General features: G+C 41.1%; 6 protein-coding genes across 7 annotated transcripts in view; 4 read left to right on the top strand and 2 right to left on the bottom strand.

The window, feature by feature from the left end:
- sh3gl3a (SH3-domain GRB2-like 3a) overlaps nucleotides 1–2,739 on the bottom strand; it is a 22,999-nt gene extending 20,260 nt beyond the window's left edge. Inside the window, exon 1 of the mRNA XM_076287343.1 lies at nucleotides 2,531–2,739. Within this exon, the coding sequence (XP_076143458.1) occupies nucleotides 2,531–2,575 (45 nt within the window). The 5' untranslated portion in view covers nucleotides 2,576–2,739. The remainder of the gene's footprint in view (nucleotides 1–2,530) is intronic.
- A 16,576-nt stretch (nucleotides 2,740–19,315) lies between these two features.
- fth1a (ferritin, heavy polypeptide 1a) lies at nucleotides 19,316–22,846 on the top strand. The gene is made up of 5 exons (XM_076287342.1): nucleotides 19,316–19,622; nucleotides 20,804–20,909; nucleotides 21,306–21,452; nucleotides 22,178–22,303; nucleotides 22,392–22,846. Exons 2-5 carry the CDS (start codon nucleotides 20,808–20,810, stop codon nucleotides 22,548–22,550), a joined length of 534 nt encoding a protein of 177 aa, XP_076143457.1. The 5' UTR covers nucleotides 19,316–19,622; nucleotides 20,804–20,807; the 3' UTR covers nucleotides 22,551–22,846.
- A 3,746-nt stretch (nucleotides 22,847–26,592) lies between these two features.
- saa (serum amyloid A) lies at nucleotides 26,593–27,264 on the top strand. The gene is given in 4 exon segments (XM_076288145.1): nucleotides 26,593–26,621; nucleotides 26,623–26,678; nucleotides 26,827–26,965; nucleotides 27,081–27,264. Coding segments are annotated over 4 exon segments (363 nt in total). The 3' UTR covers nucleotides 27,220–27,264.
- Nucleotides 27,265–29,070: 1,806 nt separating this feature from the next.
- On the bottom strand, nucleotides 29,071–31,130 carry rplp2b (ribosomal protein, large P2b). 2 transcript variants are annotated; one of them, XM_076287340.1, is made up of 5 exons: nucleotides 31,043–31,130; nucleotides 30,489–30,612; nucleotides 30,155–30,203; nucleotides 29,939–30,031; nucleotides 29,071–29,188 (listed from the first exon to the last, which is right to left on the bottom strand). In XM_076287340.1, exons 2-5 carry the CDS (start codon nucleotides 30,609–30,611, stop codon nucleotides 29,109–29,111), a joined length of 345 nt encoding a protein of 114 aa, XP_076143455.1. In that variant the 5' UTR covers nucleotide 30,612; nucleotides 31,043–31,130; the 3' UTR covers nucleotides 29,071–29,108. The 2 variants fall into 2 exon arrangements, with proteins under 2 accessions (XP_076143455.1, XP_076143456.1); XM_076287341.1 differs by having other exon boundaries at nucleotides 31,031–31,099.
- A 5,894-nt stretch (nucleotides 31,131–37,024) lies between these two features.
- Nucleotides 37,025–61,025, top strand: slc25a22b (solute carrier family 25 member 22b). Its single transcript, XM_076286585.1, has 8 exons — nucleotides 37,025–37,105; nucleotides 54,909–54,966; nucleotides 55,153–55,213; nucleotides 55,310–55,463; nucleotides 55,559–55,743; nucleotides 56,004–56,035; nucleotides 59,076–59,202; nucleotides 60,931–61,025. The coding sequence occupies exons 1-8, from the start codon at nucleotides 37,077–37,079 to the stop codon at nucleotides 61,023–61,025; spliced, it is 741 nt and encodes a 246-aa protein (XP_076142700.1). The 5' UTR covers nucleotides 37,025–37,076.
- A 3,899-nt stretch (nucleotides 61,026–64,924) lies between these two features.
- The window catches only part of syt7b (synaptotagmin VIIb), a 71,048-nt gene continuing 64,086 nt past the window's right edge, over nucleotides 64,925–71,886 (top strand). Inside the window, exon 1 of the mRNA XM_076287339.1 lies at nucleotides 64,925–65,182. Within this exon, the coding sequence (XP_076143454.1) occupies nucleotides 65,149–65,182 (34 nt within the window). The 5' untranslated portion in view covers nucleotides 64,925–65,148. The remainder of the gene's footprint in view (nucleotides 65,183–71,886) is intronic.

Here is a 71,886-nt window from a genome sequence, read left to right as displayed (position 1 = left end):
TGTTAGACATAATTTTAGCGGTAAAGCAGCTATGGCCCTGAATATTTCACTTAAATTGAGACAAAATGGGACAGAAACCTAAGTGTGCAGTGTTCACTGAATTGCTGGCATGAGAGAAAGTGCCACATGGAAACAAAGCACCCGTGACAAAGACAAACCTGTCGAGTACTTTGAAAGGGGACATCAGGAGTTGAAGACTTCACAAATGTAATGCCAAACATCAGCATGTTCCAAACAAGTAGGCCTACATGCCAGGCACTTCACGTGTCTTTCCATGTAGCTCACCATATCCGTTAGTTTGATCGCTAAAAAAAACATACTCTTATATTTGAGAAAACACTGATAGATAGATGACATCTTGTACTAGGCTACAATTGTCAGAATAGAGAAATACCTGCAATGTTGTTTTTCTCAAATTGGAAGGACTATCAGATAAGACATTTATCAAACTAAAATGTTTTTGCGTGGAACACACATGGCAAAATAGCTTTGATAGAAAAACATGTTTACAGTAGCCTACAGTAAAAATGTTAAATTGTTGAACTCTGCTAGATACTTCAGGTGATACACAACAGGGATCAGATTTTCTTCCTAGTGGCCCTTAGGGTCTGAACATCTGAAACTGGCCATTGGTACTGTACATTTCTACTGGCCCCAAAGTCATTTTTACATAACACTGCTATTTTTCTACATTGTATTTTACCCCCTCTTTCTGAAAGTAGCTTCACATACTTAACTTCAACAAGTTAGCATCAAATGTAACTGAAATGACTCATGACGTTGATGGGCAGAAAAACTGATACTGTTCCAACTGACCTACAAACTTGCCTATTTACTTGCCCCTGGCCTGTGGGCCAGTGCTTGTGCTTAACCGTGATACACAGCAATGTAATGTGTGTACCATATCAACGCAACCCAAAGCAGCAAGTCTAGGCCTACATCCTGAAAAAACACAACATGGTGGCATTTCTTAAACAATGGAGTCATTTCAACAGACAGAACAATGACACATTAGCTCTTGCATAGTATTCCCCAGCTTTAAATGTCAATTGGTGAGAGGAAAGAAAACATATCACTACAAAGTGCAAGCCAATTGTCTTTACCACAATTCTAGCATCAAGCTTTTTGGGAAAGACATTTTGTTCCTAACTTTGCAAACAGGAGAATCCTCCAAGCACATAAATTGCAGTGAAATGCCAGGGGTTCACATGATGGCATGTTGGGCAGGTTTCCCATTGCTGTAACTTGTTCAGACAGGCTCCAGCAGCTTAAATAGCTGTACAGAGCAGTTTCAAAACTAAGTGTGAACTAAAGCATTAATTAAGGGGATAGACAACACTATCAAGGTTCAGATAATCAGCAATAATAAAGGCCACATTGCACATCCTTCTGACAAACATCCACTGTATTTGATTCTCAAAGATAGCTTAAGATGGCCAATGTGATTATGCATCGGTCTTGGGTGTGAAATTCTAAGCTTACCAGTATTCACTTGGCAATGCAATTAAGGTCGTAGTTCTATACATTAAGTTCACAGTTTACCTGCCAACGACACTCCCAATCAAGACTGCACTTATTCGATATCTGATCATTGAAACATCACCTCTGTGTTCAACACACTGTCACTAACGTTATTTGTTAGGGGCTCATATCTTCGAATGTGCCAATCAAGTTACAGAGTGAATAAAGCTAGGTCTATAACGTTATATTTAATCTAAGTTTGAAACACTTGGTGCTTAGACAAAATGCTGATATGTGCGATTGTCCTTGTCACTTAGCTGGTTAACTTTTCACTGAAGATCGAATGTATTCTTTGCTTTCACGACACAATGTTTACATTTTAGCAACCTAGTGTCAACATCCCCCTAACGGATTATCAACACTAAAATGCAGTCATTGTAACGTTACCGTGGGTAACTCTCGAAGACCTGCTGTTACTGCTCCATCTGAGCGTCTCTCGCACTAACATTAACGTTATCATAGTGCACTTGTTACCAACGAGTCAAAATCGGATGATAATTTCATTGTTAATCGTGGTTAGCCATGCCTTAGCGTTACTTTACGATGTGTAAGTTAACGTAAAGTTAACTAGCTAGCTGGCTAATTCGTTGATAGGCTATAATGTGAAGTAACGTTAACGTCAAAAGACAGTTATCGTTAGCTCCTTTCTCTAATGCCATTGCTTACAAAGGCGTAGCTTCTAGAGGTAATAGCTGAAATATATGCTGCGACTTAGACGAAACATCATATGTTACCTTTTGAAGAAACTGTATTTTAAACAAGTAATTATGTATTATTTTCAATTTCAACGCCACTCTAACTGGTTGGCTAATTTCACATGCTGCATTCCTCAAGCAACCGCTGGAGTGAGCAATGCAACGGTAACGTTATCAGACTTGGGGGGCTGTGAAATGGCTGGGATTGTTGAAGTAAACAATAGGCTGAGATTTTCAGTTAGAGGGTGTAAGATCGCAATATAATATCATAATAGTGCAAAGACTTCACGAAAGAAATTGGGGCGTCTCCTTACCTGACTCGCTTTATGAAACTGCTTCTTAAATCCGGCCACCGACATCCTCAAAATGTTCAAAAACACCACAGAGAAAAGCCGGGGAGGATAATGAATGTAGCCTACACTGAAAGTCAGGTGGACAGTAGCACTAGAACTATAGCGCTGAAATATTACGAAGGTGGTTTTGTTACAGCTGCTAATCACAATCCATATACTTGCGTATTTGCTTTGAGTGACCACTCAGTAGACGAACACAGACAGTTTTTTTCTAAAATGAAAGATGTGGTTGGATCTAAAAGCTGATTGGTTGAGAGCGATTTTTATGCAAATTACGTTGAGCGGAGGAAGCCCACGCACGTCCTCAACATCGCATATATTTGGTAGGCCTACTGATGAACCTTCTAATCTATGTCATTACGATGGATGCACTTGCCACTTGTGGAGGCTATATCTATTAAGTTAGGTGGTTTAGAGTAGGCCTAGCCTATTTCTCTCTCTCTCTCTCTCTCTATGTGTGTTTGTGAGAGAGGAGAGACGAAGAAAATCAGAGAATAAGTGTAGCCTACGGGATCTCTGCTTATAACTTCAATTTGAATGCCTATGCCTATGCAGCTTGAAAGAGATGCGTTGAGTTTGGCTAAACTATTTGTGAATCAGAGGTTCACTGTTTTCATACTAACGCACTGCCCTCTCGTGGCAAAACATGTGTGACACGTGCTAACTGGCGTGAGCCTAAATTCAGACTAAGCGTCTTTTTCTCAGCTGCCGGCGTCCGTTTTACATTATAACCCTATGGAGTAGACTGTGTTTTCAAAAAAGTCTTCGGCTTCTTTTAAAACGCGACTGCAACCGTCTTTTTCTGCAGCTCAGGAGTTGAGAAATGTTCAACTTCTAGCGGAAAACCATAGGGGAAAACGCCATACGTCATGCTGTATTTTTTTACGGATGGACAATCACAGGCAGATTACCGAGACCTGTGGTTTCCCATGACAACCAAGTAAAAAATGGAGAAGGTGACAGAACACTGGTCGAGAGACTCGTTTTATGAGCATAGGGAATTGTTTGACATGACTTCACAACTTTACCATAACATACCAAAAGCAATAGCCAACGTGAGTTTTCTCTTCCGCGACATTTGGTACCCACACGTAACGTTAGTCACTTTGTCTATCGCAAAAAGACGCTTCCGGCTGCTTTTTGGAACAAGAACGCTGGCAGATTTTTTTTTTTCAAACTGAAAAAGCGGTCTGCATAACTTCTTTTGTCAGAAAAAGACGCTAAATCTGAACGTAGGCTACCCATAGTGTATAAAATAGGATGCAGGATATTCTACATTACAGTTTTTTTAACTGTTTACACACAAAATCTTTGCACATCACACAATCTTTGAAACATGTCACTCAAACATATAACCCCATACCAAATCTGCAAAACCACTAATTCTCAGCTCAGATACTAAAAAAATACTAATTCTCAGCCTTTGACTCAGTTTTCAATATCATGAAACACTTTTTTGCAAAGCACCTAACACACAAAGATCTACCAAAAAAGTAACTTGATTTCCTTTTTCAAACACAACCTATCAAAATGCCACACTTATTCACAAGTGCTTCACTCTCCCTCCTCACATAAACACTCATTACTTTACTGAACACCATCCAATCATTGCTTTAGTATAGGCCTATAAATAGATATAGCCCACAAACACACACACAATAATTTCTGCCAGTTTCTGTCCAAATAGGCCTACATGGGGGTTGTTGTATTTTGCTTTGTTTTTTTTTTTGTCTTGTGTGCTGTAAAGTAGGCCTACTGTATTAATAACAGCTTATTATTGGGAAAAATCTATATTTTTGGTTTCAATACTGCTTACATGTTTACTCTGTATTTCAACTTCTCTCTGTAGATGTCTGACTTTCACTAAATGCATAAGCCCATGAAAGATAGAAAAGCTATAGGTTTTGAGCAGCAGTGCGTAGCTTGTGACCAGGGATGTAGTAAGAGGTGGGTAAACTATGAATTCTTTGATCATGGAGATGTGGACTGCGCCATGCAGTAACATATTTTTAAAAAGAACACTCAGAACATGTTTGATGATTGTGGAGGTTATTGTCCAATGTTTCTAACAATACCGGTATTAAATGGTTCATAGAGTGTTGATGAGTGTACATATTGTGAATGTGGATAATACAGTATGATGTTTGAATGTTAAAAGTTGCAATTGGTGAATAAACTCTCTTGAGAGTTGGATAAACTCTTTTTCTGAAATTTTAGAGGTGGATGAACTGCGTTTACTTGCGTTTAGCCTCCACTACATCCCTGCCTGTGACGTATCCAAAATGTCATATTAAGTGTTTACAGTGTTGGGAAAGTTCACTTTCTACGTGAACTAGTTCAAAGTTCAGTTCACAAATTTTAAAATGAACTAGTTCAGTTCATAGTTCATAATTCAAAATTTTGAACTAAGTTCACACTTTCCAAAAATGAACTAGTTCATAGTTCTTTTTTTTTTTTTCATATGTTACTGCGAGCTATTATTTTTCAAAATTATTGCCACAGCCCATATAGAATGCAGTTAATTTGGGTTGAGGATCTGTCTTGACAGTCTTTTGATTTTGTATTGGCTTCCACATACCTTGAAAGGCTAGCCAGGTGCTTCAGTTCAATGTGCCGTTTCAGGTTTGCTGTGGATGTGACTGAAGTGCGGGCAAAGTTTGCACAGAAATGTACGATTTTTCCCATCCTCACCGACCTTGTCATAAAACTTGTTTAAATGATCAATTGCTGCTTTGTCGTCTACATCAGCCTTTCTCAAACTTCTTTGACCTGAGGCCCAGTCAAGGCATACTTTGGGGTCATAGGGCCCACCTACATGAACCCACCCCCTCCTCCCACCCCCCATCAAATTATAATGATATCACAATTATTATTATTTTTATACTATATTGCTATACATGCACTTCAAAACAGTCAATGTTTAAAGTGCTAAGATTGTTCACAAAAGTTTGTGAAAACATGCACATCAGAGTACTGCTTTACTACTGTAAAATATAATTAGGCCTACAATGTTTTTGCATTGTTGGATGATGCTTGCATGAGAAATACTTCTCAAAACAAAAGCAATTATATGGGTGCCGTTGTTTTGGGATCTTTCCCTCATGCAAGCATCATACACTGATAGAATATTTATATGCTATTTAAATACATTTCATTTGAATGCCTGATTGTAAGGATTCAGGAAACACAACCAGCTTTTGTGAATGGTAAATGGCGGATCAGATCATGCGTAAATCACTGATCTGGAGATCTTTAGCTATCTTTAACTAAGACTAATTAATAGCTTTTGGCTTACTTTAATACTTAATGCTAGACAGTGTTTTATATAGTCTGTGCTCTGTTTTTATGGAAGTTGCGTAAATCCACGTCGTTCTATTAAATGTCGTTTCATAATTAAATAGCCTTCCAATAGGTTGAGCTTAGCTTTGCTACCAACGTGCACACGCACGCATTGAATAAACGCTCATACCACGACTTAATTCTATGCCTCTATGTTTGATGACACCAAATTAACAAGTATTTCCTACTAATTGCAGAAACGTTTGTTTTCTTTTTCTGTCCGCGGTTCCTTGATCAATTGCGCAGCAAATTATCAGACGATGCCCCGGGAATAATTTCACTCTGCAGACCAGCATTGTCCACGTTGCGGACCGCGGCCCATAGTTTGAGAAATGGTGACCTGCATGCTGCCATATTAAGGCCTTTTTACGGTGTGTTTTAGCCGGGTTTTCATGTGGAAGGCTGTGTAGAAATCTGGCACCCTATTGAACGAAGTTAAACTGAAAGAGCGTGCCGTTCACAGACACCAGAATGAACGAGTTCACAGTAACGTTCATCAGGCAGTAATGCAGGACGTTCAGTTCAAGTTCGGTCAAAATATGAACGAGTTCATGAACTTTCGTTCAATGAACGCGTTCAGGCACAACACTGAGTGTTTATGTGAGGCAAATGCTTGCTTTTGAGGTGTGTTTCAGACATTTTGTATGAGCAATAGTTGGATTTGTGTGTTGAAAAAAAAGACACAGAGCTTTGAAAATGTATGTTGTAAAAAACTGTAAGTTAATTTCATTAAATTGCAGACAACGGAATGGATTATCTGCCTAGTGCCTACAGGTTCCAAAGTTGGAGAAATGCAGTTCAATAAATGCAGCTTCAAGGAATCAAACCTAATTTCTAATTCAGTGCTAATCTAGGCCTATCCAGAGCACAGTAGTGTAAAGGTCATGGACAAAGATTTCCTTGTGTCATCCTACCATTTGTATCCCTTTGCAGGGTTGTCCACTGTCCAGGCTTGTTTCACTACTAAAACATTGTCAGTTCTGTTATGTAGGACTAGGTGTTGATATCCCTAAGTATACATGAGACGTTGGACACAGTGGGAAGGTCAATCGAGTGATGGAACCTTTTGGGTTATCAAGTGGGCGCCCTCCTTCCTCAACGTTTCGCAGATCAGCCTACGACGTCTCCAGAGGGTTCAGCAGTGACTCCCGGCATCCCGGGCTGACTCACTAGACACCATCTACTCAGTTGAGGCCCAAGTGGAATCCTTTCTCTTAATCCAGAGCCACTGACTGCCCTTTTCAGCAGTTCTGGAGAGGCCTTTCAGTGCTTGCCGGTGGACTTTTCCTCGCTCTCCCATGTCCCGGAGTAGCCTTGATGTTGACTTCGCTATAAAAAAAGTCACATCATCATGTCATGCTCTTCAGAGCTCTCCGACACCCAGTTATCTTGCCCCTTCATTGAACGGTATCACCAAACACCAGTTCCAGCAGATCGGCTGTGATGTTGGTTTGCAACCTCTCACTGTAAGGTTGGCAAGCTCAGCAAAGCTTTTAACCCTCCTGTTATCTTTGACCCCAAGCAACGTAAAATATATGGTTCACTTTTTTTTTTTTGCTTCATGTTTTATGACTTTTCCTCAATTGGAGGGTACAACAGAGTTAGCATATGTTAGCATATGTTTTCAATGTCCTGTACAAATATTTTGTACATCGATATTTCTTGGGGTCAGTTTGACCCCAGCTGTATGAAACATAAGATACATGAATATTTGACACATTATGGATATTATTATTGTAATAGTATGAGAACATATTGTTATTATCATTATTACATACACAAGTATATTACATATAAGTCATTTTGGCAGGACTGTATAAGTCAAAAGGGGAAGCAACAGCAAGCCTTTGGGCTGCTGACACTGGATGGCCAATATTGCCAGCCAGGGTTCCAAGGTTCATAAAGGGGTGTGGGGGGGTGGGATTGTTTTGTAGGGCTTTTGATGGTGGTTCTTACACTCTTGTTAAGTACCTGTCACAAAAAAACTGGGTAACAATATGAATTATAGTCATTTTCTGAGGGTTTATTTAGCTGGGATCAAATTGACCCCAAGGATAAAGCATGTCGGTAAGTTTTGAGGGTAACACAAGGGTTAAGAGGCTTCCTAAAGTTCCCACTAAAGTCTCCATTTCCAACAGGACCCCCTGAGTCCTTAGAAACACCCCTTTACTTGTTAGTAGTTTGTTAGTTAGTTTTATTAGTTGTCCCCTTAGGGAAATTCTTTTTCACATTTTTCCATACCACTTTTGCATCCTGCATGGTCCCAAACACAGAATGACACATACATGGTCACAGACATAGGTATGACACATACAGACATACACCTTACATACATCATAGGCATTTGACACAGACTTTTACATTAATTATTGGGGGTTTCATGGGAAAACCATACATTATTGCACTGCATATATTTATATGTGGGGCTTTGTGTCGTTGAGTGTTTAGATTCCTAAGGGGATTAGGCTTCTGCTGAAGCAGGCTTTATTGCACCTTATGCTTTTTAACCTCCTGCCAGAGGGTAGGGGAGAGAAGTAGCAGTTGAGTGGGTGGGTATATGCACATGGTAGACCAGCTACGGCTGTACTAAGCGATTGTATATGCTCATATAGACGCCAAAAGTTTATGGTTTTCGCCGAGACGCTATGATCACCGTGCGCCAATGTCAGCGCCTTCTGGGGCTAATGGCGGCAGCTTCGCATGCGGTTCCCCTCGGCCTCCTTCAAATGCGGGATCTCCAAGCATGGTTCTCAGCGCTCCGCGCTCATCCTGTCAGGAACAGGCACAAGCATGTTCGAGTGGATCGGACATGCTGGAGAGCTCTTGCTTATTGGCGTACCCCCGAGAACCTCTCAGTCGGAGCCCCGCTGGGGAGAGTAGCCCACCGACAGGTGGTGACTACGGATGCCAGCCTCCTTAGCTGGGGAGGAGTATGCGACGGGCGAGCGATCAGGGGGACAGGCAGCTACAGCGTTTGCACATAAATGCGCTGGAGCTCTTAAATGGTGTACCTTGCGCTCAAGCATTTTCGCCCGCTTATAGCAGGGCGTCATGTGTTGGTGAGGTCGGACAACACTGCGACGGTGGCATACATCAATCGCCAGGGGGGCATTCGCTCGCCGCAGCTATGTCACCTAGCGAGGAGATTGCTACTTTGGGCGAGGTGTCATCTCCTCTCAGTCCGCGCAGTTCATGTGCCGGGCAAGCAGAACGGGGCGGCGGATATGCTGTCGAGAGGCCCTTTGTCGTATCGAGAGTGGCGCCTCCATCCGCAAGTAGTGGAGGGGGTGTGGCAGCGCTTCGGGAGAGCGCAGGTCGATCTTTTTGCTTCACGCGAGACGACGCACTGCCCGAAGTGGTTTGCGCTGACGGAGAGCGATGCTCCGCTGGGGGTAGACGCTCTGGCCCACGAATGGCCGAAGAGCCTGTTATATGCGTTCCCCCCGAAGGCCTTGATACCGGAGGTCTTAGAGAGGGTGAGGAGAGGCAGACACGAGAATATCCTGATAGCCCCTTATTATCCAGATCAGATATGGTTTCCGGAGCTAATGGCTCTACTGCACGGTGAGCTGTGGAAGCTCCCGGCCCGCAAAGATATGTTGTCCCAGGCGTACATGGCGTTTTGGCACCGGCGCCGGAGAGATGGCAGCTGGCGGCTTGGCCCCTGAGAGGCTGAGGCTACTTAGCGCTGGGTTGCCACTCTCGGTGGTGGAAACCATACAGAGTGCCAGAGCCTTGTCAACCCGCTCACTATATTCCCTAAAATGGAAAGTGTTTGCGGATTGGTGTCGGGAGAGAGCGCTCCATGCCTTTACATGCCCAATCGAGGAGATTCTGGTGTTTCTGCAGCATCTTTTTGACTTGGGGCGTGCCCCGTCCACGCTAAAAGTTTACTTGGCAGCCATATCGGCTTGTCATATGGGTTGGGCGGGGATGTCGCCTGGGGCTCACCCCCTCGCGTCGCGATTTCTCAGAGGTGCACGCCGCATCAGACCTCCACGCTCGGTCACAGTTCCACCTTGGGACCTGGCCTTGGTGCTGAAGGCTCTGGCGGGAGTGCCGTTTGAGCCATTGGCACGGACCGAGCTGAAATGGCTGTCCTATAAGACGGCGGTATTGCTCGGTGAAGCGAGTGGGTGACCTCAAAGCATTATCGGTTAACCCAGCCTGCATGCAATTCGCAGTGGATGACTCGAAAGTCGTTCTTCACCCTAACCCCTTTTATCAGCCAAAGATTCTGTCCTCCTCGGCGTGCTCGAGGGTGATCGAGCTGCCCGCTTTTCGCCCAGAGGCCCAGCAGGAAGAGCCATGGCTTTTTTGGCTCTGAGAGTCTACACGGAAATGATGAGTGCGCTACGGGAGATTGAGCAGCTGTTTGTCTGTTTTGGTGCACAAGCGCTAGGGAAACTCCTCTCTAAACAGAGGCTCTCCCATTGGATCGTGGAGGCTATAGCAGCGGCTTATGAGGTGGCAGGAGCCGGGTAGCGGGGTGGCGGCGTCCTGGGCTGCCTGGAAGGGGGCCGCGCTCAAGGATATATGTAGGTCTGCCAGCTGGAAGACGGGCGACACATTTGCGCGTTACTACAGCCCGAACACCGCGACTGCGTCTGTGGCTTGTTCAGTTTTGTCAGTGGCATGTGATCGTAGCACGGTGGCATAGCCTCAGAGGCGCGGTGCAAAGGGGAACCCGGCCGGACTCGAGAACGCTCCGGCTGGACGTGGTTATCCCCGACACACTACGGCTATCGCGGACATTCTCTGGTCATAGTTTGAAACTTTCTCAGCGGAAATTATTGACAAAGATGGCGGAGTCTTTTACTGCCTACGGCGGAAATCTTAATGTGATTAAAAACTTTCTTGATGAATATTGGTACTTGTATCAACAAGGATTGTGGTTTATACATCAGCGTTACAGCAGCCTTTTCAGACTCAGATTTACATTATTGGTAGGGATGGATTACTGCACGGGCCTACCAGGCCCAGGGGCCCAAGGGGTCAGGGGGCCCTGAAGCCCAAGCCTTTGCATGGAATCATTGCCTCAATATCAACAAATCAGGATGTAGGCTATGAATCTGATTGAATTTAGTATTGGCCATCCCCAAAATGCACCAGAATACAGGAAATCACATCAAACAAATTAAACATTTTCTGGTGGAGGAATAAACACAGTGGAATAAACACATAAAAGGTAAGACTTTGTTATCATAAAGCTAGCTGGTTCGTTAAATATGGCAAAGCATAGTTACAGCCAACTTTGTGAGCCTACTTGCAGCACTGAAACTGAGTTTGTTGTTAACATTGTTGGTAATGTAAATGTTTCTTCAGTATGGAAGCCCATTTGCACCACACAAAAAAAAAACCTGATCTATTATATCTCGTTATTGTGAGATACTATCTCGTTATTCTGACAGTATCTCATTATTGTGAGATATACGTCGGCGCAATAAAACTGATGTTGCTGAAGTTGCAGAGTTCATCCATTAGCAACTCCAGACTTCGGGTCAATTGCATGGCTATAGATGGATGCACCAGAAGTGCTGGATGGCTGGCATAATTACGGACCGAGAAACTGTCCGTCTGTTGTTAAGACTAATTGATGGTGGTGGCGTAGATTTGCGAGCAAGACACCGCTTGAGACGCCGTGTGTATGTCAATCGTGGGCCGAATTATGTGTGGCAACTCCGAAGTCTGGAGTTGCTGATGGATGAACTCTGCAACTTCAGCAACATCAGTTTTATTGCGCCGACGCCAGAGGTGCTTTCTTTGCAAGGTTCTCTGTAAAGTGCGGAGGCTTATTTCAATATTATGCTCTTCATGTAAAAGTGTTTGTATCTCAGTGAAAATAGTTTTCAATGATCGAATCCATCTTGAATGACCACGGAAATATAAGGGGCAAAGCATTTCCTATTTAGTCATAGCGAAATATGTCAGAATAACGAGATAGGTATCTCAGAATAACGAGATAGAATCTCACAATAACGAGATACTATCTCACAATAATGAGATACTATCTCACAATAACGAGATACTATCTCACAATAATAAGATACTATGTCAGAATAACGAGATAGTATCTCATTTTTGTGAGATAGTATCTCATTATTGTGAGATAGTATCTTGTTATTATGAGATACTATGTCAGAATAACGAGATAGTATCTCATAATAACGAGATACTATGTCAGAATAATGACATAGTATCTCACAATAATGAGATATAATAGATCAGATTTTTTTTTTTTATGTGACGCAAACGGGCTTCCATACTTCAGTTAGGAGCAGGACTGTTTTTTTTTATTTATTTTGTATTCATTTTCATTGGCAAAAGCTTAACCTAATATGCATGAGAGAACCTAGATTTGAGGGAGCCGCAGCTGTTAGCATCAGCACGGTCATATTAACACAGCAGGGCACACTAGCCCAGTGATGAAGGATCGTGTAAAATCCCCATCCCCAGAAAGTTTCAAACCAAGCTTGCGCTGATGATGCATGATTACTGATCAAATTGCTATTTTCTGACACGATGCAACCATTCCCAGGTGCTCACCTGTCTGAATCTCAAGCTCTTTAGCCTATCATCTTAATGCTGTTCACAGCACGGTGAATGACAAACAATGTCAAAATGCTGTTCATGTTTATGAGTTCAGCCTGGTTATTTATCGAAGGACTTACATGTCACGTTTTATATTTTATTATGATCACTCGCATTATGGGGTTACTGAATGCTACGGTTAACTTAGCACAGTGTTTCCCAAACTTTTTTTCTGGGGACCCACTTTTTAAAAATGACAGACTATCGCGACCCAACTCGTGACTGTGGTAGTTAACAAACTAGATCCTAATAGAAAGCTGTTAGCTTTCCTAATCTATATAAGGTATAAGCTAGGGGTATTAAACAACATAAATTGTCACTAGGCTATGCTGGCGACCCAAATAAAATCTCCTACGACCCACCTGTGGGTCGCGACCCAGTCTTTGGGAACCAATGACTTAGCATGCCCTAGCCTAGAAATCTATACGCACCCTAGCGGCGGCAAATTAATTTGCTCAGCCTGTACGTCTAGTATCAAACCATAGGGATTTCTATTGGCTGACGCCGTGGACGTCATCCAATCACAGCGCTCTATTTTGTTAGAGTCTTAAGGCGGGCTTAACAGGATAACGACAGTCCTGCGACGGTGAACAACAAGGAAGGTGGCTATGGCGAACGAAGAGCGGTTGTTTGAATCGGCGTTGGCGTCAACTTTGGAGGAGTTGGACTTGTGCTTTTCTTTGAAAGTTGAGCAACACAATGCACTTAAGTCATTCCTTTCGAAGAAGGATGTATTTGCCGTTTTGCCGACCGGATACGGATATGGTCGTAGCGCTGGCCTATTGCATGCCTAGGCAGTTTGAAAGACAATTCTCTGCCCGCCCCTTGGATTAAGCGAGGTGAATGGTTCGATTCCAGACTATACATTTCAATGATATAGGATGGCCCGCCAGGCTGCATGCCCACCATTACACTGGAGTTGTTAAAAAACGTTTTTTTATTCTCCTGCGACGATAGGCTACTTCAGGTAATTCGCTCATTAGCTCAGATCAGTGACTATCAGAGGAAACGCGGGGGAGAAAACTCAAACAAGTTAATGTTAGACTAGTGTGTTACAGTTTCTCGTTGCAAAATCTAAATTTCACTGGAGCTCCATGTGCTTTTGTAGGCTACACGCAGTCTCAAAAACACTGTTTACAGCTTTTCGAATCACTGTACAAGGTCATTTTTTTTTATATAGCAATAATTTAGATACACGTATGGGGTGGGTGCAATTGCGTTTTCTAAAGAATCTCCCGTCTTGGTTTTGTACAGAAATTAATATTAAGTGACACATACGTAAAAGGGCGGGAAAAAATGTCACCATGTAGCAGGCTACGATATAAGGTCTGGAATTTAATTTAATATTGTTGTAATGGTAGGATAACTACATAGTTTACACAATAATTACACTGTGTTATAGTATATCAATGCATTTATTGACTTTCAATTACCCAAAATCGTGGCTCTGTCTATCATTGAACAGGAGCCTATTTAATGCATTCTAATCGATTCTAATCCATTGTCCATCACTTCCAATTAAGCAATTGTTTACTAAGCAATTGCTTAGTTGTGTTTTTTTATATTATATACTTTTAATTACTTTTTCTGCTGTTAGTGAATGTGTGTGTGTATGTCTGTATGCTACTATGACCTTGAATTTCCCCTAGGGATCAATAAAGTATCAGAGAATGTCTAATAAGGGGAGAACCGCCACTCTCTGGAAACTTCCGGTTTCTGAACTGGTTGCAGTTCCTTTTCTGGTTCCACATGAGGGCGCTCACGAATAAGTGCAGAATGAATGGAGGTCTATGGAGCTGTACCCCTCAAATCCACTTTTCTCGGGATATAATTTTTTGCCCAGAAATTTGTATGTTGCAGTCGAAAGAGGGGGCAGAGAAAATACAAACCGCTGAGTATTATATTTTTTGAGTCACTTATTTGTTCTAAAAAGCCTTTCAAATGTGTCAATGACGTCATTCATTAGCAGAAAGCTAGTGTGTTGTGGGCAACAACGACCCAACCTGTAAGAAATCGAAAGGACGTGACTACTCGTTCATTCAACTTTTGACCTATAATCCGTATTGAGCTTGCAGAAACCACAATCAAATATTCAATTTCTCAACGACAACCAGGTGAAAGAGACAAATTTAGCCATCTAGCTCCATAGACCCCCATTGTTTTTGCACTTATTCGTGATCGCCCCTAGCGGAACTGCAACAGATTGCAGGTACAATGGAGTTAATAGGGAGTGATCCGGCTCTCCGTAAACGGGCTCTGAAAGTATCTACAGAGAATGTCTAATAAGGGGAGAACTGCCACTCTCGGAAAACTTCCGGTTTCTGAACTGGTTGCAGTTCCTTCTGTGGTTCCACATGAGGGCGCTCGTCCACGAGTGCAGAATGCATGGAGGTCTATGGAGCTGTACCCCTCAAAATCCACTTTTCTCGGGATATAATTTTTTTTCAAGTAATTTGAGTATTGTATTCGAAAGGGGAGGCAAAGAAAATACACTTGGTTGAGTATTATATTTTTTAAAGTCACTTAATTGTTCTAAAAAGCCTTTCAAATGTGTCAATGACGTCATTCATTAGCACAATGCTAGCGTGTTATGTGCAACAACGACCCAACCTGTAAGAAATCAAAATCGCTGACTAAACCTTCAACAAGTACTCGTTCATTCAACTTTTGACCTATAACCCATGTTGAAGTTATACAAACTACAATCAAATCTGAGATTTGTCAACGACAATCAGGTAAAAGAGACAAATTTAGCCGTCTAGCTCCATTGACTCCATTCTGCACTCATGGCGATCGCCCCTCTGGTGGAACTGCATCCAAAATTCGGTACAATGGGACTTAAAGGAGAATTCCGGTGTGATATTGACCTAAAGTGTGTTGAAACATGATACCGAGTGTGAACGTATGTCTCATAGCTCACCTCGGCTTGTCCCCTGTCGCTAGTTAGCCAATGCTACCAATAGGGTTTCGTTGTGGTGCCTCGGGCATCGGCCTAGCCATGAAAATAAATCACTGTTTTACACCATTTACGAGGCTCAAAGTAGCTCCATACTTCATTGGTAGACTTCCGAGGGCCTTGACATTTAAAACGAGACATGGAGAACTTTGAAAAAGCACTGGTAGTTTATTTACAAGACGATTTATACAGACAGTACCTTAAGGAATTTTACTTCTTGAATTTAGTCACGATAAGTCGAGCGACGAGTACGAACAGGTATGATAAGGGATCAGATTCCAAAAATAATTCAGTGGAAATGCATGGATTCCAGTTGCTGCTACTAGAAGCAACTGAATCCATGCATTTCCACGGAATTAGTTTTGGAATCTGACCCCTTATCATACCTGTTTGTTCGTAAATGGTGTAAAACAGTGATTTATTTGCATGCTAGGCCGAGGAACCACAACGAAACCCTGTTGGTAGCATTGGCTAACTAGTGCCAGATTTCTGAGTGCATGGGGACAAGCTGAGGTGAGCTATGAGACATACGTTCACACTCGGTATCATGTTTCAAGACACTTTAGGTCAAAATCACACCGGAATTATCCTTTAATACGGAGTGGCAAGGCTCTCCGTAGACGGGCTCTGGTATCTATCTATCCATCTACTTCCGGGAACTTTTTGAACCACGTGACCTTATCGAATTTTGAACACCCATTGTCGCAACTCTACCTGGCTCTGCATCTAGCTAAAAGCCACCTCCGTGCTACAATGTTGCTATGTTGTGAACGTCTGCATTTTACAGCTCGGATGCAACAACGTGACAGTTCATTTAAACTTCACAACGAGTTCAGCGAATTAATATACAAGTGCGGCCAAAAAAATGGATCTACTTCATAGGTGTGCAAATAACATACGGTTAATGGTCGTTCTAAATTACCTAGGACATTATATATATATATATAAATATATATATATATATATATATATAAATATATATATATATATATATATATATATATATATATATATATACCTAGGAATATATCATGAACAAAATATGTCACACAGGAATAGATATGGCGAACACACAAATGTTCAAGTAATAACACTGTCAATACAATGTGTGTCTCAACTGTACCCCGCTGACCACCTCACACATTTATCTAGATTTTGCAACGACCTTACATGACACCAGGTCATGAAATATGCCAGTTTATAGGGCACAAAATAACATGTGTGATGATACCAGTTTAACAGTCACATAAGGGTCATAAGTTATTCATTGTGGAAGGTATATGGTGAAGTGACAATTTTACTTTGAAAAAAATAACTTTTGCGATATCTTTGGATCAGAAATACCTGCTTCTTTCCAATTTTCCATGATGAAAGAGGGCACTAATTTGCATGTGCATAGCAAAAATCACAACTTGGGCTTGCTGTGCACGCAAGATATTTAAGGCGTCTCAACTGCATGTCTCAACTGTACTCAGTCTACCCTAGGCTACTCCTGCGTATCTGTACCGCTAGGGTGCGTCTAGGGTGCGTATCTGAGCTGGTCATCAATCATTGGTTTAAATTTGGTTGACATAAGACTCTTTCCTGACCACCAGGGGGAGATTTTCCACATAATAAAACCGTGATGTAGGCTGTCTATAATTCAGGGAGCTTTGAAAGATAGAAGAAACACAAATGATGCCAATGTAGAGTAAATACTAGTGTCAGTTATGAGTGGTGTCCTAATTTTAGATCATATTTTCGATCAGCTGTTTTCACCCATTCTCTGGTTTGGCACATGAGGTGCACTGAAATTAAAGTTTGGGCAGGAAGAGACCTCATTAAAATGTCAACCAGTGACGATGACAACCATGTCTAAACAAACAGGGCTATGTTGTCTGTGAAATCATAATATTTTTTATAGATGTACAGCACAGCAGCACAGCACAGCACAGCACTTATTAAAGACACAGTCAGGGATTGCACATGATGTTTAAATTTAAATTTCTTATAGCAGATGCTTTTGTGCAAACAATGTACATTTATATTTTAACCAAACGAAACACACAGAGAGGTAGCTCACCCCTCCCTTCATTCCCAGAGAAACTCCACACAGACAATTTTTTTTTACAGTGTACTCACAGGATGGGCAGCTAGTGCATCGTGAGGAGATGTTCGCTGAATGTGACATTTTTTTTTTTATTGGCTTGAAATTGCGTACAATCGCTGACTAAACCTTCAAAAGATATACAGAAGACACTGCAGAAGCCCCCAGTCAAATTGCTCTTCACTAACTTGATGCTCCTGCACTGTCCAAGTATTTATTGGTAAAAATAATAACCAAGTTTAAAAAATTACAATAAATTTGACTTGAAGTTGACTGCTTATTTGGTGGATGTTTTAGTGTTCTTTAAAGTGACTCATGGTCATCGGTTGTGAAAAAGCTTACATGGCTATATATTTATCTTTGACTATGTTGTGAGGGTGAGTTGTGGTAATGATAGTGGACCAGGGACATGCTGTGTCATTAAAGAACTCAGAATAGCTGATGTAGAGGTTCCACCCATACCTGAGTTGATGCCTGAATTACAGAGCCCCCCCCCCCCCCCTCTCTCTCCTTTAAGAATATAACAAAGTATATTTTTTCAAATGTTTTCTTCAATCAGCTATAAAGGGTGGGTGAGTTCCGAATAGAAAATGTATCTTATGTTGACTGGAGAGTTTTGCACCTTTTAGAGATGCAGAGGCGTATAGTGCAGGGTGCAAGTTTCACTATTGTCATACACTCTTCATATATTTTCTGAATGCCAGACAAAGGCCATATGGTATAGGCTGGGGGTAAAAAGGGGTAGTGGATACACCTGCTCTAACCACAGGAAACCCACATTGAATGATGTCCTGACACGGTTTGCTATAAATTAACTGTTTTCAAGTCTCAGGTCCAAGATGGAAGAATGTATGGTGTTGTCTTTAGGTAACAGCACACATTACAGAGCATGCTTTTACAAGTTAATGGACAATATCTCAGACTTTGAAAAAGTATGTAATGCTAGAGGACCTTTGGTGATGGTCAGGATAGAAGGTGATTTGCTCAGAGCCTGTCAGCGTATTTTCTTGACACATTAAAGGGTTTTAAAGTCTTTTAAAAGACAAATCTCACATAAACATTGTCTAAAAAAAGCTTGAAAGACCTTAAAATACTAACACTCACATGGTAAAAAGTCATGGCAGGCAGAGTGCTCCTCGTGCTCACAGTGACTCAAGGAGTGATACGTCATTCCTCTGATTTCATTGCACAATTAACCTCCAACCAGCCACTGTTGTACAAATCCCAGAGTAACCATTTGTCACAAAACTTCCACTGCTGTCTCAAGGTGTGTATCATGAGACCAACAAAACTTATAATGATTACCCCCCTCCCCCATCACCACCACCGTAAAAGCATTGTAGACATGACTCTCATCTGATGGTTATGGGATTTGAACAACAATTTTGAAATGTTGGTAAGACTGAAGGAGAATAACAATAATGTAAATTCAATCAATAGCCTAATGACAATAAACAAATACTTATATAAACCATAACTCATAAATAAATCCCTCTATAAAGTCATCTTAAATTATTTCTCATCAAAAACGTATTAACTGGGTCTGTGGGCTGCATGTGTAGAACAGCCTAGGCTGGACCTGATGACGCACTAAAAAACGCACTTGCATAAGAAACGATAGATCACTTTTTTTCTTAAATGTTTTGTTTGAGTTTACTAGTTACCAGCATGGCCGCCTAATTGAGTAGGTCCAAGCTTTTTCATAGGGCAGAATTTCTGATGAGGGCGGTCTACACCTACGTCATTGCATCATTTCTTTAGACTGCGCCACACGGTCAAAGTCACATCTACACGCTTACGGACAGAGTGAAGGTTACCTGCTTCAACAGTGCTTGAACGGCAACCCTCCTTCTGTCAGAACTTGCGCCTCATTAATCAGCATTTTGATTTCAGAATAATTGCAGCTAATCGAACATCGCTTAAAAAGAATACTTTCCTCAACGTCCATTTTCCAAACACGAAGACCGCTCCAGGAGTAATAATAATCGTAGCGAGCTAACGTTAGCTAGGACTGTACTTGGAAAGCTTTCAACGACTTTAACGTAACGCATTTAATTTTAATACCAAGATAATCAAGCAAGGTAAGTGTTATTTTATGATAAACGCATCACTACCCCACCAACATATACATAAGCTGTTTATCTGAACAGAAATGGTAGATAGCTCGCTAAAAAAATAGTTATTATGCTAGCGCTAGCTGGATAAGGCCTTGTTTGGCCAGTTTTACCCTAACTAGTTCGGGGGGAAGCTTGAGATGGTAATCATTTTTACTGTAGAAATACTTTTGATTTAGAAATACTGATATGTTTTACTCTTTAGGCTAACAATTGTATATAAGTGAACTCATTTAACGCACGAATGTGTGTCGTGTGACCACGAAGCTATACCGTAAACTAGCTTACTGAAGCGGTTTGTTTAACGTTACTCATGTGTGCATTGGTCTAGCATGCGCTTTAGCCACGGCGTTGTTTTCTTTGACTCCACGGTGGTCCGTCCGTCAGTAACGTTAGATATTCGGTGTTTAGATTTCCCTTATTTTTTGTTCCAGGCTACATTAGTTATAACTTATTGGTGTTTTAACTTATACGTTTATATTTTATTCTCGTGCTCTACACGTCTCGACCTAGTCATGAAGAAAAGTTGAATGCCTGCCAAGGCAGTCCAAAAGTCAAGCCGATGGTAAACACCAACTTGACTGCTAACATTTAACCGCCTTTACGAGATACTAGTGCCAGTTGAGTTGTCACGTGCTCTGCTGCTGCATCAGGACAGATAAGAAATTGTTAGTTAACTGTAGCAGTGAAATATAAACTCAACTAGGCTATTTGAAGTTGGCTAGCATATACACAGCTTATCAATTCCCGTACTGCTGTTTTTGTCACTTTTCTGTTTTAAAAGAAGTGGACTGGTATTAGATCTCGTTTAGGAGTAGATTTTATGTAACCTTAGATTAGAGTCCCGATGTTACTGAACCAGTACATGAATAATTGAGCACAATGTTAATTCTCTGTATTTCATCATCTTCCCTTACACACACACACACACACTCACTCCTGACTATGGCATTACCCAACTTCCTGTAAACTCTCCAAGGACATTGAAGCACATGATTTTATTGCTCTGTCATCATAGCCTTACCTAGTTTCCTGGCCTTGTGTATGGATGGTTATATTGAGGAAACATTAAATGTGTATTCCAGTAAATGTTTTCGCTTTTGATTGCATCTGCTTATGTTTTGTTTTTGTTTTCATGTATTTTCTAGAAACATGACCTCTCAGGTGAGACAGAATTTCCACCAGGACTGCGAGGCAGCCATCAACCGTCAGATCAACCTGGAGTTGTATGCCTCCTATGTCTACCTTTCGATGGTAAGAGAAACAGTAAAACTACCAGAGCGATGGGTAGAGAATGGTGAAATGACTGGTGGAGTTGTGGCTTATGTTGTGATGGCAAGTAGGGCTTCGGTATGAAGTGGGTGAGGGACTATTTACCTCAGTTAAACCTGGGAGCAGTGGGTTCACATCCTTAGTTAGATAGCAGAAAAGGAGTCAAAGTGCAGCCATGGCGCGAGCCTATTTGACCTGGAGATAATGAGTGCCATTGCGTACAACTCCACTGGTCTAATGCCATGGCATTTGTTTAATTTGAAGGTGGAGTACTGGCAGGTTCTGTTAACCCCAACTCTCTTCCTAACTGTTATTGAAATCCCACTCTGCCATGTGTCTCCACACTAATTTTGGCTTGTTCTTCTTTCTCCTGTTCAGGCATACTACTTTGACAGGGATGACCAGGCCTTGCATAACTTTGCCAAGTTTTTCCGCAACCAGTCTCACGAGGAGCGCGAACATGCTGAGAAACTCATGAAATTACAGAACCAGAGGGGAGGCAGGATCTTCCTGCAGGACATCAGGGTACGTGTGTGCGTTTTGAGTGTGTGTTGTTGGTATGTACGTATGTCTGTGTATACCTTTTGGGTAGCCTTTTATGGACACTTTGTGGTGGTAGCTAAACGTCATAGTTGTTAATTTGCTAAAGAGTGATGGATAGAAATAAGCAGTGCCAATGTACACGTGTTTGAAGCAGGGTCACAAATAAGTGTGAGTGCGTGTTTGTGTGCGTTGAGGAGATATAGAACCCACAAAGGGAGTTCACTAACGAAGACGGGAGATACTGAGGGAGGGAAGGGTGGAGCACATATCTCTCAAAGACATTAAGTCTCAACTGAATGAGTATGTTTTATAATATCATACTTGTATGAGACATACCTCACATAACATAATATAGCAAAATGTATATACCAAAATGTTACGTTCACCAGAATTCCATTTCAGAAAATATTAGCCACTGAATTTAAGCCATCAATTGGGAGACTTGCAAAGCCAACAACTATGACATTAAGCTTATATTTTGAGAATGCATTCCACAAAGCAAAATGTTTGAGACAGCCAGACAGCTCAACCGTGGTCAGTAAAACCTGGAAACATTCCAAATCTAAGACACTCCCCTCAGTGGGAAGTCCCATAGTGGTTTAACCGTAATGTTGTTGTTGGCTTTGTCAGATTCCTGGTTCAGGGTAGGGTGTCAGTAAAATGTGAATTGGAGCGTATGCCACTGAACGTGTGTGTGTCACTTACAGAAGCCTGAGAGGGACGAGTGGGGTAGTGGAATGGAGGCTCTCGAATGCGCACTCCAACTGGAGAAGAGTGTCAACCAGTCCCTGCTGGACCTCCACAAGGTCGCCTCCGAGCGCAACGATCCTCACGTAAGTGTACACACACACACACACCCACACACCTACACACCTACAGGTCACAACTGTAACCCTCATGATAATCTGTTCTCCCTTACAGATGTGCGATTTCATCGAGACACACTACCTGGACGAGCAGGTGAAGTCCATCAAGGAGCTCTCCGACTGGGTGACCAACCTGCGCCGCATGGGTGCTCCCCAGAACGGCATGGCCGAGTACCTGTTCGACAAGCACACACTGGGCAAAGAGAGCAGCTAAACTCCCGCACCTCCACCCACCCACCCAGCCAGCCAGCCCCCATCTCCCATTCCACCTCACTAGATTTTCTCTTCAGCTCAAGCTCTTCAGCTGTTAAGATCAGTCAGTTGGCCTGAGCCAACACTCTGCTTGCTCTTTTGCCATACTAGCCGTCCGGTACTACAGTTCCCATAAGCCATAGTTCTTATCAGTGTTGTTGCTTGTCTTGAGTGGCTGCCGCTCTTGTCCTTGGCCTGTGTTGTTTTATTACTGATGTTATAAACAAACCAAATAAATGGAACTCTCTGGATTCTGAATGTCTGTTTGTTGCCTTGTGTGAAACAAGAAATCAGTGTAACCTTAAAGATTGACAGAATAATGGTTGAAACGATGGTGTAGATGGTACAAAACGTGAGGGCGGTTAGAATGTTAGAAAAACGATATACAGATTCATTCAAACTTCCTTTTTTTTGACCGGGCCAACGATGTTTGGGGCCCAAGGTGAGAACCGCTATTATTTTGTTGTTGCATCAAACAAAGCGAAACAAAATGAATAGCTGTGAAAAAGGAAGTGAGTGAAAACCATTGCTCACTTCTCTTAACTGGAACAGCTGGGGTTAAGAGGGGGTACTTTTTACGAAATAGTTCCTTAGTCTGTTACCATGGGAATGTGGCTATATGTCACAAAGAATTGCAATTTCACTTACCGTATTTTTCGGACTATAAGTCGCACCGGAGTATAAGTCGCACCAGTAAAATGTTTCATGAAGAGGAAAAAAACATAAATATATATATATGTTGCACCTGAGTCGCAGGACCGGCCAAACTATGAAAAAAGTGTGACTTAGTAAAATACGGTAATTAATTTCAAAGCATACAGAAGAATGCTAGGTAGAGTTGAAGTTCTGCAATATGACACAAGTGATTCATTAATCCATAAAATGAACATTTAAAACAGAATGTAATTCAAATAGTTGCTGTATTATAATTCTACCACACATTTTTCCCTTTCGTTTGGATATATAATGCATCTTTCTCTGAAACTTGAACTTCCATAAAGGGGCAGTAATAGTGGCATCACATATCAATGGAGCAGGGAGTTACACTATAGAAAATATATATTAAAAAAAATATATATTTACACAAGCGCACATACTAATACACAAAAGATACATACGTATACATTTACATGGATCCATAAGAAATCTTAAAGGAGAATTCCGGTGTGATATTGACCTAAAGTGTGTTGAAACATGATACCGAGTGTGAACGTATGTCTCATAGCTCACCTCGGCTTGTCCCCTGCCATAGACATATACAGAGAACTTTGAAAAAGCACTGGGAGTTTATTTACAAGACGATTTATACAGACAGTACCTTAAGGAATTTTACCGTTCGACGCCATCTTGAATTTAGTCACGATAAGTCGAGCGACGAGTACGAACGAACAGGTATGATAAGGGATCAGATTCCAAAAATAATTCAGTGGAAATGCATGGATTCAGCTTCCAGTAGCAGCAACTGGAATCCATGCATTTTTATGGAATTATTTTTGGAATGGTTGGGTGGGGAGACATTCTTTTCTCCAGTTGGGGTTTTATGCCCAGATGCCCTGGACATTTTGGGATGTCCGTTTTGCTTCCACAGCTGTGGCTGTGGGCACTGATCATGTAGAACCAATGGTTCGCAACAGGGGGACCATGTCACCCAGGGGACCTCAGAGAGTCGGGAGATCTCTTTGAACGTACGCTCAAACAATTCTGTTCAGAATTGGAATAAAAGGAATCAATACATATTTGCCATTGATGTTTTTTTTTTTTTTTTAGCCAGACTATCTGTGGAGGCAACATAATGGGAAAATAGAAAAGGCAGATTCTGCCTGTGATGGGCTATTTAAAAGTGAATGATATGAGATGACTGAGCAATCTTGCTGGGCAACCACATAATCGGTTACATGTGTTCTAATTTTAGGATCATGGTCATTTGCCTTTATGATTATGATTAAAGTTCTCCTGGAAGACAAATTGCCAGAAGAACGATACTCAGACAGGAACGTTGCCCATCAACATTGCTGAAAAATTGCCTTGTATCAGCAGCTTAAGAACCACTGAAATGGCAAAGTGGTCTAACAGAATAACCTTAACTGACTGCATTAAACTTCGGAATGTGTACAGATTAGGCCACAATGATGACTGACAGACAGGTTATCAGACAGGCTATTTCCTTGGAAACGGGGGTATTGGGGGCAACAAGGTTGAGAATTACATACATCAGAAGACAGTTCAATTATATTCTTAGTGACTAATACAGGACAGATAATCTTGTCACTTTATCAGTCAGTATATGTACTGATAAGGAGGCCTATATGTCTGGAAATCTCAAGGCCTTGGGGTTGTTTTCTTCCATGGTTCCGGAACATTTTAAGTTTCACTGGGACATGCAGACACAGCATTGTACAGCTAATTTTTTCCATTTGACTATAAAAGTGCTTTGCTTGTGTAAATCTCTGTAATGGTCTGATAACAAGTTTAATGAGTTCATGAAGTACAATTTGCCTTGCTAGATTGTTTTTTGTTCATAGCTGTAGTGTGTAATATCCCACATACATAACACTGACATTAAACTACGGTTATGGCCACTACCTCTCTGGACTCGTCAAAATGTACCTGTTCACCAGCCTATAATATCTTAGCTGATCACCCTCCTCTTGTGTTTTTCTACCTTGGTACCTTGAAATGTGCTATATAAATTCATATAAAATGTATTATTATCATTTGTTAGTATTATTATAACATTATATAACACATATACAGAACCATTATCAGTATGAGACATAATGGGAACATTGCTTGAAGTGAAAGAGAATCAAACAGAAAATGTCTTATACCGACAAGTTTTTTGGGGGGGTTGTTTCTTTGTCAGAAATGGCTCCTGGCTAGCCTGGTCTGAATGAAATCTAATGACTGGGAAATTCCCCTATGGGGGCCACCCGTAGGCAATGCTGGTGCTCCCTCCAGTGGTTAACATCTGAAACCACTTGAAAATGATATATTAAACAAAATAGATCATAGACGGATGTGGCACTTAACTTAACTATCCATTTCACGCCAACATTTGTCTTCATACCAACCACAATAAAAATTCTATACAGTGATTTGTTTGTGTGTTGATAGTCAGGAGAAATTAAAACAGGGAAACCTAATTAAAATCCCTAAACAGGCAGGAATAAATAATATTCACAAAGCCAGTACCATTAAACCAGTGATTTGATTTTACAGTATATTGCACATATTTCACATATTGTAGTTCCCAGAGTTACCTGAAGTTCAAGGCTTTTTCCAGGGTGAAATCACTTACCCCTTGCAATGTTGAGTCTGATGGCCTCAGATCATGAACATTCATAAGGAGGTACAGCTGCTATAATAGCACACCATTAAAGTGCAAGCTGGGCACAGGACAGAGTGAACACATGTTGCAGCATCCCTCCTCTCTACCTCACTGTCACACTCACCTGGCCAGGCGCTGAATTCAAAACATGACTGAGAGATAATTAATTAAAATGGTTGTGAATTGGGCAATGAGTTTAAACAGGCATGTGTTGTAACCAGGAATCTTTGATTTGGAAACATGTATGCTTTAGAAAATCAAAGGTCCTCTTAGAAAGATGCCAGCCCTGTAGTCTACTCAACTTATTGATTTTACATTTATCCTAAATTCTGATTGAAACACAGGGAATTTCCAGATGTTCACAGTTCAACCTCAGGACGTTCCAAAGACAACACATCATGCCATTCTTTTTGGAAAATCCAAACCTTACCCAATCCTACCAAACTTGAGGGCTATATAAAGTGCCACACGATTCTGGTGTGAAAGAGACCTGGAGAACCCTGTATTTCTCTGAACAAAACATCAACTATACATGTAAGTAGGCTATCTCAGATGAATAAACCATTTTACATACATCATAAAATCTCTACACAAAAACACTTAAAAACAGAAGTGTGGTGTTTAGCTATACTTTATTTAAGATGTGGACCTCTTTTTCTCAGAGTAAGTTGTAGAGATGAGGCTGCTCCTGGCTACACTACTGCTGGCTTCTAGCTGCCATTCAAGCTCAGTTGTACAACTTTCCAGCTGAGGCTTTCCATGGTAAGCACTTGATGTGGATCTCTGTACATTTGTAAGGATAGCCTACAGCAGGCCTACACCAGGTTTATGATGCACTGAAAGTAGCTATTTTATCAAGTGCTATGAAAGTTCAACTGTGACCACAGTCACTCTGTTAAATGCATTGCAGGGGCAAGGGACATGTGGTCTGCTTATTCGGATATGAGGGAGGCCAACTGGAAAGACTCAGACAAGTACTTCCATGCCCGGGGAAACTATGATGCTGCCCAAAGGGGTCCTGGTGGCAAATGGGCAGCTGAAGTGATCAGGTAATTCTTATAAGAATTTAATTCAAAGTGGAAGCCATTTGATCTTGAATACTAATTGAGCAAGGATTGATTCTGTCCGCTTCTCTCAATTAAAATAAATACCCTGCTCTTTCAGTAATGCCCGTGAAGGATGGCAAGGAAATAGTGGTCGAGGTCATGAAGACTCTGAAGCAGATCAGGAGGCCAATCGCTGGGGCCGTGAAGGAAATGATCCAAACCGCTTCAGACCTGCAGGCCTCCCTGAGAAATACTGAATCAGTCATCTTCACTAGGTGGGGATTGCCAGAAGAATGTGTGAATAAAATAGATTTTTCTTCCAGCTTTGTCTTTATTCGTGCTTATTCAATGTCAATTAAAAACTTACATCGGACATAAACCCATACTGGTAGATGTATACAAAATATTTCGACAGTCATCCAGAAGGGCCTATATGCCATGACACCTACACTTTAAAGTGCATTCTGAGACTTTATGTAGACACGTGTTCTTGCTAGATGAAAACTTGAATTCCACAAAGATGGCTGAAAAATGTCAAAGTAATTTTGAAAGCATTATCCTCCTGAGAACCAATCCATAGACCTATGTCCTCTGTAGTGGACATAAGTTCTAGATGCATACCCCTTTACCCCTTTGAGCTATTCAATCAATTCCTGTGGTCTTTTAAAGAGGACATCCTGGGCTTTCTAATGATATATCATGTGATTGGCTGGGTTGCTGGGAACCTCCTCTTCCTGGTTCTCAAAAATGGTTGATATCAAAACAAGCACATTTTATGGAAGGAGAGAAGTCAAATAGTGTATTCTTATTAAGTTTTGTTAGTCAGGAATCATATGATTAATTTTGAAAGAAGTTAAGTTATTTGCATTTTGAAATAATAGTGACTTTATGAATTTCCATTATAATGGACACCAAGAGCAAAATATTTAGATTTTTTTGGGAAATTTAGGAGATCATTTGTATAGGATGAATGAGGGGTGGGGTCAGATTTGGAGCTCTCAGGTGATGAGTGAGTGAAACAGAGATGAGGACTATGAACCTGTGCCTCAAGAAGATAGCGAGGAAGAGTAAGACTAAAAAATGAATTATTGCAGATGAAAGAAAAACATGAAAATGAAATGAACAATCCAGAAAAAAGAAATAAAACTGTCCAAAAAGGCAAATAAAGTAGTCTAGAAGGATAAATAACATTTTCCCTTATATTTGGTTAAGTTTACTCTTAATTTAATACCACTAAAAGCATAATGTCCATTTTTGTCTATTTTCATGGCTATCTTTTCATACTAAAACGGTCTTTTTGTCCATCACAGGGGACATGCTATAAAATTTAAAATTAAAATAAATTTGAAGAAATAAAAATTGTAAGATGTTTTTTTTTAATCCTAAATAGAAAGGAAATCACAAAAAAAAAAGAAATTGTTGGAAACTTTCTTGGTTCTCAGGTTATAGCTGCAGTCAACATTTGTGTCCAAAATGAAATTACAGTAAATGTGCAGAATTTAAAATTTTTTGCTTCCAAAATTCCTAACTCTCCAAGCCACAAAAAGTTTTGTGATCATACTTCAAGAGACTCCAGTTAAACTGGCCTGTTATGAGTTTGGACAGGTCAGACAACACAGAGTAGTTTGACCATAACACTGCAAATCCCAGTTCCAACTGTAGGTTAAATGTAAAATTCCATAACTTTTCCCTGCCAAAAAACCCTGAGTTTCCATTACCTACTATATAATGAACGGTACAATATACCGATCAAAGATTTCTGAGCAGCCACATAAGCGTTCTAAACTGACTTTTTCAAGCAGATGATTAAATGAGCCATTAAAAAAAGTTGAACAAGGTGAATTTGTATTAATATATACTTTTTTCACTGCTACACCAAAATTCACTGACATTCCACGACTTTGCTGCAAAAATGTTGTAATTCCCTGTCTGGAATACTTTCCAATTGATATTCCAGAAATTCCATGACCCGTGGGAACCCTGAAATACTAAAGGCCTACTGAGCGATTCTTTCGCTCTGACTAACCACTTTGACTTTAGGTTAACTGGTCAAATCGATGTACACAGTAGTGCAGAGTAACATTTTCAAAAGAATTAAGTCTCAGAAATGAGAGTTTGTACAAATTTTATTTTAGTCCAGAGAAGTTTAATCGAAGAGTCCGAATCCCATGTCGTCATCGGATTCCTCAGACTCCTCCTTCTTCTCTTCCTTCTTCTCCTCAGCAGCTGTGGACAGAAGGACAGGGTCAGTCAGAGGCCAACCATGAGGGGAAAAAATGAAACTTGAATTTGCTAGACAGGAGTTACAGGAGCTTTCCGTAAACAGCAAGCACACTGAAAACAGTCACACCAAATTGTGTGATCAATGTTGTAAACATTTATCTAAACACCCCCTTTTAAGAACTCAGACCTATTCATCAGGTCCCTTGTCACAGGTATATAAAAATTAAGAACCATGCAGTATGCATTCATAAACTAGGTGCTTGATTTTATACACCTGTGGCAAGGGACCTGATGAAACCTGTGAATAGGATTATCCAGAGATGGGGGAGGGGAAAAAAAGAAGAAAACTTTGTTCTTTACATGTGATCACTGACTGAATTAATCTGATGAGTACCATGTGAAGAAGGTCTACATACCCGTTTTACATCTTACAGCTACTCACTACATTATCAATTTTACACCTTGCCACAAACTCATCGCATCACTTGCTAGTGATGACAGGAAAGTTCATGAACTTTGAGGCCAATACTGAGATACATTTCCTGCTCAGTCATACAATGCAGGTCTTTATTTTAAAACCCCTTCAAATCAAACTAATACAGTTTGAGTATTACTGATTTTTTCAACTTGTAATTGATTAGAAAACTGCTATCCTAGCTCTACTGTCTAAACATCAGGGTCTTGCAGAACATTATAATTATACACATTAAGTGCAACAGCATTCTACATCCCAGTTAAGTTGTGGTAACTGACCTGCAGCAGGGGCAGCAGCACCGCCAGATCCACCACCAGAGGCGGCCACGGCCACAGCACCTCCAGAAGGTACGCTAGCCAGTTTACCGTAGCCTGTGGGGCAACAGACATTCACGTCATTTAAAAAACAATCTGCTAAGAGGTCAGATAAATTGTTAACGCATATTTAAATATCAGGTTTATATGTTTTGCGGCTATAAGTGTGAACCAACTTACCCTGAGCAATCACCTCCTCTACATTCTTGCCACTGAGTTCAGAGACAACCTGTAATCATAGACGTTTTAAGCTTGATTACATAGTTTATCTACATCCAGAATACTACCAAAGAGCAAGTCATTGTATGTTCAGGACGTATAAGGCCTTCATATGGCTACACATTTTCAGGAGAAACAGCAAGTTGTATTTAACTAGCATCACATTAATGTTTATTAGAAAAATGTCACAATTACAACATTTAGGAGGATCATGCAGTTAGCACTTCAACCGAACAAACTTAGTTAACGTTATTCCAATTAAGTTGTGGTAACGTTGAGGTAACGTTATGGGTACCTTCCCCAGACGTGCGTCATCGGCCTCAATACCAACGCTCTCAAGGATTTTCTTGATGTCGGCGGCATCTGGGCTCTCTTTGCCTCCGAGGGCAGCGAGCAGGTATGCAGCTACGTAACGCATGCTGAAATCACAGTCAAGAACATACAGACATTATTAGCGTTATTAGACGTTTCAAGAAATGTATTCGCGTCCTAGTGTTAGCTACTATTCACCTCACAGCTAACTAGCTGTTGTGCTTCATGACAAAATACCGACACGGTAAGAATGTAACTGCATTAATCCCTCATAAAATGTTATTAAAAACCGCTTTCCCCAGTAGCTGCCCACCTCAGGCAACCAGCAAATAAATGACGACTCGGCCACACATGGTATTGTAAACTAGCGTTAGCAGACCCGAGTTAGCAACCTCGAACAAATAAACAACCTCCTGGCTCCACACAAATATATATTTTTGCTATTCACTACAGCATGATAAAAAGCACAGTTGGTTTCATCGTTTTATTGTTTTCAATGGTGCCTATCCATAAAATAAAACTTACTCAAAGACTCACTTTTAAGACAGCGTGGTATCGCGTGTTCACGGTAGAGCTCGTACGGGCGGAAAGGAAGTAGAACGAGTTCGGAAAACGGAAGAACTTTAAGTAGGCGGGCCTTAGTAAAATTCAATTGGTGGAGAGAAATGTCTGTGAAATCTTCTGATTTAATTTGATTGCGCACGCGTATTGTAGATGTGGGCAAATATTTTCATTTTAGGAACCTTATGTCTGTCTTTTATGAGACTTACTAAATAAAAATAGTAATAATAAAAAAGCTTATTATAGATGAGTGTGTTTTGCTGTGTGTTTTTAAGTATTTGGGAAATACAAGGATACAAGGATACAAGGAAGTTTATTGTCACATGCATATAGTTACTGGAAGTAAGAAATGCAGTGGAATTATGTCTGGTGTCAGCCTATTTGTGCATTAATGGGGGGAGGGGGGGGGTAAAAAGTGCAGTAGAAGAGGGGTTTAGTAGATTAAGTGGCAAGGGCTGCATAAGAAAGGTGGGGGAGGATTGGGATTGGGGGGGGGGGGGGGTGGCACCAACAAGGAGCACCCAAGAGCAACAGGGGCAAGGAAAAACTCCCTTACCAGGGAAGAAACCTTGGGCAGATCCACGGCTCAAGGGGCTAACCCAACTGCCAGGGGTCTTGGTGTGTGTGTGTTGGGGGGATGACAGGGGAGATGGGATAGTGTGCTGTGTATGTGGGGAGAGGGCAGTGTGCAATATGTGTGTTGGAGAAGCTTCCTCATGAGACAATGTGCTGTAAGTATGGTGAAGGGACTTACTATTGCAAGCAGAGTACTGTATGATGTATGTGAGTGATGACAGTGAAGATGTGTGTGTGGGCGGGAGTGGAGCAGTGACTGTGTGTGTGTGTGTGTAGTGTGTGTGTGTGGGTAAGTGGGGGCAGTGGGCTGTAAGTATGTAGAGGATGTGTGTTGGAGAAGATCCTGAAGACAATGTGCAATGTGTGAAATTATACATAGGCCTATTATGGAAAGGCTAATAGGCCTAAACCTTTTACATTCAAAACAAATCTCTCTCTCTCTCTCTCTAGATTAGATTCAACTTTATTGTCATTATGCATGAGTACAAGTACAGAGACAACAAAATGCAGTGTGTGCGTGGGTGCGTGCGTGCGTGCGTGTGTGTGTGTGTGTGTGTGTGTGTGTGTGTGCGATTTCTAATTGACTAAATTGTTTGATATATTATAAACCATGGGTGATATATAGTCCTTGAGTATGTGAGAATAAAAATGTATATTTAGTTAACATAATAGTCTATTGTATCTATCTATCTATCTATCTATCTATCTATCTATATCTATTCATCTATATAAAAGCTGAGTAATAGCTGAACAAAACAATTCCTCTATTCAGGGCAGACTTAAGACAGGACACTCCTTCAGAACTCTTTCAAGCCTCTGTATTGTGTACAGAGTGCAAGCATTTTGGTCGAAACATTATACCCCTCTCACTCACACACACACACACACGCACGCACGCACGCACGCGCACACACACACACACACACACACACACACACAGAGATGCACTTGCATTGACAAAACAAGCAACAATACACTGTCTTCACTAGCCAGACCTCACCTGTACAGCCAACCAATGAAAGCAGAGTCCAAAACTGCTCCCTTATGACTTAACTGTACGATAAAAGAGAACAGAGAGACAGGGGAGGGGGGGGGGGAATAAACTGACTTGACTTGACTTGACTTAATCAAGTAAGACTATTTTCATTCTTATCTTATTTCCTTCATGTGACATTTCGTTTGTTTCTCACTAGAACTAATTTAGGTGTAATTTATGTTCTGAGGATAACTGCATATTATGATTATTCCACTGATTTAACCCATACTGTTTGTGAAAATGATTAAAATACAGAAACGTATTTATGTTGTAAATTTATCAACCAACCAACGTGATTCCCATGCAGTAAGCAGTGCACATCATTCAACAGCATTCCAATGCAGACACAATGCATTGCCATACAAATCAGGGCAAAACACCTGTCCCATTTTTAGCATTTGGAATTATTTTGATTTCTTTTCATGACTGATGTATGACTATGATCACTAAAAGGCCTTCTCTTTTTCAGCATTAATCGATGCATTCAATGTTAAACTTAGTCAAATAAAATGGTTGTGTATGTTCACTGTATTATCATTTCATCATTTTAGCCAATGCATAAATGAAAAAAATCTTGTTTCAATGTTATTACTATTTGGACACAGAAAACCTACATTCACTCACACTCGCTCACACTCAGAGATATACAAAGCACAGTAGCCCTATTTATTTAAGAAACAAAACCAAAGGTTAGGTCACAAGTATATTGTTACAAATCTGTTGGTACAGAGGACAAGAGCAGAGAGCACTCACTCAGGCTGGAGAAGGAGGGCCGTAATGAGGGAGGTTTGGGAAATGGGATTTAGAGAGAATAGAGAGCTCATATCACTCAAACAGCTATCACAGAAATATGGTGTAGGCTACGTTCTATATTTTGATAGTAGAGCAATTTGGCCTATAATATTTTTAGTTGTGTAGTCTGCGGTTGAGTGGTAGATTCAGTTTATGTATTTTTCTTATGGCCTGTTTATTTATGAGTGCACATGTTCATGTTCAAAGTAGGTTATCACAATTTTTGCTTTTTCTCAATAGTTGGTTACCATGGTAATTAAAGCACTAGTTTAGGGCCTGGGAAGAGTTGGTTGCTGTGGTTGTACCAGTGTGTGTTTAAGATTCATGATATTGGTTGTGTTTAAGATGCTGCATATTTGTGTGAAGCAGGGCTAATATGTTAGTCACATATTATTATTATATTATCATTAAGAGATTTATTTTCATCGATGTGCTGCTCCTTACCATTCCATATCTTACACTGAACTCTTGACAGATGTTGTTAGGGGTGTACAAACAAACAGGACCATTGTTGTGCAATATAACCACAAACACTTACAAACAAAGGACATGAATCTCAACATTGGGAGATTAAGAAAGGAGCCGTAGAGGGATAGAATTGCAAGATGAGACAAAGGGTGGGGCGAGAGCGTGTGTAATTTATCTCTTTTTAATCGATGGATCATTTTACAGGGCTCATGGAACATAAAAAGGCTCTAATACCCAATTCACCTCAGATTCCCTGCCTCAAAGAGGCAATAGAAGACAGTAATGACACAGAGAAATGAGATTTCCAGATCAAATTAAAGTAGATAAACTGTAAACAACTCGGATCCTGCTAATGATGCCAATGTTTTCTCAAATTTTTTTTAGGTTATACCATGAGGATCCGAAATAAAATGCAGACTCTCACACACTGATTACCATTTGTTTTACATCCTAACCAGCTTTTGATGTTGTGTTTGTGTTTCTTATTTCATTTTATTACTTTTCTTAGATTAGATTTCACACATGTGTATACTCTCAACCAAAGATTCTAGAACAGAGCAAGATAGATTACTGGCAGGAGAATACGTTGGATATGTTGAAGTACGTTCTATGACTATGGGCGCCATTTTGGTAAGCTCAGGTGTCGTCACAGACGCTGGCTACTGTGGGAATCCTATGGCGCTGATCCTAACCTGTTAACAATATTTATTCTGTAAAGCTGTATGCTGAAATTACGTGAAACCCAATAGACCACACCATGTCTAGACCAGTAAAATATATTTTATAAAGACAATGTAGAATTATTTCCGAGGGTAAATTAGGCTAGGGCACTGACATCTGTGCATCATCCACCAAAGTTCAATAGGCCGGTGTTGGGAAACGGAGTAGTCTAAAGGTAACACATTACAATTTAAATTTCAGTAATTCGTTATAGTTACTGAATAACTGTAACGTCCATTCCTGCAGCCTACTCACAATATCTGTCTAGCCTATTGACTTATTGTTTCCATGATTGCTTATTTAAAATATTTAAAATATGGATTAGTCTAGGCTACATTATTTCATAGAGATGTGCGTAGTGTAGAGCACCCATTCTCTCCCTGCACCTCTCTCCCTCAAGCGGGTTCAGCCCGCATCTCCCCTATACGAAAATCAAAACGGTGGCTTGTGCAAGAACTTCATGCAGACTACAAATGGCGCGATGTAGCCTACACAACTTTGTTCAAAATTGATGCATTCAAGTTCACTTTGCAAAAGTTAGAATGCCTATTAATCACAACGTTGTCAGTCGCGTTGTCAATCGCAAACTTATTCAAACCACTACGGAATTAACTGTAGCTTAATTTGTGGAGGTCGAAGAGAAAGCACCTGTTTGACATAGGCTACGCGTAGCCACGGGCTACTTGTCAGTCTGGCCGGTCTGATTAGAGGGCTTTCCTTCGTAGCCTATACGCTCATCAAAGACGCGCAAGTCAGCACTGCGCTGAGTGCTCAATAAATCAGTCCAATCGCGGCCACAGCCCCGTTTATTTGTCAGGTGTGATGAAATGCATTCATATTCCACTTTTTATGTCATAAACGTTGCATGCCTATGGAAAGGTTTTGTGGTAGGATTGTCCAATGGTCAAGCTGTGCGGCTTCAATTTGTGTTTTAATTTATGCGACGCACCGATGCTGGGTTCATCAGTTTTGCGCAAGTTTAAAACGTTTAGCCGACTGCGTATTTTGTCATTTTCGTTCTATAAGTTCCACTTTTCATGTCATGAATGTAACATGCCTAGCCTATAATAAGGCTTTGCAGTTGTACAATATGGTCAATCTATTGTCTCAATTGTGTTTCATGTGACGCGCGCACCGATGCTGGGTTCATGCACTTGGCCAGCCTAGAACAGGAACATTTTGGAGAGGGAATGAGAGAATGAACGCACGCAAGAAACACTTTTTAATTAAACGTAGCCTAATTTACAAAGACATGTTTTAATTTGGCTCCAGCCTGTATATAGGCTAATGATTTTTGAAAACGAACTTCTGTGGTCATATGCATTAAGGCAAGCAGGACAATTTGGGAGTTTTTGACTGCATGGAAACGATAATAATTAGTGTCAAGCACGGTTGTGTTTAGCCTAGGCCAACTATTTGCATTTATTTAAGTTACATCAGACGCTTGAGTGAAATCTTGACCTTATTAGTGATTGATAATAATAGCCTAGGCACTGTGTTTAAGCAGGCGGTGAAGTAAGGGATAATGTATAGAACGCCGGTAATTATCGGAACATAAGTCCCGACAGGGCGAATAGGACTACATCTATACATTATCCCGCTTATTACACGGCTACTTGCCAAAACGAAATAATAAACTCCCCACGATATGACTTTAGCCTACATAACCTAGCCTATTTGTTACCGTTCATCGTGGCATTTGCTGAGAAACAAATAGTTCGCAACAACACACGCTACTGAACTTGAATCAAACATTCTTTAGAACACAGCGGGTCAACCGTCTGCTTTCACGTTTGAATGAAGTTCCAGTCCTTGCGTAGTGATATGAAAGACATTAATCAGAAGCACAAAACCCGTTGCCATTGACAGCGGTGATTAAATGCTTTGCCGGTGATTTATGTAGACCCGAACGTTGGGAAGGCCCATTCATGTGAATGGAACTTTCTGCAGCACTCTGAAGAGCCGTGTAAAATGTATAGCCTACAGGTAGAAAAAAGAACAATGGTGATAATATAACGTTAGCTAAGTTAGTTTGCCTGCTAGCTAGCTTATCAGTAGGCTATACAGTCTCTCGATGGGAATTTATGTGATCTATTTACCAGTGCAATAGCTACTTCTGTCTAAATAATAGGCCTATTTACCTCTCCTTATTCAGTGTAAACTTGGAAAAAGATAAATCAGGCCTTTCACACTGTCAGTTCTTGCAGTTCATTACCGAGTAAAAAAAAACACCTGGCGACGTTAAAAACAGCTGTTCAGGTGGGCTCATAGAATTGGAACTGTAGGCCTATATCAAATGAAAAAATCCGGAACATTCAGCTGTGATTGTGAAAAAAAGGTTTGTTTTCCAATCACTTGAAGGTGCTGCAGTAAACCTGGCCCTTGTTACCCCAGAGAAAGCCATAAAGCTTGCTGCTAATGATTCGACAACAACTTTCCAGGGATGGGTATGTGACACTACACTATGCTGTAAAGGATTAATCCTGTAGCGACACTATTTATTTTAAGCAATGACTGTATATACAGCCACTATGTCCATCTACAGTCATTGATTTTAATCATAGTAATATGAAGTTACAGTATTGACCGATTTTTTTAAAAGCTAAGAAATGAGCGCCACAACAAAACAGAGTCCTTGTTTATTTCAGGAAGAAAATATATCATTAGATCTTTGGCAAATGTTTTGGAAAGTTATGATTGTTCACAAACCCACACTGTTACTTCTTGAACTATCTTTGGACCATCTTTGTATGCATAGCCGTGGGAAGTGGGAGTGCTGGGGGTACGGCAGCACCCCCTGCAGGAAAGCACACGTATTTGTCATACCACTCATTATCAAAAAAAAAGAAGCTCTCCTCCCCCTGTCTATTATACACTAACATTTTTACATTAAACCTGGGAGATCTAAACAAAAACAAAAAAAAATAACAAAACAAATCTGAGGGAGATATCCTATGACGCTAAGCTTTATGGTACTACAAATACGTCATATATAGCCAAATATTACAGTGAGTTACACTAGGTAGCCTATGTATCGTAAACCTGCTAATTACCAACCATTTCGTTCGAAAATTCTAAAACAACAATGTTTTTTAATACTTCAAAATAACATTTGCTAAATGAACCTTACATTTTTCAGTAGCCATAGGTGTGTAGATTTGAACAAAATCTAGTTTGGTTCTTACCAGGGCTTTTACTGCACAACATGTTCTGGAGCTGCTGCTCAGAACCATTCGGTTCTTTGCCAGTAAGGGGGTTCCCTTCAGAGGTCAAAAAAACTACTAGGGATGGGAACCTCTACGAAATGATGTTGGAACGCACATATGACCAACCGAAAGAGCAAGAGTGGATAAAGGGAAGGGATAACTGGATGTCCAACACTTGGCACAGTTATACCAGAGCCCGTCTACGGAGAGCCTCCCCACTCTCTATTAATCCCATACAAACCGAATTTGGCTGCAGTTCACCAGAGTTCACCTTGTGTTCTTGTGTTCACCTGATCGCGGGCGAGTCCAAAATACATGGGGTACTATGGAGCTACATTGCTACATTTATTGTTTTCACCTATTTAACAACTGAAACCCCTTAGATTTTATTTTATTTTTCGCAAAATGGATATGGATTATCAATTAAAAGTGAAATAATCCAGGAGTCATGTCCTTTCGTTTTCTTACAGGTTGGGTCGTTGTTGCCCATAACACGCTAGCATTGATGCTATGCTATGCTATGATCATGCTAATGAATGACGTCATTGACACGTTTGAAAGGCTTTTTAGAACAATTAAGTGTCTTTAAAAAATATAATACTCAACCAAGTGTATTGTCTTTGCCTCCCCTTTCGAATACAATATTCAAATTACTTGAAAAAAAATTATATCCCGAGAAAAGTGGCTTTTGAGGGGTACAGCTCCATAGACCTCCATTCATTCTGGACTCGCCCGCGAGTGCCCCTATGCAGTACCACACCGGAAGAGTTCCGAGAGTGAAGGTTCTCCCCTTATTAGACATTCTCTGGTTATACTACTACCCCTAGTGATCAAAAATGGAAATGGACCCCAACATAGAGCCCCCTAGTGGCCACCATCTTGAATTCAAATATGGCTACCATTCTTAATAGAATTGTTAAATCAACTTCAAAATTAAACAAGATAAAAAAGTCTTTTAAGTTCTAACACTCAATTTTTAGGATCAAGGAAGCTATTGACATGATTTCCCAACAAACTTGATGTTGGCCATTTTGAAATCCAATATGGCGGATACCAAATGTGTAAATATAGACCACCTCTATTGTTATTCATGATAGAAATATCATTCAAAAACTATTTCAAAGTTTGAACAGTCATTTTAGAACATGACAACCTCAACAATACACGAGGCATCAAGTATAATCAGGTAAAATTCTAATATGGCCACTATGTGTAAGAAAATAAGCCAATTATTCTATATCTTGGTTAATTGAAGTAACTACCTACATCATCAATAAATTCTTATTCTACCTTCTTCTCTTTCTGAGCAAACCTTAACTCTTACTATACACTTCTCAAGAAAATTATACACTTTAAAAAATAAAACACATCATCTCAATGGGGAAAAAACATCATGCTGGATATCTACATTATATTACACTAGTGCAGTGCCTGTTCAAACATGCTATTCCTGTAGCCCAATTACATGCCTGCAGGTAGGCCTGCTTTAAAAATAGGATGATAGGGAAAAACATAATTCCAGGTAAGCATTCAATAATGAATATAGGCCTACAGATGATATAATAATATAATAAATGTGAAGTGAGCAGAATTTAAGCATGGCTGCATGTGACATTTTTTACAAATCAAATCTGACATAATCCTAACAGCTGTTTTGAGTCAAGGCTATATGCTTAGCCTATTGAATAACTTGATGATAGAGAAAACAAACCATTTTGTGGAATGATGCATCATATGGAATTTGCAACGGTGTGACTCAAAAACAGTCTCTGGTGGCCTATAAGTGACATCACACTCTGTCTGCCACTCGTTGCTTGTCGCTGGTTATGCTTTGCACAGGGCCGTCACCATAGACATTGAGGGGGACGTGTCCCCCCCAATATTCAAATATGACCAAAATGTCCCCCCCAATATTCGGACATAGAAAGAACAAGAATAAAGCGCTATACTAGGCCTACACTACAGGAAACCAACACGTACTGTATCTGAAATGTAATCAAACGTAACGCACAAATTAGTGACCTATGGTTCCAGAGTAGCCTACACCCCTGAGTGGTTTGTCCTGGTGATTTTCCGTTTTTCGTTAGTGGAGTGAGCTATCAAAAGCTTCCATTTACTGCATCCTGCGGTGAGGTAGGGCTGTTAACAATATCGCAAAAGCTACTGGTACAATTTTCACAAAACTTCTTGAAAAGGTGTAGCACAAGCTAAGGAAATCCCATACATGTTTGGAGCCGATCAGACTGAAAGGGAACATTTTCCATATTGTAGCCTATTCTCGCAATGATAGCGAAAGTGAAACGTTTTAATTTAAATGATGAATTTGTGCAAGCCTGTAATTTCTTTCACGTCTTTCAACATAAATAATGCATTCATATGCTAGTAGTAATGCCAGAAATTACCGTTTATAGGCCTCTTAGAAATGATTGTTGCATCTTGCATATTATTTAGATGCGCACTCAATCGCGCATCCATGTAGGGCAAAACGATCAAATGTGGCGACGTTTACAATAGGGCTACGTGATAGCCTACAGTTAATGTGAATCGCGGACAATAACCAAAGAAAGGAATTTGCACCTCCATTCACCAATTAAAGGCTGTAGTAGGCCTAGTGTTTCTACATGTTGGCACAAAACGTCATTTCTGTCAGAAGCCAGTCTATAATGCATACAGGGGTAACATGGGTCAGACAGAAGAGGGGCCTGTCTTAGTAGCCTATTCCAGAATCCTGTCCCTTTCAAACTATGTTAAAATTGTGTGATTAGCCGCCAGCATAATAAAATCTAAATTAAAAGACAAAATCTTATTAGGCTCCAAACCTAGAGTCTAAGCCTTAGTTTAAAACAATCTTCAGGTGTAAGTAATAGGCTAAGTCAAAGAACCACATTCTGTGTAATATAGAGGTTATCATAAGATACTCTAGTTTGTAATTTCTTTTAAAGTATACATTTTGAACACAAATGGAAGTTGCTTCTTCTCCACCCTTCTCACAAAACTCACCAGGGGGGGGGGGGTATCTGTGTCCAGGGGTTCATAATCCATCCATGCCATGCCTATGTCCGTCAAAAGTTTGGAATAACCTAATTGACTGACCTAACGACTTGTTTGTGATTTTTAATAATATTTTTGCATGGTAGGAAATGTATTGAAATTCTGTTTGGGGGTCCCTCAGACCCCACCACAGATTTGGTCCCCCCCAATGTTGACATCATGACTACGGCCTTGGCTTTGCATGTGTGGCATTCTGAGACGTTCTTTAATTCGGGACCATTATCGCTCGTTTCAATTTAGGACCTTGCAGTTGGAATTGTCGTTTGTTTATTCAAAGTCTAAAGACAGTCCAAAGTAACCTGGGCTATTCATAAGTGACATCACACTGTCTGCCACTCGTTGCTTGTCGCTGGTTATGCTTTGCATGTGTGGCATTCTGGGACGTTCTTTGATTCGGGACCATTATCGCTCGTTTCAATTTAGGACCTTGCAGTTTGAATTGTCATGTGCTTATTCAAAGTCTAAAGACAGTCCAAAGTAGCCTGGGCTATTCGAAGTGTCCGCTTATTGCACATAATTTTTTACGTCATTTTGAAGAGCCACTGCATATAGCCTACCTGTGTGTTTTGGCATGTTGGCGTGTTGTTGCAAAATCCGTGGAGTTATCTTGCACTCGCTTAAGTTTTTACCCGTGTAACCTACACTGATCCAATTCTGCCAAAGCCCTGCTTCTATCCTCACTGGTAGCTTACAGTCCTACAGTGCTGTGTGGGAGGGGGAGTGGCTAGCGGCGAAAGCCAATGCGTGCTTCTTTTACCGATATAGGCTATTTAACGATATCTTTTGCATTTCTTATTCAAACAACGTCGAATTCGGCAGTGCACTTACTCATGCCTCAAGCAAGACACCTGCCAATTTTGTAATCAGTCTGACAAACGGTCAGCGAAATATGCGTGCCACAGACACACACACACACACACAGATGCTTCTTGCTTTATAGATAGATTTGGCTGACGCATTTTTAGCCAAAGCGACTTACAACCTGGGAAACAGTTTAACGCTTTTAAAACAATTCTCTCAACAATTCTAGAACAATTTAAAACAATTCAAAAAGGTAGAGTACAATAGGGAAAAGTGCACCGTGAGTGCTGTTTTTATACAGTCAAGTCAGGTGCTAGAATTAGCTAGTTGTAAGTAGGGATGCACGATATATTGGCGGCCGATATATTATTAGCCGATAAGTGAAAAAATGAAAATATTATTATCGGTCCGATAACAGAATTCTGGCCGATAATTTGCGCCGATATTTTTTAAAGTCCTAATTTAGGCCTACGTAAGGTCCGTCCTGCTACACTGAGCTACTTGAGCTTGGTTGGCTATACTTTTTCCTCAATATAATGTTAGCGGTGTGAATGTATTTCACCACTCTAACAAAATCTGTGGATATGCGTTCATTTGGGAATCTGTGCATCTCAAAATCCTCTCGTGAATGATCCGCCATTTAACCTTAACAGAGCGGAGCTTAGCCCTATCTAGAGCCGTCTTGTGCTGGTGTGTTTGCACTTTACCGCGCTGGTCGGGAAAACAAATAAACAAACTCGTTAGTGGGACGAGTACATAAGTAGGCCTAGTTCTAAGTTGTGTTTTAGTATTTGCATTACTTTAGCTTGGGTTTTGTATTATTACCTAGAAATATGCTAACCATTCCTGCTTCAGTTCCAGACAGGTCATCATAATAAGTTATTAAAACCTTCTGGGCTAACCCCTTTCATTTCTGCTGCAGCAGTGTGTGCACAACAGAGTAGACGGACATAAGATACAGTCTGAGGAGTTGCAGCTTTATTCAGTTACCCGCAGTTGAAACTAAACCTAAGTTACCCTCACAAACCCTGATTTGGTCGGCTAGGCTACTGTTATGTTGACTGCTGTACTATTGAGGACTATTATGAGTTCTGTTCATCATTTGGTGGTAGTTAAAATTACTAAATAATAAAATTACTAAATAATAAAATTATGCTTATTAAATGCTTTCCCCAAATCACTTTTCACAATTTTTTTTCAAGAGTAATATTATCGGTTATCGTATTGGTATCGGCCACAACAAACCAATAAATATCGGTTATCGTTATCGGCCCTAAAATTCCATATCGGTGCATCTCTAGTTGTAAGTAGTGCTACGAGAGGAGATATTCTCTGAAGAGCTGGATCTTCAGGAGTTTTTGGAAGATGGAGAGGGATGTCCCTGCTCTAGTAGGAACTGGTAGCGTGTTCTAGCAACGAGGAGCAACAGATGAAAAGTTTGGATTGACCTGAGCGTACCGGTGGCAGAGCTAGACGATGTTTGTATGAAGAGCACAATGGTCGGGGGGTAGCATACGCCTGTATGAGGGCATTCGAGTAGGTGGGAGCAGTAGGTTTAGCTGGGAGGACCAGCAGTTTGGTTTTTGAGAGGCTTAGCTGGAGGTGGTGTGCCTTCATCCATGTAGATATGTCTGGGAGGCAATCCGAGGTCCGTGCCGAGACCAAGGGGTCATCAAGTGGAAAGATCAGATAAAGCTGTGTGTCATCTGCATAGCAGTGGTATGAGAAGCTGTGCGAATGGATAATCTGTCCCAAAGAAGTGGTGTGGAAAGCAAAGAGAAGGGGGCCCAGTACTGAGCCCTGGGGGACCCCTGTGGTGGGATGGTGAGGTGCGGACAGCTGTCCAAGCCATGATGCGTTAAACGAGCATTCTGTGAGGTAGGATTCAAACTGATATGGACTGGGTAATATGTTAGGAACAAAAGGATGCCACTTCGTTATTTGGGAATGAAAATGATCAATCAGAGGACTGAATTCAAAGACCCCCCGAAAATCTAAGTGGAAAAAATGACGCAGCAAGCTAGTCCATTTTGCTTGAATTTCAGCACAGCAACTAATGATGGTACTAAGTAGTTCGTATGGCCCCGACATGCTTGATGGCATCGGGGCATGCTCCTAATGAAACGGCGGATGGTGTCCTGGGGTATCTGCTCCCAGATGTGGACATGGCCATCACTGAGCTCCTTTACAGTCAGTAGTACAACCTGACAGTGTTGTATGGACTAAAATATAATGTCCCAGAGGTGTTCAATCAGATTTAAAGCGATGGTTCGGAGTAATTTTACCCTAGGGTTCTTTGCACCATGACCCCGAGCCAAACACCCTCCCAGAACCTTTTTTCCCTTGGTCGAGCCCTGGTCGAGTAGCGCCGTCAGAAACTAATGACGTTCTGCAGTCATGATGGAACCATTTTTTATCTCGTAAATTACCCCACTAATAATGCCCTGAATGCTACGAAACTTCTGCAGTAGTACAACTACAACATTTAGTCCAATAACGAGGCATTAGAAAGTCGTTTTATTCTATGGTCGTCACCATATTCCAAAATGGCCCCCATGAAAAACTCTAAAAATTGATTTGTTGTACAGAATTGACCAAGGAAATTATGATACAGCCATGAAATTTGGCAGGTATGTGCTTAAGACCAACACAATACATTCTAACTGATTTTCCAGTTTAAATGACAGTCATTTTCCAAGATGGCCGCCAAAAAATACCATTGAAATGGATTAGTTGCACAGAATTGATCAAGCAAGTTATTATACAAGCATGAATTTTGGCATGAATGTGCTAAAAAAACAATACAATCAAATCTACCTGACTCACCACTTGAAATGGAAGCCATTTTACAATATGGCCGCCAAAAGACTGAATTTAGCCCAGAAGTGAGCAAGAAAATTATGATACAAGTATGTAATTTTGTGTGTTTGTGCTAAAGAGCAATATAATCAAATCCACCTCATTTGCAACTTGAAAATGTAATATGGCAGCCATTTTTAAAGATGGCCACCAAATAAGACACTAGAACTTCATTAATTGCAATTAATTTAGCAGATGTGGCCCAAATCAATGTTAACATTCACTACATTTCTGTTTCCTTCTATGATGAAGTCATTGGAAATTCAATCAAGCAAAAATCAAGCAAAAAGGCACATAACTGAGATTCAGTGTTTCACAAATGAACTATGTACAAAGACTACAAACCCTGGAAGGGCTAAATTAATCTCACTGAGGGACAATAGAAGAGAGCGTATGCAACAGCATCAGGACTGACAGAGCTGTGCACCAACTTGCCTATCTAAAATACGACTGTACAACCAGAGCAGGCGATAACAGAGCATGTTTTTTTTTTTGGTAACTGTAACAAGGCAAAGAACTCGGTTGCCAAGAAGAACAATATGGCAGTAAGTACAGTATCTCTGCATGGAAAAATAACAGTCCATTTCACAGCAAATGTGAGCAATTTTTTTGATGTTTTTAAGAAAACACCATCAACATTTCACCCTTTGGAATTAATTGAGTCACTGTAACAGTGCTCTACATCTACTATTCACATGTGCAACCACATAGTGCTGTGCACAAAAGCCCCAAACGGAAGCACTTGCATCTATGGGTGCAACCTTTTTTGCATGAACACTTAGTGAGTTCCTGACAGCTGGCTGCAATTGGAGGCAAAGTTGTCCAACAAACCTGCCATGTATCATCTCCTTTCATCCAACCCCATTCAGCACGATTCCCAATATCTGGCCTGGTGATTGTAGTCTGGCCCCAGATGATTATTCTGACCATGTCACAAGTAAGATGTAATATTTCTTTACCCACCCTCACCTTAAGCATGGAAAAGGGCAATGTTAGTCAAACCAACCTTTTTTTTTGACGGTCAGTCAGGCCTTCAGAGTGGTTACACAGAACACTTATATGCTAGTATGCCTCATATATAATATTCCTGTCTGTTCTTACTGCCCTACTTTGTAGCCTACTCTCCTACTACAAATTACACTGTATATGCCGTTTTACATTTGAATATGTACTGTATATCACTCTCGATATCCTTACAATATTTAGACCAAAACTATCTGAATTAAACCAGCCACTGAGGTTATTCGGAATTAATTTTAGCCACTTACAGCGACATTGGACCACTGCTGATTGATTCACTCTGGTCGCCTTGTTCTCTAACTCTGGGGTAATTGTGGGGACAGTCGCAGAGAGCACAAATTATAGTGAGCGGCACATTGTTACCATATTATTACCGTTAGTACCATTAGCACCTTATTAGTGTTTTGAAACGCCCATATCGAGAAAATCATAAATTACCGTTATTAGCATATTATTACCACAATGGTATCGCATCACGCACCACCCTCCATTGACATCAAGAATTGTCATTATTAGCATGTTATCACCATGTTATCAGTGTGTTATAAGGGGCTTATTTGTCGTTAATAACTGTTACCGCTGTTATTTGCATGTAAAACCAAAAGCGACCTATGCGACCGGAAAGACGGAAGTCATTATTTGTCTATGGAGGGTCGGCGAATAAAGCGACCAAAGTGAATTCGCCGGGAGCGAACCAATCTGGGCGACCAGAGCGATTAAGCGATTTAGCAATTAAAAGTCAGCTAATATGATGGTAATGAGCAGTTCGGCAAAAAACAATTGGAATGCTCTTATCTTCGAATGTCCCAGGCTGACAAGCCAGAGCCGTTATGTGATTAGCTAAATCAAACATGTCAATGTCACGTCCAGAGCGAAAAAAGCGAATTCATGACAAAGCTTCTTCAACGACCTTGGCTACTTGGTAGCTGAGGTTGTTTCTGGTGTACACGCATCTTTTGTTTAACAGCAACATCGAGAAAACCATGAATTGCCGTTATTAGCATATTAGTGTCATTATATTATTAGCATGTCATAACCCTTTTATTTGTTTGGGGGGGTGGGGGGTGGCATCACGTAACGGCCTCCATTGACATTAAAGGAACACGCCACCCAATGTCAGTAGTAATATATGTTCTTACCTTAACTTTCACGAGTTGAGTCATACCTCTCCCGTGTCGGTACGTGCACTCAAACGCTCTGGTGCGCGGCTGGACTGTGTTAGCATGTTGCTATGCTAGCGGGCTTTGACGGTAACTAAGCGTAGAAGTAATCAAAAACATCCACGTTTTCCCGACTTAAATACAGTTGCACGAGTAGTTGATAGAAATGCTACGGCCACGCAACATGAAACGTGGCGATTTTCCAAGCGAATAAACCGGAGAACTACAATGTGTGGCGCAATAGCACTTGGGAGTACTTCGACCTAGCGTAGTAGTATTGTTAACACCTAATTGTAGATCCTATCCACCACAGAGTTTAGAATCCATGCTGGATCGACCATCAGCCTCTCCCTCCCCTCTGAGCGAGAGAGAGGCACACACACTAGAGATGCGCTGATGGGCTATTATTTCAACCATAACTGCATAGCAAAACTTATCATCCATCAGCCATCCATCAGCACCAAAGTTTTTTGACCAATTTTCAAAACCACACCCGCCCACCATCCGCTGGTTGTTTTAATGTAGGCTATATGGGTGATGCAGCGCTGACGTGAGGCTAGAAAGCCCTTGCCTGTTCTAGAAAGACTGATCTAATGCAGCAAATATATTAAAAGGCTAAAGTCGTTGGCTATGTTGTAGCCTATCCCCAGAATATCAGCAGCAAACTCAGTCTCTGTCTCGCAAAACAGTCTCCAAATAAAACGCACATCGGCCTGTTGCCTATTCTGCCAGCTTGTGACAATATATCGTCCAAAATGCTTGATTGCATTGCATTCTCCACATTTTTAGCTAAATTTTCATGTACCACATCAGCATTTTTGTTCAGTGAATCTTTTGTAAATTGCTTTACAATAGCGTCGGGCCCTTGTCAGCAGCCTTCGGCTTGCCTCTTGCCACTATTCACTCCTTGTCTTCCGATGTCATTTCTGAGTCATCTACAGATGTTTACACACATTCACCTCCCTAAATAGAACCAACTTGACGTTGACTTCAACCTGTGTTATATCCTAGATGAGACTGCCTGGGTTATTTTGTTTGGATATTATAAACACATAATTGTAGCCTACCATTCAGGGAATAGGCATTTAAAAGACAGACAGAGAGTGATACTCAGAAATGACATCGGGCGATGGCAGTGCGAGATGTTCAGAACATAAGAGCTAAAACTTCTACAAACTCAATAACATCCAGCGGAAAAAGAAGGTAAGAAAAATAGTCGGAAAACTTAGATGTGTAAGGCAAGCAAGCAAGTTTGGCGGTTGTTACTAAAAATGTGAACATGCACGTTGCACTGTTGTGTGGTGGACTTTCAGAATGAATGGAGTCGGAGTTTCTTTAATATCGAGGTGTCATATTTGTCCGATGGCCTGCTATAAAATGAATTGTGCTGTCTGTCTGAAAAAGACGCGCTCGTGCAGTCAAAATGAATGGGAGTTTTCAGAACAGGCTTGTCAGTCACCCTGACATAACAGTGTGTAAAGTAGCCTATAATGTGAATGACTTGTTATTTTATCAAGGATTTCTTTCTTTTTGCAAAAAATAAAGTACAATAGGCATTAATTAGTAGGCCAGGAGCATGTTGAAATTATGTGGCAAATTGCGTTTTTTATTACAATGATAAAATTGTAAAAGGACGTGACCGAAGCTGAGGCAAGCCAGGCAATAGGCCTATAGGCCCGACGGTAATTGTAAAGCAATTTACAAAAGATTCACTGAACAAAAATGCTGATGTGGTACTTGAAAATTTAGCTAAAAATGTGGAGAATGCAATGCAATCAAGCATTTTGGACGATATATTGTCACAAGCTGGCAGAATAGGCAACAGGCCGATGTGCGTTTTATTTGGAGACTGTTTTGCGAGACAGAGACTGAGTTTGCTGCTGATATTCTGGGGATAGGTAACAACATAGCCAATGTACGACTTTAGCCTTTTAATATATTTGCTGCATTAGATCAGTCTAGAACAGGCAAGGGCTTTCTAGCCTCACGTCAGCAGCGCTGCATCACCCATATAGCCTACATTAAAACAACCAGCGGATGGTGGGCGGGTGTGGTTTTGAAAATTGGTCAAAAAACTTTGGTGCTGATGGATGATAAGTTTTGCTATGCAGTTATGGTTGAAATAATAACCCATCAGCGCATCTCTAGTGTGTGTGCCTCTCTCTCTCACTCAGAGGGGAGGGAGAGGCTGAGGATCGATCCAGCATGGATTCTAAACTCTGTGGTGGATAGGATCTACAATTAGGTGTTAACAATACTACTATGCTAGGTCGAAGTACTCCCAAGTGCTATTGCGCCACACATTGTAGTTCTCTTCGCTTGGAAAATCGCCACGTTTCATGTTGCGTGGCCGTAGCATTTCTATCAACTACTCGTGCAACTGTATTTAAGTCGGGAAAACGTGGATGTTTTTGATTACTTCTACGCTTAGTTACCGTCAAAGCCCGCTAGCATAGCAACATGCTAACACAGTCCAGCCGCGCACCAGAGCGTTTGAGTGCACGTACTGACACGGGAGAGGTATGACTCAACTCGTGAAAGTTAAGGTAAGAACATATATTACTACTGACATTGGGTGGCGTGTTCCTTTAAGCACATACATGTTGAGTTTCGTGCTTGTATCATAATTTGCTAGGTCAATTCTATGCAATAAATCAATGTCTGGGGTCTTTTTTGGCGGCCATCTTGGAAAATGGCCGCCATTTCAAGTGGCCAATCAGGTAGATTTGATTGTATTGGTCTTAAGCACATACATGTCAAATGTAATGCTTGTATCATAATTTGCTAGGTCAATTCTATGCAATAAATCAATTTCTGGAGTCTTTTTTGGCGGCCATCTTGGAAAATGGCCGCCATTTCAAGTGGCCAATTGGTCATAAGCACATACCTACCAAGTTTCATGCTTGTATCATAATTTGCACGATTCTTGCCAAATTGGCCTTGTAGCCGCTCTACTAGAAAGTTCCCCATTACCCATGAAAAATGCCCATCTGCATTCATGTAATGACAACAGTCAGTAGCCCACTATAACTCCTTCTCGTACTGTTTGGTCTCTTTATTGTCTTACAGATCAAGTAAAATCGTACAGTTTGCCCTCTAAGCCCAACGTGTAATCATTTTGTTGTGCAGTAAAATGTCTCATACAGCATCAAACAACTAAGCATTTTTAGCCGACTGGTCACCTGATAAAGTTTTACGCTGTAGCCCAAGTCAATGACAGATAACGTGAGGACGACCACATAGGCTACAAATAATTTCGGTAGAGTTTGCAATTGCAAATCTATGTGTTAAGACGAACGTTTTCTGTTGTATAGGTTTTGTTAGGCAACATAAATTAACACATTTTGGTCTCTTTATTGTCTTAATTGTATATTAATTTACTAATTGCAGCACAAGTCAAATTTCATTCAACATGTGCGTGTATTTTTTTTTATAATTAAGTGTTCCACGTGCGCTAAAAATTGCCCCCCCCCCCCCCCCCCCCCCATGAGCACCTGCCCCCCAAAATGTCTGTGCACGCCACTGAATGTATTGGTGTGCTATTCTGGAGGAGTTAGACTACCTGTGCAACGTTTGTAGGCTCCAGGTACTGGCTTATGCTACCAGTAGTGACACTAGTGAAAATTCAGTCAAGGAGGATAAAGATGGAAATGTATAATTTGCCACCACCTCTAAAACCATTCCTGTGTTTACAGACCTATCTCCCTTCTTCCTTTCTTGTCAAAGTTTTTGGAGAAAGTGATCTTTCAGCAAGTCTTGGACTTACTATATCAGAACAACCTGCAGCTAGACCCTATGCAGTCTGTTTTCAAGAGTCATTCTACTGAAACTGCTTTTCTATCTGTGACCGAAGCATTGACAGTAGCTAAGTCCTCATCTAAGTTGCTTAGTCATTAGTATTCATTCTACTACACTTCTCTGCAGCCTTCAATACTGTTAACCATGACATTCTCCTTTCTACACCATCTGAACTGGGATGTCTAGGAAAGCCCTTGACTGGTTTAAATCCTACCTTAAAGAGCACATGACCTCACCACAGGTGTGCCTCACGGATCAGTATTAGGGCCCCTACTTTTCTCTATATACACACTTTCTTGGGTGAGACCGTTCGCTCCCATGAATTTGATTATCACTGCTATGCGGACGATACTCAACTTTACCTGTCTTGAGCTTTTGGTGTTTCCACCACAAAGCACACCCAAGGACTGGGCGCTGAACGCACTAGCAAGTGTCCTAAAAATGCTGGTTCACTGACTAGCAAGAGCCCTAATGTGTCAGGAGGGAGCTAAACTCATAAGGTATTACATATTTAAATTAGCTTCATTGACAGGCATAATCATTTTATGGGATGCAAAATGTTAAACTACAATAAAACAAAATGGACCTTTTCAAACAATCACTATAAGCCTTATAAGAAACTTTAGCATATGCTAATTGGCCCCATCCACCTTAATTGAATTAGGCTAACAGTAGGATGTGTTGGACTGGGTTATGTACTAATTTATCTAACTATGACTGGGTGTATGTACTAATTTATTTAACTCTAGGATAGAAGACAAAATAGCTAATTTCCCAAAAGGCAGCATATGTTTCTTTAAAGGCCTTGACAGTCGCTAGCATCCATGGGTTTTAGCCTCCTTGCTAGCATGCCAGCCTCTAGGGGGCAAATTAGAAGGATTGAGCCAAGGCAAGTGCAGGATTTAGTCACACAGTCGAAACTTCACACATAGCCTAAATGCACCCCAGTTTTTGACTCAGTGTCAGAATGTATGGCTACTTCCTTAAAATCCAACATGTCTGCCATTTTAATTATGCATGATTGTCTCATTATGTATTTCATAATGCTGAAAGATGGCTATAGACACGTCATATTATGTGTTAAAAGCAGCATAGCATTATAAATTTAGAAAAAAAGGGCATATTTTGGTGGCCATATTTGAAGTCACAATAGGGGCCACTAGGGGGCGCTATGTGTTGGGGTCCATTTCAATTTTTGATCACTAGGGGTAGTACTATACCAAGTTTCGTGCTTTCTGCAAAAACTGAATGATTCAGGTAAAAATCTTAGCCGTTGTACTATCTCTGGAGTCCAGGCCCGACTGAAAGAGCTGTGCCCTCAGTCCATGTATGTGCATTGTAGCAATCATGCACTTGACCTGGTTCTCCAGGAAGTTGCTGGAGAAGTAAGCCTTGTTGCGGATACTTTGAACTTTGTGCGCAACGTTGCGACATTTATCGGATTTTACTCGAAGCGTTGTTCGAGTCGCTTTTCGCTGGTGATGAGGTTGCTGTGAATATCTTAGGCCTGTGCCCGACTAGGTACAGTGTTGCGCGGTCTGCCCGAAATTAAGCGGTCGCCCGCGGATGACCGCGGTCACCCGCGGTTATGAGTCATAAACAAAATATTTTAATGATATTCGGGTCATTTGCGGGCGGGTCAGTTAAAATTAATTAAATATATATTTTCTACAAATAGGCCTACTTAAAATATCACGAGAAAGCTAGCATCAATACAGTAAAGCATCAATACAGTAAAGTCAACAGTAAAGAAGCAAGACGCGAGTTAAAATAATAAAGACACCCCTTCAGGAAAAGCGATATAGGCTATGGTTATGGTCTAGGCCTACTTCTTGCGAAGCCATTTAAAAGTATGACAGCCAAAACGGGCAGCCTGCAGGAATAAATGTTATGGCACAGACTACACAGCCATATCTACCGGTATGTATAGGTTCGCGCATGCATAAAAGTTACCTTAGTTCGTTGTGTTTGTGACTTTAAACAGTGGATGTGCTTTAGTAAAGCTTTGTGTTTCATTCAGCATTATAAACCAGTTCTTACGCTAACGTTTTGACCAGCAATGTATCTCTCTTGCCTACCTCGCCTCACCATTTCTGTTTTCGAAAGAAAGATGTATGTCCATGGCCTTCAAATCTTATCCTAGTGTTCTTATCCTTTGTGCGTTGCGTGCGTGCTTGCGCTCTTATTCTCATTCTTTCTCCTGCGCAAACATTATGTCCTGCATGCTTACTGCGTGTAGTTCTACTGCATCAAGTTTCGTAAATAAATTAGTTTGTTTTTACAGAAATGGCCTACTGTCACACTGCATGCAGCCTATAACCAAAAGCACACATTTTGTAAATAAGCGGGTCGGATCGCGGGTCGGGTATAATTTTGTCCTAATTAATATTCGCGGTCCGAGTTGCGGTCGGGTTGATTAAAATATCGGGCGACCGCGGGCCGCTTGTGACCAAACCCGCGCAACACTGACTAGGTAGTGTGTTCCTGCCATAGCTATAAGCCGCATATTGACCTCGTACAGCGCTCTTTTGGCCACACTGACTGCGCTAAAAGATGACAAGGGGACGAGGGGAGACACCAGGTCAAAGATTGTGGGGCTGTGTAAGCAGGCCCGAAACGGCAGGACACTGTTTGGGCTGCTCAGCTGCCAAGCACTGTTCGAACCCTGCGAGGCAGTGGCTAGAAGGTTGCAGAGCTCAAACATAACGGCACTCACTGCACTTGAATGCGCAAATGTGCTCAAACAGCGGATAGTGGCACTTCGACGTGACGAAAATGTGGAGAAGATGCTTGAAAAAGTGAACGTGTATGCTGCGACAAATGACCTGAGGATGCCTAACACCACTGGGAAAGAGAGCAGAACCCCTGCCCGCCTTCGCCAAACTACGGAGCCAGAGGCACACCATCCATTCTGACTTGGAGACGTGAGTTCTATCAGGCTGTCGATTTAGTGTCATCAGAACTGGAAAGATGGTTTAACCAAGACACCATGATGCTAGCAGCGAATCGAGAGAGGGCGGTCATAGTGGCAGCATGTGGATCCCCGGTTGACTTGGACACCCTTCAGCTTCCCAAGGAGCTGGACACGGGCCGCCTCGATCTCCAGCTTAAAATAATGCATAGTGTTACCGGGGAGTCTCGGTGCACCACGGTGAAAGGTGTGGCATCGATATTGAGTAAGCTCCATCCACAAACGAGAGCTCTCTTCAGCGAGGTGGATAAACTTATTCATCTGTGTCTTTGAATGCCTGTTTCAGTGGCCTCCTCAGAGTGTTCTTTCTCAAATCTGAGAAGATTGAAAACATGGTTGAGGTCCACAATGACACAGAAACGACTCACACACCTGTCCCTCATGAATGTGCACTCGGATAGGCTATCCTGAATGCTTTAGACATCAAAGCCCTCATGAAGGACCTTATATCCACCCCTGAACGTCAAGCAGTGTTTGGTATGGAAGCTTAATTCAAATGAGAATGCAATCTGCAATATGCAATTCAAAAAGACATTACATTATGCAATTGCCAATTCATTATGGAATTTAATATTGCAATTTTCAATAATTTCCAACAAATTGTATTTTAATCTGTAAAGTGACAATGCAATCCTAAAATCAATTTGAATAATTTTGGTTAAAAAATAGAATAAACATGGATTGAATTGCATTCCATTTTGCCATTGGATTTTGGGCAAACACGGAAGTGACGTAGCCTAGTTTCCGCCTTGATGAGTGTCTTGACAGATTGCAGATCGAGATTCCCATTTGAATTTTGCAACACAAAGAGCGTGGCAAAGTGCAATGCAATCACGGGGGGCGCTATTTCTTTTCCATTTGAATAAAATGCCTCAAAACGAAAATAATCCAAATTGTTTTTAGGCTGGCATTGTCAGTTTTGCCAAATATGTTTTCAAAATGCAATCCTACATTGCACTTTGAATATTAAATTGTAAAACAAATTGACAGTTAAATGATGAAACTGAATATTGAAAATTTAAATGCAAAATTAATTGCCATTTGAATTTTGAGACTGAAGTACCATGGCAAAATGGAATGCCATTCAATCCATGTTTATTTTATTTTTTAACCACAATTATTCAAATTGATTTTAGGATTGCATTGTCATTTTGCAGATTAAAATACAATTTGTTGGAGTTTATTGAAAATTGCAATATTAAATTACATAATGAATTGGCAATTGCATAATGTAATGTCTTTTTTTGAATTGCATATTGCAGATTGCATTCTCATTTGAATTAAGCTACACATATGCTTCCATACATCTCTCTCTCTCTCTCTCTCTAATAGAGTTGTAAAGTATGTTTCCTCATGTGACCTCGACACCCCCCACCCCCCACAGCCAGAAACTAACTTTGCTGCGAGAGATGCTGGCGGGCTGTGGAGCAGGTACCTGCCAGGTGAGTTATGACACCGTGTTTCCTTATCGCCCCCATGTGGCTCTGAGCAACACTGCAGCGCCAGATGGCTTTTCGGCGAAACTAGTCCAATCCTGGTGCCAGTGTCCTCATTATCTGCAATGATGAGCACAGAACCCTGGTTACAGCTGTGTAGAAAGTTATATCAGTGTAAATGCCACGCTACAGGTCATCGTTACCACCCCAATGGAGATGCTGAAGATTCAGCTACAGGATGCTGGTCGAATAGGTGAGAGGGAGACCAGCTGATATTCTCACCATGCCATGCTATTCCATCTTGTCCCATGTTGATGATGCTGGACTGATGCTGGTGTGTGATTCACAGAGGCCCATTGGAGGGTGATTGCACAGACACGGGACCAAGCTGCTTTGGGTAGTCTGGAACCGAAGTCTCCCACAGCCTGTCAGCTCACCAAAGACCTTGTGAAGCACAAAGGAATCACTGGATTGTACAAAGGCCTTGGAGCCACCTTACTAAGGTTGAGCAAAGCACACACCCATGTTCCCATGCATACAGATTCAAACACACAAGCACATTCTGCATGCCACCGTAATCCTGTTATCTCTTGTGCAGGGATGTGCCTTTCTCTGTCATCTACTTCCCTTTGTTTGCCCATCTGAACAATTTGGGAAGAGGTGGGACAGAAGGACCTGCCCCACTTTATGTCTCCTTCATCTCCGGCTGCGTTGCAGGCAGCACTGCTGCTGTGGCTGTCAACCCTATGGATGGTATCTGTGTCATGATGCTCTCTATTGTGTGTTGTATGAGAATCTATCTGTATGAGTCTGTATGAGTGCACAGGACAGGATATGTTTGTATTCTTGTATGGATGCAATACCTTTGAACATTGACTGCTCAACCATTTGGTAGAGCACACTTTAAAGCAACACCAAAGAACTTTTCCTCTGTCGCACGCACTATTTGTTTATCCAGCACCAGCTTTGCAAATAACAATGCCCACAGACAATGTAGAATATGTTGCATGATTTTATGAAAGTATGATGTATTGCGACATCAGATGGAAGTCAAATTTGTAGTTTCTCATGTCTCATTCCATCGAACTACAGATCCGCTACCCGATCCGGCAAACTTACATAGTGCGGTTATAGCCGATAGGGCCGCGAAGCGAATGCAGAAAGTGCCGTTCACCCTATTACGAGTTGATGAACCACTGAAACGATTTTGGAAACATTATTTTAAGTTACAAAAACCTCTTTGGTGTTGCTTTAAGACACCATATCTTACCAAAAAATCAAACTGTTTTAAATGTAAACATATGGAGCCATATCTACCACTTGAGTACTACATGTTAAGCACAAAATATTTGCTCAGTACCTCTGTAATGTCGAAGGCCACACCTTCTCATCATACGCAATTTAAGAAATTAATTTGATTTAAATTGATTTCGGACATATTTTGTGTAGTCACATCTACCAAGTTTTTAAAGGTAAGACTTTTTTTTCTTCATTATTATGTAAAAATGAGGAGGAATAACACATGTATTAACTTACATTAAGAAAAAAATATTTTCATGGTTAAATAATTGTTTGAAAACATGCTCTACCAAACGGTGGATGTGCCTGTCAATGGTAAAAGTCAGGTCCGTATAGATAATACTAGAAAACATGAAAAAGTTCATGAATTAATTATATTAACCATTATATACTGTTTTAAAATGTATACTACTACTGTTAACACAGCATATATATGTTTAACCCATTTACTCCTAAAATGCCTGCTAAAAACGCCTATAGAATCCTATGGCATTCTAGACGAAATAACCTTATTTCCTGAGGGTTTTCTGAAAACATACTAAAAATTGTCAACGTCTACCAAAATGTAATATCTAAGCCTCTGTAGCACCTAGAAACATGAAATAAAAAGCATGCTGCGCTACGCAGCATCCAGCGGGAGGGTCAATGTTGCACTACGCAGCATCCAGCGGGAGGGTCAATGTTGCGTCATGCAGCATCCAGCGCGAATGGGTTAAAAAGCATGCATATGCATGAAATATATCAAATAGGCTTATAGGCTATGTAATTCAATGCAATTCAATACATTTTGGTCTGTACCATGAAGGGGGAGCTGATTCAACTATATAAACCATGTGTTATGCATGGGCTGCATACTAATGAGGAGGGTGGGACATGTCTCATGTCATGTTAGATCACATCCGGAGGGTCTAAGCTTTCAGAAAATATATAGTTTATATGGTTGGACCAGTTTTTCCTAAATGGCTCAGACCTAAAGGTATCAGCCATATACCCGATTTACCAATACCCAATGTGTAATGCATGGGCAGCATACTAATGAGGAGGGTGGGACATGTCTCATGTCATGTTAAATCACATCCTGAGGGTCTAAGCTTTCAGAAAATATATGGTTTATATAGTTGAACCAGTTTTTCCTAAATGGCACAGACCCAAAGGTATCAGCCATATACCGATTTACTGTACCAATACCCAATGTGTTATGCATGGGCTGCATACTAATGAGGAGGGTGGGACATGTCTCATGTCATGTTAGATCACATCCTGAGGGTCTAAGTTTTCAGAAAATATGTGGTTTATATAGTTGAATCAGTTTTCTCTTCATGGTACAGACCAAAATGTATTATGTGTACACCTTCTTCACCTAAATCCATAGAATCCCATTCATTTCAATAGTAAATTTACTTAAGGGGTCTGCACTCTGCAGGTACAGTGGGAATGAGTTTATTTCTTGTTAACATGATATTTTTTAAACTCTGGGACCAGGGCTACAAGATAATACCACTTTTTTGGGGATTTTTTTTTTCTTTTAGTAAAACACAATAATCTCATGCCAAAGTCAGATAACTGACTTTTACCATAAACAGGCACTTCAACCGTTTGGTAGAGGTTCATAGAAATTGAATGGGAGGGTCCTTTGAAAAAAAATCACAGATTTTTCATACTACAGCCTAATAAAGCAAGATAAAACAAAAAAAATAAAATTTTCATCACTTTTATAATGGTGTGCCAGTTAAAGGGTTAATATATAGCTCATAATGCTCTTGTATATGTTGATATGTTGGAATATCATAGCACATGTACAGTCAATTATGGATATGGATGTGGATGTTTGTTTGTTTTTTGTTGTTACTGTAGCAGAGGCGGACAGAGTACACAGCTTCATTACTTGAGTAAAAGTACAGATACCCTTTGCTACATTTTACTCAAGTACAAGTAAAAGTACAACAGTCAGATGTCTACTTAAGTAAAAGTACTGAAGTACTTGTTTTTAAAAGTACTTGAGTATCAAGAGTACAAGAGTACATTTTCTAAATATTGCATTACTACTGCCACAGTTCTCACATTTATGTACAGAAACGTCCTACATGGAGTTATGAAAAATGTTAATGTTAATACCTTGGAGAATGTAAAAGGAATTGAAAGTAAAATCAAGTCATTTTCATATTTTTACAGGCACATATTTTCATATTTTTACATGTTGCCAGGGATGGGCAGTATTTCTAATACATGTATTCAAAATACGTATTTCAAATGCAAAATTCTATTTTGTAATTGAAACACTTGAAGCAAAAACTATCATTAACTTGTTCAGAAAATTGAAATTGTCTGGTGAGGTGGGGCCACGGGTTAGCACATTCCCAGAATGGACCTGCTGCGTCTTCATCCATGGTTTCATCTCTTATCTAAATCTGACCATGGAGTTGACTTTGGCGGAAAGCTGAAGGTGATTGCTGATAGGCTGTCCCAATCAATGGTGCCTGCACAATCCAATCACGTTTGAGAGGGAAACAACAAATTGAGGGTTTCCGAGATTTTTCTTTTTTCCTTTTTTTTTAGAAGTAGTAACAAGTACTCACGGTTATGGATAGAAATGTAGCGGAGTAAAGAGTACAATATATGCCCCTCAAATGTACTTGAGTAAAGTCATGAGTACTCCCCAAAAATGATACTTGAGTAAAGTACAGATCCCTCAAAATTGTACTCAAGTACTGTACTCGAGTAAATGTACTCCGTTACTGTCCGGCTCTGGTTGGACATACATTTTGTCAACTGTCCCTGTTTTTACCCCTTTTCATTCTTTCATAATACTGTATAACTTTCACAACATCAGGAAAATTCTACATCATGAGGGTCCTTCTGCCTTCCTGAAAGGTGCATACTGCCGTGCTCTAGTCATTGCGCCCCTATTTGGCATCACTCAGGTGGTCTACTTCCTGGATATGGGTGAGGTCATCCCCATAATCACATTCCAACAGCATCCTCGGCTGATTTGTAGTTCAAGAAATTGACATTCTGCACATCATCTGGAGATACAGTATGATGCTGAACTCAGTCAGATTTATTTCTTGTATCTTTGTTATAGTCTAGACTGTTGTTGACCTTTCCTTGGCTGTGTAAAAGGGATTTGTAAGTGGGAACACTGACAAATCGACATTTGTCCACACAGTAAATTTGACCCTGTAAGGTAGACTACTACAAGTTCAAAAGTCCTTGGATAAACTGCAACATCTTCCTTCAAGCCAAAAAGGGCAAACATTTTCTCCTCTGATCTATTCAGTGATTTTTGTTATGAATCAAACCTTAGATAAAATATTCACAGGCAGAAAATAATCGGATGTAAACAGTTTCTTTAAAACAGATCAGACTCTTTCTGTTGCTGACCTGACTTTTTTATTATAGTGTGTGTAAAATTAGTCTTATTTCTTTTCAAATTTGTCATTAATTAATCAGTTGAAATGCAGTTACTGTGCCCTTAAGGTATAATGAAGCATTATTGCAATAGTAATTGATTTGACTAGGGTTTGTATTGAATGCCCCTTTTTTTGAATGCCCCAATGCACCTTGGTAAACAACCATGCAGCTTTAAATAACATATTCAAAAAAGTAAATGTCTAATCTAAAAAGTCTATGTTTAAAAAGTAGATGTGTGTTATTTGTACAGAGAGCATGACCATGACGCTTATACAAATCAATCATTAACATGCTATGCCATAACATGCCATAACTATAACCATGGTCAGGCTATTGGATAATTCATTTGAGATGACAATAGATGATTTCCAAACAAAGCTACATAGTTTTTCTTCCCTCTGTGATAATGTCAACTTTCAGCACCCTTCAGCAGTTACCCACTGCTCTAAATGCTCTGGGTTGACAGCTAGGCACATTGGAGGCTGTTTTGCTGTAGTAGGCATATTGCTTTTGATTCCGAGCAGCATTTATTGTCTGGAGAGGCCAAACATTCACCCTAACAGGGAACAGGGAAACTTCTTGATCAGCTTTGAAAGAGTGCAGATTAGGGAATCCAGATGACTGAGCCGATGTAATTTACCTCGTGTGACAAATGAAATCCTCTTGTGGATAAGTGTTTGTGCTTTTTACTGTCTTGTCAGGGTTGCCTCTTTGGGAATGCACCCTAAGTAAGGTTTATATTGCCTATGTATATGCATGTGTCTGTGTTATGAATGGATTGATTTTGAATCACTCAGAGAGAGGGCTATAGCATGCAATTGCATTTCATAATCTGTCGTTCTAGTATCAGGTAAATACTCTGTGACTTTTGTAGACTGTTGAAGATTGGATTATCAATTATTAATAGTAGACTAATGCCGGTTCAGGTTTGAGCCATGTCTCTTGTTACTTAAATGTGTCTTTTAAAATGATTCTGTTCTCATATTGATATTCTAAGCCGGGTATTTGTACAGCTTTAGTGAAGATACTGTAGATTTTGAGTTTCAGAAGATTATTTGTGGAGAAAGATAGTGGTCATCCATTGTTTGAGTAACATTAAAAACTATGAATGTAGTAATATTCAAAATGAAAGACACTTTGTCCTATACTTCAAATAAATGCACACAATACTGCTGCTTGTCTGACTTTGATCATTCTTCAATGAAAAGACCAGCCTGTGTAGTCCCCGCTTAGTTCTCTTTGTCTTTGCTCTGTGTGCAGTTGGCGTTATGAGATCATGGTTTCCTCCGGTAACCACTCCCAGGGGGCTGCCTGTGGCCCTTTGGACAGTGGTAACCAGGGCAACAAGGCTCTAGAGTCAGCGACTTGCCAAACTCATCTTGACTGGTGGATGTTTCAAACAGGAGCAGCGGCCTTTGAAAACCTAAAGTGCATTAGCATTTGATTTTCCCCTCTGGTGTTCACATTACCAATCTATATGGCAAATAAATTCTCTGCTGTGACCACCAGAGCAAGCTGATTTTTCATTCACAAATTAGGAAGTGTTCTGCTCTGGGGATTTAATACCGCATGTTAAATAAGGTCAATTAAATTAGCTCATAGTTCCAAAATTCATAATTTTACATTCTGAGCAAACAACTTGTGGGTCAAAGTAATTTGCCTGGGTGAAGTTAGATGGAAAAAAATATACCTTAGAGGCAGTGTTTTTGTTTTTCCATTACTTTATAAATTACTTTATACTTATTACTTTCAAATTAGGCCCCTATTTTCCCCAGTACAATAGATGATACACATTTACCTGTGTGGAGAACTGGATAATGATTATTTCAGAAAAAAAAAAAAAAATATATATATATAATTTGGACCACACATTGATTGGCACCAGCACACCTGGTCTGTTTTCTGCAGTTTTGTCAATTATCCAGCAGAGAGCAGCAATGCGTCATTGCTGCAGGAAAGACATTTTTTTCTTGTAGACTGTTCATTCATTTATGCTACACCATGCTACATTTTTTTGTAATTAAATTATGGATCACTTGAAACTTTTCAGTATTAGAATTGGCTCAAACTGCCCTACTTTAGCAATAAATGCCATTGTCTCCTTGCTCTTCAGCTGCCTGTTTAGACATGTAAATCCATTAAATGTGATTTTCTTATTCTGAAGAAAAACTGTTGAATAAATTCATTTGTAAAACAAATGCTGGATATGGTCCCAGGGTAGCAATCTATTCAGGGACTGATTCTGTCAATATATGTCGACTTGGTGTGCGTATTCAGCTAACAACTAACAGGAGAGAGCCTGAGAGAGAGAGAGAGAGAGAGAAAAGAGAGAGTGAGAGAAAGAAAAGAGCACAGATTCAGTGAGACTTCAGGCACCCTGACATGCCACCAACCACTCAAGCAAATCATGCCATGAGAATAAACCCATTGATTGCAGAAAGAAGAAGCCGAAAAAGAGTGATTGTATCTGGAGGGGCGAGCACTGAGGCCCTGGATCCTATTACACATGCCGGGCACAGAGCAGACGGCGAAAAGCATGGGGGCTCCAGGGCCAGGGCACAAAATAGTCCTCAGCGCCATTTCGATCAATTTTCGTCACGACCAGTCTCATCTCTTTTCCTCACATCTCATTAGATCCCTCTATCCATCTTATTTTCCCAAGCATCCCTGCCAGTTTGCTGTTTTTAGAGAGCTTCTCATTCCCCATGGCCATTTGAATTGATTTCAACTGGTTCCTACCAAGGCAAGAGGTAGGCTACCTTTTTTTGGTCTGTTTTGGTTCCGTCGAAGAGAGCAATAACATCCACATTTCTTCAGACTCTGTTAAACAATGAAGGCCAGTGCATGGAAGGCAAGGATTCACAAGCAGGCAGGATTAAGAGGGTTGCAAACGCTATGTTGCCCTATGCTGCCGTCCATAGGCTGTTTCAGGGCTCATGCACAAACAAAGAGTTCAGATGCAAAAACCCTCTATATCCGTCTGACCACTTTTCTTTTAAATGAGCATTTTTTATTAGGCTCCTATAGGTTTTTACCTACAAATAGATATTTCAGACCAGGAAGAGAGTGGTATTTAGCAGGTTTTTGAAGCAAAAAAAATTATTAACGTATACTATGTGTGGAGACAGCATTCATTCACCTTTGTTATTTAGAGGTGGTGTTTAGAGGGTTTTGCATCTGAAGTCTTTATAGGCTGTTTTGAATGTTGGTCATTTCATTATATATTTTTGCCTATATGAAGCAAATGTTTCATGTCATGCCAAAGGGGCTGCTTTGAAACCTAGATGCAAACTAATGGGTTGGTGGGGGGCAGGGTGAATTTGCAGATATGTGTTGTAACTGTTTGAGCTTGTATTTATTTATACATGTTTGTTACTGTTTGTTCTTCTGTATTCGGGGAAGTAATGGGGGTAATAGAAGGTGACAGTGTGCAGATTTTCTCTTATATTACACCTATTCAACCTACAGGATCAGTTTATCATGTAGCATATATATATATATATATATATATACTGTTTATATGTTTTTTTTACCAGGGGTGGAGATGGATGATTGATGTTTTTCTCATCTGTTGTTATCCAGCTTCGCAAAAACATGCGACAGACTCGTCTAATGTATTGGGCTGGTTTAAGCATGGGACACGGTTATACTGTTGATGTTAGAGGTTTGAGTAGGTAGGTGGCTAGATCAAGGCTCTAGCATCAGTCATGCTCTCAGGCTTGATCACCCAGGAAAACAGTGGGAGATGAAAGGCCTGCTTGTTGACTTGAGCTCAGAGGCAACAACGAGGCGGACTGATGAATATTCAACTCAGACGCGGTGCAGGAGAGTGTGTGTGTGTGTGTGTGTGTGTGTATGGGGGGGGGGGGGGGGGGGGGGGGTGGCATAGCATAGGCATTACATTTAGATATGGAAAATGTCTATGAAAATGACCCGGAGGACATTCCTTTGTGTGCAAGATAGATCACCCACCCAGGTTTGTAAAAACACACATTTGTGCATCTGCATAAGTAATATACCTGGAATGACAGGCAGAAGGTAAGACAAGTGAGAAGGCACTATAGAAAGGAAGAGGAAAGGGGTGGGGTGGGGATGAAGAAATCAGACAGTCAGTCCAACTGATAACTGGACTGCAGGAGAAAGTGATATCTTTAGGCCAAATGCGTCCGGCGATACAGGGTGAGGCACACAGCCAGTTGCTCTGAGCGCCAGCATATTATCTCCCATCTCATGGAGGTGTCATTGGCTACAGGAACACAACACTCAAGGTTAAGCTATCTAAGATAGGAAGGTTACAAAAATAGCCAGAGATGTGGCTATCCTGGGCTATTGTTTGTACTTTATGCCTTTCAAAAACTTTCTCTTTTGTTTCTGGTCAGATGGTAAAAATAACAACGTTGTGCCTCCCTGCCCATGATTAGAAGAAGAACTATATGAATATTGGCATTGGCAAAGCTATCTCATAGAGAAAATTGGGAAGGTAAATATTTAGAACTTAAAAATGTATCTTTTTTTATTTTTACAGTGGTTATGGGTTCATTTGTTGGCTTTTCTCCATTAAAACACTTCCTGGAAGCAAAGAGTGTTAACAACAAGCTGTTCTGAATACTTTAGAGGTGACTTGTGTGTGCATGTGTCTGTCAGGGGCAAATAATAACATCCCACAGATGACAGTTTATTGTTGACAGTTTTTCTCTTGAGAGTGACAGAGAAAATATTTCCACAAAGACCTCCATCTCTTGTTTTGAATACAAATTTTTATTAGCCCATTCAGTGAGTCTTGAACAAGCAAGTGAGAGACCTCTGGGCTAAACTGTGACAAATGTCAGTAAATGTCAAGTCAGAGTTTTATATAATCTCTCAGACTTTCAGATAATATCAAATTAGAATGTGGAAATGACCACAGGGCTGGGTGCTGAAAACGAAGACTGTGTGGTTATGAGGACAGCCAGCTCGAGAGGCGACCAGACTGATCAATTGAACAGTAGGATCCAGATGGATGCGTAGGGGGAGAGGCACGCGTTGCAATGAAGGCAAACCAATGAATGGCTCGTGCAATCATCTAGCGGGGACATGAGCTGATGATTCCAGCTGCCGACGATCACACACGAGACAGCCCCTTGCCCATCACTCATTTTCCTCCTCACCAAAACCTCTCTCCTTGCTGCCTGTCACAACCCCATGCATCGACTGTGGAGATTGAAGAGAATAAGACAAGGAAAGCAAAAAGGGAGAGAGTGAGGGAGGGAAAGAGGGAGGGAGCTGGAAGAGGAGGAGGGAAGGAGGAGAGAGCAACATCACTGACTGACTACCTGCTCGAGCGAAACACTGGCTGAAGACGCTCAGACACGCGCGCGCACAGTCGATCGCTCGCGGAGAAGCAACACAATCCTCGGGCACGAAACTATTCAAAGAATCTGGGAATTTTTGGAGAGGAGATAAATTACAAACAACCTTGAAGTGAAAAAGTGAACAGTCATGCATCTAAATCGCGAGGACGAGGATAACAAGGGTAAGGACAAGACACACGCGCAGCTTTTCCACTTTGTTTCTTCACTGTTTGGTTTGTTAGGTAAAAACGCCCTTGAATAGCTAAGAGTCTGTCGGTATCCACAACTGAGCAGATGTTTTGCATCCCTTTCAAGACAAGCCAGGGGTCAATGGCTCTTGCAATGACAATACTTGGTGGCATTGCACAGCGTTGAAAATAGTGCAATATGACTAGTTGATATCCCATGTTAATCGTGTCAGTGTCGGCAATGACCCCAGCGATACCGACAGTGCATTTCTCTATAGTAATAATTATTACACTAGAGTGCTCGTATCCTGCTTGTATGGTGAATGTTCACTTGTTGTTCTGACATGCTTGCCTGTGCTACTTTGTAGTTATCAGTGTTCATGTCAGTGTGACTTTAGGCCATCCTGGCGGGTAAAGACAAGGTCATTACATTCTCATCCATGCATCCTTGAAAGGCGAGCCCACATTGTGTGTGTGCGTGTTCGCTTCGCGGCTACTGCTTTTATTAGAAAGCGTGCTAGTCTCTCTCTCTCTCTCCCTCTATGTGTATGTGTGTATAGAGAGGGTGTGCGCGGGCGACAGCGCGTGCGGGCCTGCGTGCGTAAATGAGTGCTAATCTCTTATCTTTTTGTGCGCATTATTGGCGTGACCAGGATCCCGCTGGTTTGTCCAAACGTAAACACTGAGGCAACAGACAAGCAGTCTACAAGTGGTTATGAGGAAATATACCCAGTATTTTCAGCATGTGCACAAGGGGCATGATTACCACTAGTGTGGGAGGCAGACTTGTCCATAGCCCGTCTACCTCGACCCTTCTCGCGGCAACTCTTGAGACATGTTTTTTGGAATTACGAGGTAAACCCTAACCTCCCATTCGTACTGTTCTAAAACGAGCAATTGCGGCTGGTGGGAGGTTCAGTGGCGTGGCGAACAGTTTCCTGCTCGGTTGGCAAATGCAATCGTAGCACCTGTGACTTGCCAACCAAGTCCAAAAAACGCGCTCTGGGAATCTCCCCTTTGCAAATAAACAGTGGCAGTAGCAAAGAAAATACACGCATTCTCTGTTGATATAATGATAGGCTTGCAATTATATCTTATATTGCAGGTCATAGCAACTGGAGTTATTTTACTTGTTTCATCGTATATGATGCATTTAAGATCGGGCGGTGCCATTATGTTTGTAAAACGACGGGGGCTGGTTACGGTCGCGCCCATAGGTCCGTTTCCCCGCGCATGCCGGTGCTTCCCTCTCCACGTGCATTTCTCCTTGTAAATTCCCGGCGCATCTCAAGGTGGAGCAAGGCGGGGGAGATTGAGCATGCCTCTGCCAGTGATTTAACAGACTGACGTATCGATTATCTTTCCCTCATCGCCTGAGGATTCCTTCTCATCTCTGCCATTTCTATTGCCTACATTTAGGTGTATACCAGACACAGTGTCTGATCTCAGTCAAACAGCCATAATAGCAATGTTAAACGGCGTTGTGTTGGGTGGGGGCATTTTTGTATTTATTCACCCTCTGAATTGAATCAGGAATTTTGAGAAAGCCTTTTCCATAATTATACAATGATGGAATTTATGTTATTATCTTCAAACGGAATCAATGTCCATACACACAAAACACAGAAAAGGTTTGATATTTTAAGGAACAGTTTGTTTTAAATTGATATAGTTAAGAAGTTACCATGGCTAGGTAGGACCATAACAGTGTTGTACATAATGACCTACTTCAGCTGGTGCAGACACTCAGTGGTAAACTCAGACCATTAAACTTGGATAGTTAAGAACAGACCTGGATTGATAGAACAGACCCTGAGATAGAATTGATAGAATAGACTCTCTGTAATGTTTGTATAAAGTTAGATTTATTTGCATTACTAAATTGAAAGATAGCACTAATCCCATGTCTTGGAGATGTCTAGATGCTGTGTCATAACAGAAGTCAAAGATGTCTGGTCTTCCAAGACATAAGTCAGTAGTCATTCTGCCCTTTTTACAAACTCCCTCCCCAAACATTTATAAACCTGTTTATAGCACAAAAAATGGATTTAGTTAATTTGTTAGAAAATTTTTGGAAAAAAACGATGCCACATAGAGGCTCTGGGGACCCCAGTTTCTCTCTAATCTCAGTTTTATTATTGTGATGACAGTAAGCAGCTTCTCCCCTTGGTCTGAATGGAAACTCAGCAGGACGTTTTTCTGGAATCTTGCACTGTATTTATCTAAACCGATTACGAGCTAATTTCCCAGCAAAGCCAATACATTATGTGTTGATTTGTGGTACAAAGGATGGGCGAGCCGAAACTGGATGTGTGTGTGCACTAAGCATGAATTCTCTCTACATCCCAGTGGAGTAACCCCTGAAACCATTCTGCTGGAGAGATGGATTGTTCTGCTGGTTCTCCTTATTCAGTCAATTATTCCCCCTGCACCCAAATGAATCGAGTGAAAGCACCAGTTTTTGTGCTTCACTCTTAAGCCTTAGGTGGACTCAAACTATGCATCATGTCTTAAAGAGGCATATTAGACAAAGGCATATGCCAAGCCAGCTGAGTAATAATAAACCGACCTGCAGGGCTTTAAGGCAGGTTAAGGTTAGCCAAGTCGCTGTAGGCAAACTAACAAGACACCTTCACATGAGTAACTGACCGCTACTGCATGCAGGTAGCCCTAAATTAAGTGTACTGTAACTGCCCCTGAAAGCCAGTGAACCCACGAGAAAACAAAACTAAAATAGGGAGACATAGTCATCCCATAGAGGCGCTGTGCTCTCAAAATGATGAATATTTCAAGTATTTGTTGCAAATCAAGAGCAATCAATGGAAAATAAATCATCTAACATTTTTTTTCTTCACTTAATACATGTTATTTTTCATGTAAACATCCAGATAATTTACTTGACTATGTCTTGACTTAAAACATTTTCATTTATCAGAAGGCTTTCACAAAAAATCACACTTGTAGATCAATAGACAGAAAATAACCCCATCAGGACCCCAGATCAATGCTTTCAATAGACTCTGACCTTTCATCTCCTCAATGACATCTTCCAAAACACAGCTAAATATTCACATCTGCTGGGCCATGGACCAGATTTCACACTGAGGATCCTCAAAACGGTCTGCCTAACGAATTGCACTGCCGCTGAACGTTGACTTGCATGTGACTGAGTGATTGGTGATTGGCACGTGTTTGAGTTATTGGCCTGAAATAGTCTATGCCCAGAGCCAGGATTTAAGTCTCTCCCATCCAGTCACCATCTTTTTAGAATCAGCTTCAACTGTCGAGCACCAGACAGACATGCATTGCAGCCAGGGCCCTAATGGTTTTTGCGTGCCAGCAACAGGCAATAGGTTTTGGGGCTTTAAGGATTTGGGATTCAGTGTTGGAATGACGGACAGACAGTCTCAGCCGCGAGAGAGTCCCTGGTGTCATTAAAATTCCCCGAGCATGGCTCTGATGTTGTAGTGGAGTGATAAGGCAAACACGGGGAGAAGGTCAAGCTCCGGCCGGGTTGTCAGGTCTCTGTCGGATAAGAGGAGCCACGTGGGCATCTGGTTCTTGGCAATGGGCAGCGGCCTATGCGAGTGAGCAGCACCGACACCGGGAGCTGAGCCACAGAGTGGCCGCTCTCAGGATGAACGCCAGACACAGCCTTGATTCTCCCCCTATACCAGTCAGGTAATATATAGATAGATAGATAGACAGATAGATAGATACTATATTGCACTACTTTATTCATCCCCAAAGGGAAATTAGTGTTCCAGCAGCCATACAAACACAGCACGCATAACAAATGTTGAAAAAAAATATGGCCCATGTTTGAGAGGAAGAGTGAAAAGTTGTTTTGTCACCTTTTTACTAAAGGATAAGGGCCAGTTATGTGTCTTATACCGGTGCAGTGTGTCAGTGAGGTGTGGAATGTTTTTTGACATGAAAAACAAGGGACTGTTTAGAATCAGATTTATTGGTGTACAGTAATCTAAAAACGAAACATTCTACACACAAGACGCTATGGTAGAGACTTGGTGTTGTGGCGGAGTGCCTCAGGCACTTTGTGATATTTGCTCCTGACACCAAAGAAAACAAGCTTAAATGTAAGACTTTTTTTGTTTTGTCACCATTGTAGCTAGAGCAATCTGGTCATTGCACAGGGGCCACATACAAATGTATGAGCTTTGATGGATTTGTTTACAAGCTTGATAAATGAAACATTCACATGCAATAATATCACATAGGCCTAGATTTGAGGAATTGCTGGGTGACAGGGCCTAGCGGCATGTATATGCACACACAGCATTCTAACTGAGAGATGAATTTGAGACTTTTGAATTTGCTCTCTGCTATTGTTTTCTGGACATAGTTTTGCAATGCATTGACCTGACAAAACAGCAATGCACTTGTTAGCATGGCCATATTGCCCTCCCTGCTGTGCTCTGAAAGGTTTTATCGCCACAAAGCTCAGTGGTCAAGAGTCTCTCAGCCAAGCCATACACCGCATATAAATCTGGTTAACAAGAACAGAGGGGGTTGTCCACTTCAGCACTTCCACGAGAAAAAAGTCATGTTGGAGGGTAGACTATCTGGTGGCATCTCCGTTGGTCATTAATAACCTCCAAGTGTTTGTTTCTGTGGCAAAGCTGGCCAGGATGATGATGTTGGTGGGTCTGGGTTGGGGGGGGGGTGCGTGGAGGAGCAGAAGAGGTGAGCATATGAATGGGGCAGACAGGAGTGTGATGGGATGTGCCTCTGACCCTACTGGATAGGTGTCTCTTCTTCCAGGCAGACGGCTCATAATCGTCCTTCGTAATTGTGTATTAATAGCCACATCCAGCCCCATTGTCAAAGGTCTTGTTAATAGGACGTCTCGTGGAAAAAAACAAAGGGAGAAATAATGGACTGTAAATGACTAGACCTAAGTATCAGTGTGTGTTTTTTTTCTTCTTCTGAGGAACGGCAAAGCGTGTGGGAGAAGGAGGGGGGGAGAAAAGGCGCGATTAGTCAGGTGCTGTGCGTAATAGCCATCTAAAATGGATGTATTTTTATCCCGCGGCATTACTCCTGGGTGTGATGGGGAGAGAGGCACAGAGATCAGCCCATTTGGAGCGAGGAGAGAGGAGCCACAGCGCGGAGATAGCATAACACCATTTAGAGATGGCCTATTCTCAGTCGAGCAATGATTTATGCACCGTGCCCTTGATTCCCGGTAATCATCACACGCAGCACATTAAGTAATGGCAACTGTCCTGCTGTAGTTACAGTAAAATATATTGTTGTGGTGTATGATTCAAACCCAGTGGGAGTAATAGGTCATGCTAAATATGTGCTGTATATCTGAATATACTGTACTTACAACAGTACTATTATATTCATGGAAATTAAGTGCATTTAGAAGAGTGTAATGGGATATGATACTATAAACTGCTTATTACTGTCATGGTAGCTCATTCCCATTACCAAATTCGGCAGTGATGTAAAATGGCAGGATATTACTATTCAATGATCTAGATCGAAGGTCGGTGATGTGATGGTTGGTCCAGATGACAGACGGTCATGACAGTTGCCCCCATCACAGAGAATCGAGAACCTGCATTCTTTAGACGGCAATTCACCAGAATCAATGGTCTGGTCGTGCCGCATTGAGCCGAGGACAACCGAGCGACTCCACAACTTTTGCACCAGTTCGTCAGTGTAATGTGTGTCATGGCCTCTGAGCCTGGCATTGCACCCCCCGCCCCCACCACCACCAGTCCACCCCCCCCCGCCTCCGTTGTGCTGTCACTCAGTATCACGCCGGCGACTCGGAGCAGAGCTGAACGAACGCCCCAGAGGCCAGTGTCCGAGTGAATGTGGGATTCTCATTAGTGGCATGCTTTGAAACAGCTGATAATGGAGGGACGGGCTATTTTTTATTTTATTTTTTTTTATTCAAATATTTTATTATAAATACAATGTGACATGGATAATGAGTCATAAAGATGTTGGAGCGAATGAGATAGAGGAGGATAAGGATGAGAGAGAGGATGAGAAAGAAAAATAGAAGAGAGAGAGAGAGAGAGAGAGAGAGAGAGAGATATGTATGACAGAGGGCTGGGCTGGAGCACTATGTCTGTTAGAAGTCAGAGGTTGAAATGAGCTACTGGGCAGGCAAACAGAGCAGCCTTGCCTGCTTCAATAAAACCATCACATCTATTAAAGCAACACCAAAGAACTTTTCCTCTGTCGCATGCACTATTTGTTTATCCAGAACCAGCTTTGCAAATAACAATGTCCACAGACAAGGTAGAATATGTTGCATGATTTTATGAAAGTACGATGTATTGCGACATCAGATGCAAGTCAAATTTGTAGTTTCTCATGTCTCATTCCATCGAACTACAGAATCGCTACCCGATCCGGCAAACTTACATAGTGCGGTTATAGCCGATAGAGGGCCGCGAAGCGAATGCAGAAAGTGCCGTTCACCCTGTTATGAGTTGATGAACCACTGAAACGATTTTGGAAACATTATTTTAAGGTACAAAAAACTCTTTGGTGTTGCTTTAACTAAGATTGAGCAGAACCGGGATGGGAGTGCGAAGGAGGAAGGAAGGTTTGATTATGTGCACCTTTTTGCATGTGTGTGTGTGTGTGTGTGTGTGTGTGTGTGTGTGTGTGTGTTACATAACACCCTCTCTGGCTGAGTCACGTGGAGTCTC

This window comes from Alosa pseudoharengus, unplaced genomic scaffold (assembly GCF_046254945.1).
Source record: "Alosa pseudoharengus isolate Yale_2024_CS ecotype anadromous, Long Island Sound unplaced genomic scaffold, YU_APseudo_1.1 YU_APseudo_1.1_scf_16, whole genome shotgun sequence".
Taxonomy (NCBI): domain Eukaryota; kingdom Metazoa; phylum Chordata; class Actinopteri; order Clupeiformes; family Clupeidae; genus Alosa; species Alosa pseudoharengus.
This window is presented reverse-complemented; position numbering and strand designations above follow the sequence as displayed.

What these genes read in the sequence shown, in the direction of transcription:
- fth1a (XM_076287342.1), top strand. Translation starts at nt 20,808, where the DNA reads ATGACCTCTCAGGTGAGACAGAATTTCCACCAGGACTGCGAGGCAGCC. An exon ending in CCTATGTCTACCTTTCGATG is followed by an intron (nt 20,910 to 21,305) that starts GTAAGAGAAACA and finishes TCTCCTGTTCAG; the next exon opens with GCATACTACTTTGACAGGGA. An exon ending in CCGAGCGCAACGATCCTCAC is followed by an intron (nt 22,304 to 22,391) that starts GTAAGTGTACAC and finishes TCTCCCTTACAG; the next exon opens with ATGTGCGATTTCATCGAGAC.
- rplp2b (XM_076287340.1), bottom strand. Translation starts at nt 30,611, where the DNA reads ATGCGTTACGTAGCTGCATACCTGCTCGCTGCCCTCGGAGGCAAAGAG. An exon ending in AGAGGAGGTGATTGCTCAGG is followed by an intron (nt 30,032 to 30,154) that starts GTAAGTTGGTTC and finishes GTTGCCCCACAG; the next exon opens with GCTACGGTAAACTGGCTAGC. An exon ending in TGCTGCTGCCCCTGCTGCAG is followed by an intron (nt 29,189 to 29,938) that starts GTCAGTTACCAC and finishes TTCTGTCCACAG; the next exon opens with CTGCTGAGGAGAAGAAGGAA.
- slc25a22b (XM_076286585.1), top strand. Translation starts at nt 37,077, where the DNA reads ATGATTCGACAACAACTTTCCAGGGATGG. An exon ending in CAACAACTTTCCAGGGATGG is followed by an intron (nt 37,106 to 54,908) that starts GTATGTGACACT and finishes CACCCCCCACAG; the next exon opens with CCAGAAACTAACTTTGCTGC. An exon ending in GGTCTACTTCCTGGATATGG is followed by an intron (nt 59,203 to 60,930) that starts GTGAGGTCATCC and finishes CTCTGTGTGCAG; the next exon opens with TTGGCGTTATGAGATCATGG.